The following is a 72,089-nucleotide window of genomic DNA, read 5'->3' on the forward strand; positions in this document are numbered from 1 at the left end:
AGACCAGGACTGGCTCTGGTCAGTAAGAATGGAAGCTGCTGATGGTGGAGAGGGTAGCTTTTCATCCAATTTCTATTCCAGCTCTAGGATGGCACAGCTTAGGAGCCAAACAGCCAAGACTTCCAGCACTCTGGGTATGCCCCAAACACCTCAATTGGGAGCTTTCCATTGGGGAGATAGCCCACTGGCAATTCTTTACTACCCTCTACTACAGTTATCCCCCTCCATCATCACAATTTCTCTGCAGGCCTGAGCTACAACTGCCCCCCGCCCAGCACTAGGAGTGCAGCCTTACTCACAAGGAAGTGCTCGTAGCATTGCAGCCTTGGACCAAATTTCCAAGCAATTAAGGTTTTAAGTAAATTTTCTGTGCCACTCTGACAAAAAAAAGTAGTTAGTAGGCACTTTAAGCAAAAGGAATGCTTTGACTAGACATTTTCCTTGTTTCTTAACATTCTTAGTCTAATTCAGCTGGACTATTTCAGTTGGAGAAACATAATAGTAATTTGGGTTGGGTGTAAGGGTAAATCTGACACTTATAGTTACAGAAAACTATTAAGTCTAGCTATTCACTTAATTAAAGAATAATGCTTTAAGGACTGGAATGTCTTCAACAGGGGACAGCCACATGGGAAAGTTCAGATTGTATCTCTTACTCAGGCTAGGGTTTGTATCTCCCCTTTCTAATTGTCGCAATAAAAGTATTACTACTCTATTTTGCAGTCACCTCACATATTTGTAAAAGTTAAGGTGGATGTTGGATAGAAGAATCTGACAAAACGTGTTATTAGAAGTAGACCAGATACATAGATGTCTGCTTCTGGGACAAGGCAGTTGCCGGTGGAGTGTATCCAGGATTTGGCATGCGGGTGTTTAGAATAGTAGCTCTCAAATTCACCCCAACAAATTAAGTATAGAACTCTTTTAAGAAAGAAAAAAAGTGAATTCTAATGCTCTTTTCCTCCAACTGCAGGAAGCAGTGTCTCTTTTGTATCCTTTGAAAAATGACTATTCAGGCTATACAACTTTCCTTTCTGCCAAACACAAGGCCCTCAACAAATGATATCAGGATGCAGTGGTAGTCACCAGGATCCTGACCCAGTTGAATAGTCACTTGGGTGAAGCAGCACCCATTTAATTTAGGCTGATTTTAGTCATACAAGGAAACCGATATGGTGCTGTATGAATTGAACCTAGGCCTATTTTCAAGTTCCAGACTAGGCTAGTAATAGCGAATGGATTTCTAATACTAAAGTATGATCCCTCAAACTTCATATACCAATCAAAGGCCAGATTTCCCTGGCCTAAATCCATGGTAACTCCAACACTGACTTTCAATAGAAGGTCCTCAAAATTTATAATAATGCAAATGACAAGAATATTTGGCCCTAATGTAGCAATTTATTGGCCTCAATTAGAGTTTCCCAGTTCAATCTCCAACTAATCTGCCTAAAGCTAATTTATATTCATATGACGAGAACATATCCAAGATTTGTTTCCAATATTCTTCTAACACTTGTGAGTTCCAAAGTAAATTCAGACAATTCCCATGGCCCTTGTAATCATTTTTGATTTGGGGGTCAGAAAGAAGATGCTCAACAAGCTATTTGGAATGAGTGAAACACTGAATCATTCTTATCTTGGCAAAGAATGGGATAGTACTTGCCTCCAGCCAGACCACAGCAGCCATTTTATGTACAAATTCAAGAACTATTTTTTTCCCACCACATACTACATTGGAATCTTTCTATTCCAATTGTTACTGTATGTGGGTCGGGGGGGGGGGGGGGAGGTTCCTCAGATTATATGGAACCACACCATGGTTCAAACATGCTCTCTTTGTACCCACCCAATTCATTTAGATTCAGCAACGTTCTCAATTATTTCATCATTCAACATTTGTATGACTCTGTTTCTATGTACTCCCCAACATTCCAAAACTGAAAAATGGGTTGAGTACTTTATATATGATCCTTGTTTTCCGAGCCAGGATTACTACTTCAATCCACTTACACTCTGTCACATATTGCTGAAGGATTGTCACAGGATCGTACGTGGTATTCGCTAATGCACATGCCAGCTTTAGAACCGTTGTAGGTTCAGCTGAGCTGATGTTTAACTCGGCCCTCTAAGATATTTAATTGTTTTTCAAGAAAGTAAGAATGATAAAACAGTATGCAATGGATCTACGCATAGAAGAGTAGCAACTCAGAACACATTCAGTAACATTTGCTATCGGGATGGGCGGTTGTGTAGTGGAATGGAATGGAAGGAAAACAAGTCTATACTCTTGTCTATACACATACACACACACAGGCTAACGTACCGTAAATAAATAAATAGAACGCACACCCTGAGCTCCTCATAAGACAAAAACAAGGATGGTAATTTACCAGAGACAGGTGCTGGAAAAAATGGACTGTGTCTAACAGAAACAGTTGGAATATATATTCTTATTATTTTATAGTGTTATGTTTTGTTGGGGTTCAGGAAGTAAGTAATGCATAGCCAGGCCTTCAAATGCAACCTTTCTTTCCCAGCAGTTAGAACAAGCAGAGAACCACAGGAGCCCAAACAAACCAAAAGCACGCTAACTTACCCTATTAGCTGACACAACAGCATGCTTGCCTAGTTTACATACCTAATGTGTATATTCTCCATTTTTGAGCAACTACATCACAAGAGTTCTTATTACTATTTGAAATAATAATTAGAAATATTAAGATCTATAATTCTGTGAAATCAATCAAATAATAGCAAATAAATTAGGAACTGGCTCATTCACTTCTTGTGAAGCTTCTACGTAAAACTGTTTTGTTGTTTTCAAGGAAACGGCTTGCTAGGTCTGCTGAAAACTTAAGATGTTTCTTACACCTGTGAATTTCTGCTTGTGAATTCCTACTCCTCTGACTCCCATCTTATTAGCTGGAGTTGAGATGTAGGTTTGGAGCTGCACTGTGATGTTTTATCTCCTTCTGACTCATGCATTGCTCTGCCCCCTCAGCTTGCACTCACGCAGGCGCAACATCAAAAGCAGGCCTGAACCTCTGTCTGTTACCATACTGTGTTAAAGGATGTGTGGTCATTCTGCTTTTGCTCATGCTGTGTTACTAGTATTTCAAAATTGTCCATAATGGGAAAGTCACTCCCCCCCCCCATCACTGCTTGTGCTAATAGAACAACTGCCATAGTGCCTGTGGCGCGACTTGAACTTGTGGAGATACTTAGAATCTGGCAAAACGTGGGCATGCCTGGGAGGAGCTGGAATAGCACATGGCTCAGTAGCCATGCAGCAGTTTCCAATACTGTGTGATTTATCTGGACAGTTGCTGCTGGACCAAACTCTGCTTAAACAAAGCTGTAAATGCAAGAAAGCTGTTGTACTATTAAGGCCAGTCACTGAATAGTAATTACTGAAGGGCCACCGGGTAAATTAGTAGCTCAGCTGAGCCCAGTCTGCTGGATTCAACTGGTTAGGTTGTACTAGAGAGGCAGGGCTACTTAGTGCAGTGTAAATGAATATAGTGGTCCTCATAAACACCCTAAATCTGTAAAACTGAATCCATTCATGGTAATCTAGTTCCGTTGTATCTAAAGATTCATCATTTACCTTTCAAAGGGCTCATGGTTGGTAAATTGTGAAGAAGGTAACCCTTGCAAGGATCTTAAATCCCTGGGCCTTCATCCTGTTGCTTAAGGTTGTTTGTTGCCACCAGCTTGTCACTTAACAATTCTGCAGGCCAATGCCATAGCATTGGCACACAGTTGGGATAAGTAAATCCCATTACTTCACCAAATTGTGCCCAGGAACATTGCTAGGCAGATGTCCTTGTGGTTGTCCTTGCATACATTTTCAAGTCCAATGCAGAAAACCAGCAACCCCTAAAACATAAACGTAGGGCTAGTTTTATAGAAGTCAATGGATTTTTCCACATGAAGTGATTTCAGGATTGCAGAAATAGTAGTCTTGTTAACATGAAGATACTCCTGTATGCCTAAATAATCTAAGTTTGTATGGAGACAGATATGTAAATGCACATGTTTGTGCTCTGGAGACACACATACACAAACACATACATATCGTTAAGTAAATTGAAATACTGCTGGTTTAGAGAGATTAACAGATGGCTTGAATGTCTTTTGATTGTGCCCATATTGGGGGCAGGGGAAACCCACTGATGCTGAAGTTATTGGATATCTCCAGTGCAGAAGCTTCAATGGCAGCTGAATCAAGTCTTGGAGTTGATGTGCCAGGAATTGCCCTCTCCTACAAACTGGAGCCCCTTTGAAAATCATAATGAGCTCCAGACATGGAAGAAAAAATCCTGAAAAATCTTGATCTTTGAGCTGAGTGAGGCTGCTTTCAAACCAATTTAATTTCACATAGGGTGTATATATGTGCCGGATCATACTTTGTTTCCTTATTCCCATGTGTGCAGATAACAATTACTGATGAAAGTATTTACCCACTAATTCATACATGTCAAATTATTTTGGTGCATATTAACTTATTCCAGGTTTTCTCCATAGAGGAAATATGTATTATTTTTCATTCATTAGATAATTTCCCTAACTGGATGCCAAGAACACATTTTAATCTGGGATGTATTGCTTGTGAATGTGAAAGTAGAACAGGAAGATAAAGAGAATTATTTTCTTGTTGGATGTGAATTCTAGTTAATGTTGATTTTACATCTCAGTCGTAGACACACGACATACAATTAATTAATCAATTACCAATGGATAAGGCCTCCTTGAATGGATCATTTGTTGATGGAAGCAGAAAAACAGCAATTGGTTTGAGCTTTATGTAGCTTATCTTCAGGTAAAAATTATCAACATGAAGAATAAACAGTAAGAAAAAAATAGGTCTTGTGTGGTCTTAGAAGTCCTCCTTATTCATAATAAGTGGGTATAGGATTGGAATACTTGCATATTAGTGTGCTGTCAATTTAATTAACAATAGTTCTTTTAAAGATAGGGCTATTTTTTCATCTTCATTTTAGGTTGGGTAAAGGTAGTTTACTACATTAATGCTGTTTTGTTGATTGAGAAAAATATAGTCAAATTCTTGTATTTTCATTTTGAAGTATCAAAATAGCAACCCTACCTTGATTTTCAAGGATTAAATCCACCAAGCCCCAGTGTTGGGCAAGCAAGATCTATTTGTTTCAGCTGGAATTGTCCTTATTTTTGTGTAATCCTATTGCAATGAAAGGCACATATGCCACAAAAGTGTTTGGCGATCTGTATTAATGAACACATACCAGGTTGTGTATGATTTAAAGTGCCACTTCTACTGTTTGGTCTGTGGAACCAAACTGAGGTACAGTGAGTCTATGGTTTTACAATTAAAAATGCTTATTTTATGGAATAGCTTTAAGGAATAACATCATTGCTTTAAGAGGCAATGACAAGGTATGGTCTTGGACATACTTAGGCCGCTGAAAAAGACCTGAGAGACTGTAAAGGGGAGACAAACACTGATGTATTATTTTGTTCCTTGCATTCACTAGATCAGTGTTGTTCAGCACTGGGTCCTGATCATGCCTGATAATTGGCGAGGCTGGCTGGGATGATAGGGGAGGGAGTCCAACACCTGGGAACCCAAAGTTGAAGAAAGATCAACCTTAAAAAGAAATGCAAAATTTTAAATAGTATGCCTTCACTTTAACACAGAAGAACTACTTCTCCAACAATGGTGCCTGCTGTGACATCACATACATTAAATAAAAACAAAGTATGTTTCTTCTTCTTCAGTGCTTTTGCTTTTACACAGATACACACAGTTTTAATTCAATAATACATTTAAATGAAATAGGTAAGATTAGTCAACTATGATTTAGTCAGGTGACATTCCTGTTTTCTGTACAATGTCATACCAGCCTCTCTATACCCTGACACGCATTAGCAGGCTTTATTATTCTAGTCTGTGTTATGGACTGCCATTCCATGGTCATACTGTCCCAGAAAATGTAATTCTGTTTCTGTGCCTAACGTTAAGAAGTTAAGATTATGCCACCAACATCTCACTCCTAGCAGCACTTTTATCCCAGAATAATCCCTGTAATACACAGTACCAATCATTCAAAGTTTTGGAGCTCAGCTTGAATCTCCTTTTTTCAGGTGCTGTGCAAGGCAGAAAGAAAGGAGTATGCAGCAACAATAATATGGTACAAATGCTACTATCATTAACACTCGTGGACTTGCATATTTGGGGGAATTATAATATACTAGAACTAGTTTTTTTCTGAATTTACCATTCTTAATTGCTGTTATTCCATTTGTGGAATTATTGTAGCACTATAATTCTGCTTCAGAACAGTACAGTACATTAATTCCACTTTTTTCCGGTATGCTGAGAATCGTTCTGCTTTGTGCTGTTTTCCTACTTTGGGGGATCGTTTACTTCATTGTTCTTGTGGTCATTCCGCTGCATATCAATCGTGCCTATTCCCTACGATTCCTCTTTTCCACTTTTCAGTTCAGGTTTGGCTCTCATTTTCACTGTAGTTTCTCAGGCCATCATGACCCATAAAAATGTAATTTTTAATCTATGGGCAATTGAGTAGGAGTTTCTTTGGCACTGAAGGAGATAATTAACTAAGTTTTACTCGGGGTAGATGCACTGAAATTAAAGGATCTAACTTACGTCATGTTAATTTCAGTGGATCCACTCCGAGTAAAATTTAGCAGCTCAATTGTGGCAGAAAAGAGGTCATGGTTTTAACATACTGAATAATGAGTGTTAAAACAAATCTGTTCACACACAATGTGGACCAGTAGAAATCAATGGTCTTTTAAGACCATTAGTTTCAGTGGACCTATTCCCATCATGACTAGCTTTAACTATCACCCATTGACTTCAATCACCAGGGTTGATTTTGTGCGAATAAAAGCTCAAAATTGTGTGGGTCCTGTGCTAGCACTATTAGCATTCTGTGCTTGCTAAATTTCAAGTTATTTCGAAACTACCGACATGTTCTGTGAAATATACTCAAATATATTCAACTCAGTACATAACATCCCTCCCCTCTAAGTTCCAGTCCTGCCCAGGAGTTCACATTCATAGTCCTCAAGGTACACCGACGGCCTACGTGTGTGTTGCCGCCTGGGGTGTTCCCTGGTCCAGGGTTCAGGTTCTGGCTCGTGTTCCAAGGATGCTGGCTGTGATGGGGCTGTTTGGTCTGGCGCAACCGGCTTGCTCAGTCTTGGTTCTGGTTCCGGTGTCCTTTTGGCCTCGCGTGTCCTCTCTGTATTTACTGATTCTGCCTCTCCTGCTGGCCCCTCCTGCTCTATGGGCTTCACTGCCCCACTGTTCCCTTGGGACTCCTCTGACCTGTCGTCCTCCTGGTTTTCTCCCGGGAATCGTCGCCGTATCTGGTCGCAGTGGCGGCGCCAGCATTGCCCCCCATCCGTTAACACCTCGTACGACACGGGGCCAGTGACCCTGGTGACTGTGGCGGGTACCCATGCTGGGCTGCCCCAAAATTCTTTGCGTACACTGGGTCCTGGGCCTCAAAGGTCCGGGGGTTCCTGCCTTCCCCCACCCCTACCTCATCCTGAGCTCTATCGGGGTGAAGGCGGTCCAATCTGATTGCAAGGCACCGACCCATTAGTAGCAGTTATGTCTTCCCCAGGGGCTTGCCGCTTTGCGTGGAAGACACGACGAGCCACCACTGAGGGCTGCGGCGAAAAGTGCCCCTTCAGCTGTTCCATAGTTGTTTTGTATGGAACAGGTGCGACATCTTCAGGCGCAAGGAGAGCCCGGGCGATTTCAAACGTCTCCTCTCCGCAGACGCTGAAGAATATCGCCCTCTTCTTGGCGTCTTCTTCGTCGGTGACCCCTTTGGCTTCTAGGAGGAAGGTGAAACGGGAGGCGTACGCTTCCCAGTCTCCAGATGCTGGGTTGAACGGCGAGAAGCTGCTGTCGGTTGCCATTCTGAGTTCCTTGTGTCCCGGAGCTGAAGCCTGGATACACGGTGCGAGGCAGCGGTGCGGTAGGTGGCGGTGCTGCGGTGCTGTGTGTGGCAATCAGCTCAGCGGGATCCCACCTTCGTCGCCAGTGAAATATACTCAGAGTCGCAAAGTGATTTCATGCTCTTTATTCAGCTCATAGTGTGAGGAGGAATGAATGAATGTCCCCTCAAAGTTATCAGCTTTATATACATTATTTACACAATGGGCTGCACATGATTGGCTAATTCCGGAATTCTACTGTAAGCCAATCAGGTTGTGGATTCGCTTCTATCTGGAGAATGATTGGGTGGTTCCTGTCAACCAATCATACTGCTGCATTGTTCTAGGACCAATCAGACTGCTGCATTCTGAATCCTATTGTTCTAGGACCAATCAGACTGCTGCGTTTTGGATCCTATTGTTCTAGGACCAATCAGACTGCTGCAGTTTGGATCCTATTCAACTCAGTACATAACATTCTTCTGCCTTTTGTACATCTGTTATTTCCAACGTTCTCCGTTTTGCTGCTCTGGGATGTCTGCTGTGTAGCAAGCCGCTTTGGGCACACAGCTGGTCGCGGGATAGCGGCGTAGAAGTACAAAACCGATCGGCTCGAAAGGACTAGGCACTCATCGGGAGGCTTCCCGCGTCTGCCCCACCGTCCGACGGCGGTGTTAAGAAAAAGACCCCACTCTGGGTACATAGAGAGGCAAGACCGATCTCTCAGTCCTGGGGGGAGAGCTGACTTTCAACGCCACACCAGACGCGCGCAGCGAGAGAGATGTCCTACAAAGGATGCTCAGCTGCGCGCACCCAATCTCGGCGCACCGGTGCCTTGCGGGGAATGCTCCGCTTGCCGGGGAGCCCCGTCCTCCTTCCTCTGTATGCCTTGGGAAAGGATATATTTTTTGGGGGGAGGGAGAATAAATAAATAAAAGCACCCCCACCCCCGTGCGCGGAGGCAGCTGCGATCTGGGCATGGCAAAGCGGGAGTAGCGAGGAGAAGCGCGGCGGCGGCGGCGGCGGCGGTGTGAACCCTGCCCTCCGCCCTCTGACCGCCCAGGGAAAGAGGCGGCGCTGCTGCTGCTGCTCGTCCTCTCCCACTCAGCGGCGCCGGCTCAAGGCAACAATGGGGAAGGCGGAAGTGGCGGCTTCGGCCCGGCGGCCTCGCAGCCTCTGCCCAGGGGAGGCGGCCGGGCAGCGCTGAGGGGCCGGCGGGGCGTCTCTCCCTCTCGTTCCCGCGGTAGGACGCGCCGCTGCTTCGCCCCAAGCGACGCCTCCGTGGGCGGGAAGCGGCGGCTTTGCCTCTCCCTCTGCCCCGGCTAGGCTCCCCCAGCTGCTTCAGTGAGGGGGGAGGGAGGCATTAGAGAACCGCAAGGGGAAGCAGCCAGACAGGCCTGGCGCAGCCTCGCCCGGGCGGGCGGGCGCAGGTTTCCCTTAGCAGGTGCCCTCTTTGCCCACCTCCCAATGGTTGTGTTTAAATGCCGCTCTCTTGGGGTTTCCCCGCCCCACTCCTAGGGCGCTGGGTTCGTTCCTGAGGCTTTGGGGGAAGCGCAGAGGGTGTTTGCTAGGAAGGGAGGGAGAGAGAAGTTTCCCTTGGGGACTTTCTCCCTGCTTCTTTAAATCCTGCAGTGCTGGTTTTGCCCTCTCCTCCACCCCGCCACTTTTAAAAAAGCAAAGGGGGTAGCAGGTGGAAATCCCGTTCGCCAGAGTCAGAGCAGTGGGCTTAAGATATAAGCTGTGCCCTAAACACAAGTGCAGGGAAACGGGGCTGATGCTAGAAAGAGGGGGGGGGAACAGTTCAAATGAATACTGAGGGCATAATCGAAGCTAGAATCTTGCCCCACTTGTTAGCAAGCTGACCAAGGAGCAGTTGAGACCCTTGTACCTGTATGTCCTCAAAGGTCTGTCAGCCTAAAGTGAGCTGCCTTAATATTAAGTGTACCTGCCTGTAGAACAGGTTACCTGTGTCGCTGTTGCTGCTTAAGACCCCCCACCCCTGCCGACAGTATGTTGGCTGAGCAAGCCCAGAAGTGGTTCCCAACTCATGTGCAGGTCACAGTCCTGCAGGCCAGAGACCTGAAGCCAAAGGGCAAAAGTGGCACTAATGATACATACACAATCATACAGTTGGGAAAGGAGAAATACTCCACTTCCGTGGCAGAGAAGACCCTGGATCCTGTATGGAAAGAAGAGGCCTCCTTTGAGTTGCCAGGATTGCTGATGGAAGGGAATCCTGAGAAATACGTCCTCTGCCTGATAGTGATGCACAGGTCACTTGTTGGGCTTGATAAGTTTCTGGGACAAGTGGCGATAAATCTGAATGATATCTTTGAGGACAAACTAAGAAGGAAAACTGAGTAAGTGTTATTTTCTTATATATGCTGGGAACTTTTTTTGCTTTAAGGTTTACCCATATGCTCCAAAAACCAGTTTATATGCAGAGCAGTATTAATAGGTGTATGACTGTATTATCATTTTGTGCTTACCCGTGGGCACCTAGCCTTTCAGGATTTTGAAATTTATACATGCACACTTCATTCCTGATGTGTGGTCATACATAGTAATTATTCCCAAATGGTAGGTAGGGTCTCATCAGTCAACTGGGGGCTAAGGATTGCTAGCCTGTCAACAGAAAGTATTTGGATGATGCAGAACAAGCTGTGCAGGAGTTTCACTTTGGATGAAACCAAAATGCTAATCTGAAATGCAGAAGAAAGAAAATCCCACTGGTATACCTCCATACTATGAAGTTTGCTATTTTGGGAATAGCCATTTGAAAGAAATGGTTTATTTTTAAAATACTGTACACCATTTTGGCCTACTCTGTTTTGTAGGTTCACTCTGTCTTCTGTTCTTTCACTCATAATATTGGTTGTTCTTCTGTTATTCCATAACACATGAATGTCTGAACCGTTACATGCTTCAGTACAGTACTGTGCTCTTTTACATTATCGCTTAGGACAATAATCAATTTGTTCCCAGTGAAGCCTTTGGTATTGTAATTTATAATGGCAGACACAATATGAGTGTGTGGTATCTACTTGTGTCAGTCATACAGCTTTTGGTTTATCGGGATGGTATAACATCTTAGAATAACTAAGTTTTCCTAGTTACAGGTAGGTAGCCGTGTTGGTCTGCTGTAGTCGAAACAAAATTTAAAAAATCCTTCCAGTAGCACCTTAGAGACCAACTAAGGTTGTTATTGGTATGAGCATTCGTGTGCATGCACACTTCTTCAGATACTAGTTTTCCCAGTTAACCCTTGATTCCAAACTTGGAAGTCTTAACTATTTCAGGGGGGGGGGGGTTGCACTTAACTGTTGCTAATAGATATCTGTCCCCATAATGTTATAATATGTTTAACATCTCCCTCATTCATGTGTTACATGTTACAAAACAGCCTATACATATAATTTATTATTTAATAGGCAGTGAATTGTGTCTAAGACTCTTAACTGCAATGCTGTTCGTTGTAGGATAGAGTTCTGGGCCTTGAGCATTGCAAGAGAACCATAAAGGTTTCATAATGTTTACTATTCAAATTTTGACACCATGTCAAAATAGAATGTCTGGTTGAAATGTCCACCACTTCAAAGTCTAAGATAAAATAAGGTAAAATGATCATTAAATAGTTTCTTATTTGCAGATCACTGCTAAAAATGGTTAATGGAAGACTAATGGAATGACATGATGAAGAAATAATGAAATGTTGTTTGTAGTCAGTCAAACTGAAATGTTTCTGAAATGCAAATGAATTCATTACAGGGAAGTGATTCACTGATTGCAACATCACCAGATCCATTGTATTAGGGTTGCCAAACATCCAGAATTTCCTGGACATTGCTGGGATTTGGCCAGCAGAATCGTATCTGAACATATATATGGCAGCTCATGTCGGAAGTGTAGATTTTGTCGAATTTCCTTAAAAACAGCTTAAAAGCTGCTGCTTCTTTTGAAATCTTGCAAAAAAAAAAAAAAAGTTCAACAACTCTGCCAACAATACTCAACTACTTTTGTGCCTGGATTTTCACTTTTTGAAATATGGCAACCCTACATTTTATAAACATGTTGAAATAAACTGACAAGTAAAGCTTGACTGTGATCAGGTCCCCTCCCTGCTGGTCTCTCAGAACCCACAAAGGTATGAAGAGGGTGGAACAGAGACAGACTAGACATTGGTGTCTCAGATTGCTTAGGAAGGACCTGGGAGAGGAGGAGACTTAGGGAGCTGTGGACCTTCAGTTGCAATTCCCCCATTGGGGCAAGACCTGCTGGGAAGAGTTGCTGTGCTCAATAGGCCTGAGCTGTTTTGTTTCCTTGAGTAAAAAATTAACTTCATTGACACCTTGTGAGTTATTGCTGACCGGTTCCTGACTCCCACCTTGACACTTGAGCTTCTTGGAGGAAAGGTGGGCTAGAAATATCTAAAAACTTCCAGACTGTGTGCATGTGCACGATCGCACACATATAGGATGCGCCTAAATCAGGAATTGCCTGTATATTTATAATTTGCATTTTTAATCTGCTTGTCTTGTAGCAGCCCTGTTTAGGGAAGTTTTTAATGTTTGATGTTTTATTCTGTTTTTAATTTGTTGGGAGCTGCCCAGAGTGGCTGGGGAAACCCAGCCGGATGGGTGGGATATAAATAATAAATTGTTGCTGTTGTATGTGAACTTCTTCAGTGTCAGAGACTGTAAATTCCAATTTTGCAACTTCTGTAGTGTATTCCTGTGCACTTGCATTTGAAAGTAGTTTCCATTGAGTTCAGTGGAACTTACTCTGAGGAAGCGCTATCCAGTGACAGGCGGGAAAGTGATTCAGGAGATGAACCGCTGGAGGAACGTGACACGAGAGCAGGACTGTCAGGGGCCATGCTGCGTCTTTGGAGCTACAAAATTGATTCCATGTCCTCACGTTGGACACCCTCCCTCTGGATGTGATGGACTCTCTCCTTCATTGGAGGCTTTTAAGCAGAGGTTGGATGGCCATCTGTCATGTAGGCTTTAGTTGAGATTCCTGCATTTGCTGGGTTAGACTAGGTGACCGTTATGCCTTCCTATCTACAATTCTATGATTCTGTGTGAATTTAAGATTTATGCCTAAGCGTACACACTTACTTCAGTAGTCATAATGCTGTTTCAGTTAAGTGCTTATTACAAAATAAATGTGAAATTGTTACTTGTAGTTGCGGAAGCATCTGCATGCCTTTTATTCTTTTACACCAATAAGTGCATTTATTAAAGAGAAATTGCTTTTGCCAAGCAATAGACAATGTTTTGTTGTTGGAGAAAGGTGATGCTCCTCTGCCTACTGCTGTATTCCCCACATTGCAGTTTGGAGTTCCGTTTGTTCCACAATTGCATCAGTATTAGGAGTATCTCTTGGCTAGTATCTGTGCCATCATTTGAAACCATTCACAAGCTGTTTTCCCATTTCTTGCCTTAATGAGTGTGCCATTAAGAAATACCTTTAATAAAGTGTTTTCAAATTATTCTTTGCTCTTGGTGGCTGAATACTCCTCATGGTACTACAATCATACACTTCCTCCCCCACCCGCAATTTCAAGCATAATGAAAACCCAGGAAGGCTACTTGTCACCTTCTTATACAGTGCCCATCCAAGAAGTTCCACTTTCTAGTGCTGAAGTGCACATAGCATGCAAAATAGACGAAAAGAGATAGAGGGGGGAAAGAATGAAAAAGCAGCCTGTTCTCTTTTCAGTAAGGCTATGTCTCCTGTTTGTTGTGTTGGGACAAAATATTAGCCACAAACTTCTGCTTCTTACATATTGGCTTTTACATTTGTGTAAGATGTACACATAGAACGCATAGAAGCCATGTGTACACATGTACACAGAGAAGCCAGTGTCTGCTGACCCAAACTTCAGTGCCTATTGCTTGATATTGTGGTGTACAGTTTGCACAGTTCTAATCTATATGTTTGAGACTCTGCTTGAGTAAGCTTCCTATGCAAATGTGAAATCCCGGTCTCTGGAGTGTGTATGGCAGTGCAATCTTGACCCATGACTATGCATATTTTAGGGACTTCAGCATATGGGCTTTAGTGTTACTAACTCAAGATCTGGAATACTCTTGCTGTAGCATTGAAAATAGGGGTGAGATCGTGTTGTTTTTAACTGCTATTTGGAATGTCCAGTTCTGACTTTTGTAACATGGAAAGGGCTATGAGTTGGCCCAGAAATCTACCTATACAGTTATACCTCGGGTTGCGAACATGATCCGTGCGGGAGGCATGTTCGCAACCCACAGTGCCGCGTCTGTGCACACGTGTGACGTGATTTGGTCTCCTGTGCATGCGCGAGCGCCAAAACCCGGAAGTAACCTGTTCTGGTACTTCCGGGTTTGGCACTGTCCACAACCCGAAAACGCACAACCTGCAGTGTTCATAACCCGAGGTATGACTGTATGCATATCCATTTTCAGTCTGCATATTGCTGTTTACAAGAACTATAGCTTCAGTAAGATACTACTGAAATTGAATATTCTGTATGTAGTGATTTCAGAACTGTGAGATAGGACAACATAATAGTGTGACATTACTATCAGGAATGCACTGCAGAGATGGAAGATGCTCTTTGTTCAGAGGTGGAAAAATTAGGGAAATGTTATCACTGTGATGTTTAGAAACTTGCAAGCACAACTGGGAGGCAGGTAGCCTATTGCTTTTTCAAATGGTATATGGCTGAATTGTGTATGTGTTGCCTGGAAAAAAAACACAATTATGGAAATACAGAGTAAAATTTCAGTCATTTAAATTAAAATTAAGGACGCACAGCTGTGACCCCATAGTTTTAAAATAAAAGCTGATACCTAACAATATAATTTTGATTTCTTTCAAAACTGATAATAAATACAAATTTTATTAAATCGTGGTTTTTTGCTTTCAGATGCATTTAGCAGACCCGGAGCCTTATATCCAAAGTGACTTTTTAAAGTTGATGTAACCTGAACATTGCTTAGTTTGTGGGTAAATGAGATCCACATATTTGATGAAGTGTCTTTATTGGTAATATTTCTAGTTTTTAATATATTTAATAGCTTCCTCCTTCCAACACAGCTGTACATATGGTTCTCCAAGAGACAGACTTCAGAGTCACTAGAGTATTACAAAAAAAGATATTTAATATTCTGCACAATGCTGAACCTTGTCAGCAATTCCCCCATGTGTGTTTTTTCTTGTAAGAAAAATGAAGGCTACCAGCTGATCTAGAATTTCTACGAAAGCTTCAGCGCATGCAACATGCAGGGCTTTCTTTCTTTTAACAGAGAGAAGTGTGTATGCTAGCCCATAGTGACTTTAACCACGTACTAAGCCACAAACTAATAGCCTGCTGCACGTAACACTTTCTAAGTTGCTGGTGGTTGCACCTTAAAACAAACATATGCCTTTAAAAATAAAGGCAGCAAAGTTTCCTGAAGCAGTGGTGTTATGAGAGGGCCTCTGTCGTATATTTTAATATCTTCATTCTGGCACAAGATATAAGAAACTAAAACAATAGCTAATATAGCTTAGCACATAAATATTTTTATTCCAGAATGGCTCTCCCTTTCATGAGTGTGAAAAATCATTAGCTTTTTAAAGAAAAGGAATAAGGGGTTATTGGAACGGCTAGTTGAGATTTGGAGCAGGTGGTGGTCTTCAAGGCTTTATTTACAGTCCTAGTTTTGTTATACCAAGAACACCCGAGCTATTCATATTGCCTCTTTCATGATTAGAAGTTGAGCATGGCAATATGTGCTGGCGTAAGGCCTATTTGCTAGTTACTTCCTGGGGAGAAATCGTAACCTGCTGCAGGGCTTGGGCAAACTCATTCTTCTCATTCTTCTTGTCAGGAGAGTTGAGGAATGAATAAGGCTGTACCGCGTTTGTTAGGTGATCGGGGTGATGCCTCATTTAGTCCGTTCCCAGAAAGAATGGAATTTATTATTATTATTATTATTATTACAGCAATCTAAGAGATAAGATATCTCATTTGAATAGTAAGTGGCACAGCCTGGTTCATATTATACCCAGTTGGCATTTCTCACTGGAAAGCATTTTGTATTTGGTTTGGATCAGTATCACAGCAGGAGTAAACAAAAGCATTGAACTACTGTACTTTTGAGGGCATTTTGATATATTTTCTAATCTCTGTATTTGGGAAAACTCTTAAATCTCTGTAAGCATCAGGCAGAACAAATCTGGCAATCCTTGTGGTGAGATTCTGTGGCAGAGCCACCGCTACTTCCTGAGCCCTGCCAATTCACTCCAGCAGGGATGGAGGTGCAGGATGATTTTCATTATCTTTGCCCCGTTATTTTTTCTCTCCCCATCCCGCAAACTCTAGTCAGTGGGAGGGAATATACTGTTCCATCTCTCAGGCTGGTCTATTTGAAGGCTTCTCTTTGGGAGAATATCAGGGGAAGAAGTACTCACAAAGGATCCGGTGGATCCTTGCCCACTCCTGACAAGCCCAGTTTTGGCATTTGGTGCAGCAGAACATCTGCGCCTGCTGAGCTTTCCATGGGTGCTTGGGGAGCGGGACTCCAGCGCTGCAAGACTTCCCTCTCCATTAGCAAAGCAGCACTTGACATCACTTCCTACAGTCCCTCAGCTGGCCTTTGGCTGGTTTAAGGATCGTTTCCTAAACTGAACATTGATACTTTCATTTATGTGTTGCATTAAAGGAAGCATAATGCAAGATACATTAGTCTTAATCATTTTTTATTTTCACATTACAAATTTAGTTATTTTCTTACGGACATTTTACAACTGCAGTGTTTATTTGAAAAAAAAATTGTTCATAAAGTAACATTTCATCAAATTGTATCATAGGGTGGTTTATTTGGTTGTTTGTTTGTTTTAAAGAAGAAGTCGTCTTAATTCTTTTTTGTAGCTTTCCAAATACATGGCTCTGGACAAGTGAATTTTTGTTTTCTGTATTCGTCTACATGGGCATCATTTTAACTGAATTTTGCAGGAGGCTGAATGGTAGATCTCATGCTTTTCATGCAGAAGGTCCTGGTTTCAGTCCCTGGCATCTCCAGTAGTAGGTAATGCAAATGCTCTTTATAGAGCATTTACCCTTATCTATATAGGTAATGCGATGAACTTGCTGCCAGGCAGCATTGACCTTACTGGGCTAGGTAGACAGGTGATCTGCCCTGATTTAAGGCAGCTTTTCTTATTATGAAATACATATATTTAAAACACCAGCCCAAATCTCTGGTTGCAGGCAATTTTTATTTCTTGGATTATTTGTTCTTAACAATTACATGATTTATCTGATAGGATTAAAGGGAGATCAAAAAAGCAGCAGTTTAAATAAAAAAAATTTGATACAATGTTACACAACTTACAGTGTGTTGTTATCTTATCTTGAAGGTGGTTTAGCCTGGAGTCCAAACAAGGAAAGAGAACTAAAGACAGAGGAGAAATAAAGGTCAATATTCAGTTTATGAGGAACAATATGACAGCAAGCATGTTTGACCTTTCAATGAAGGACAAAACTAAATCTCCATTTGCTAAACTAAAGGACAAAATGAAGGGTCGGAAGACTGATGGAACATTTTTGGATACATCCTCTGCAATCATTCCAAGCAGTCACATGCCAGAAACTAACACTGTAACTTCCCTTGGTGAAATACAGTTAAAATCTAAACCAAAAAAGCCTTTCCTGTTGGGACCTCAGCGACTATCTTCAGCTCATTCAATGTCCGATTTAACTGGGCCCCAGGTGACTTCGGAAAAAATTAAATCGGGCACAGTTGCCAATGCATACCTCTTCAGACGTCAGCTTGAGTCTGTTGGTTCTGCGGATGAAAGTGGTAAGTGAAAATTGTCGATGCTGTTTGATGTAAGAAACTTCGACAGACTCTTGCTCATTGCTTCCAGCCTGTTATCTTTTCGCTCTTACTTTATAGAAATGTGTGGTTGCAAAAGCTCACAGAGCAGTATATATTGACTACACTGTAAGGTAAAGGCAAATGGGGGACATCAGTAATGTACCAGCAGCAATCCTGTTCAAGCAGCTTATCACCAAATATTAGGTGCAAAGGTTTCTGGAAACAGCTGACAGGTGGGTGATGTTTTTAGGAAAGCTTGAGAGATAAATAATTCCAGGACCCACTCAAGCTGCAGCGTGCCGTTCAGTTAAAAATGTTCAGGCTGGTAAATAAAATACCGTCAAAGAACAATACAATAAAACACAAAATAGAAATACAATAAAACAATAATAATAATAAAACATTAAAAGGAACCAGCAGAGATACAACAAGATTAGTGATTGAAAAGCTTGGGGAAATCAAGAAACTTTAGAGCTCTGTACATCAGAATTGTTAATTTTTCACGTTGTCTGTTCCCAATTAAAGTTACATTCTGTTGATGAGATATAAGTTAGCTTGTTGGACCAGTGCAACACTAGATTATAATACTGTGTTGACCATTTGGCCCATTTTGCACATTTTATCTGGTGGTTCATTGAGTCTTAGGAGTTTGTTATAATTTTGTCCTCTAATTTCATAGCATAGTAAACATAAAGTAGATACTGAAGCTAATTGTACATATATCAAGTGTAGCGTAGTGGTTGGAACACAGGTAAGGAATCTTTTTTTTAGCCTGGTGGATCAGATCCTTATCTGACCCCCCATCCCCAGAGTCCATCTTTAGGCAGGCAGTGTAGCTGTCATTATGATGCCATGTGATTAGTTGCCCCATCCACTCCCAAAGTTTGTTGTGCAGAGCTTCCCAAGCGCTCATAATCCAATGGGTTGTTTGTGTTTTTGGGTAACCACAGCACAAGAGGCTTTGCTCCTCCAGTAGCACCAAACATTTTGTGTTGAAACCACTGCTGAAATGGAACTTCCCCATTCTTTTTTAGCAGGAGTTTCAGTGCAAATTGCTTGGTGCTATTGGCGCATGGTATACTTACCACACCCATCAGCTAATCGTGTTGGCGTGTCTTGCTCCCTCAGTGAAAAAATTGGGAGCTCACTTTAAGCTCCCGATTGTTCCTTTTTAGCCACATCACCACCTTCTTCACACCTGACATGATGTCAGGGGAGGGGGAGGTGAGTGTGGTTTGGTTTCTTTCTTTTAACTGTTTATTTGTGCTCTTACCTTATTCTTACTCTTGTGAACCACCCTGATATCTTATAATGAAGGGTGGTGAAAGGTAAAGGGACCCCTGACCATTAGGTCCAGTCATGGCCAACTCTGGGGTTGCGGTGCTCATCTCGTTTTATTGACCGAGGGAGCCGGCGTACAGCTTCCGGGTCATGTGGCCAGCATGACTAAGCCGCTTCTGGCAAACCAGAGCAGTGCATGGAAATGCTGTTTACCTTCCCGCTGGAGCGGTATCTATTTATCTACTTGCACTTTTGACGTGCTTTCAAACTGCTAGGTTGGCAGCAGCAGAGACCGAGCAGCTGGAGCTCACCCCGTTGCAGGGATTCGAACCACCGACCTTGTGATCGGCAAGTCCTAGGCTCTGTGGTTTAACCCACAGTGCCACCCTAATGAAGGGTGGTATATAAGTCTAATAAATAATAATAGTAATAAATGGGGAGAAGTGCTGGGCCAGAGGTTCCCTAACCATAAGTTAGAGTGTCAAGCCAGGATCGAGGAGTCCTGGATTCAAATTCCCACTCAACCGTCAATGCCTCAGGAAGATCTTGATCCAGCCTGTGTTTTCTATTTTCTCTACTTTTTCCTATGTTCCTTGAAGGAAGTGTAGGAAATTAATAATAATAACAACATTGTTTTGCCATTTTATAAAAAACTTGAGTCAATAATATCCACTTTTCTTTTAAACCATGACAGCCTTCCAGAACCTTTTGTAGTGCATATAGAATGTTACAATAAATCTTTAATACAGAAACATTATTTCATACCAAGTACCAAGTATGTGCAGGGGACGCAGGTGGCGCTGTGGGTTAAAGCCTCAGCGCCTAGGACTTGCCGATCGAAAGGTCGGCGGTTCGAATCCCTGCGGCGGGGTGCGCTCCCGCTGCTCGGTCCCAGCGCCTGCCAACCTAGCAGTTCGAAAGCACCTCCGGGTGCAAGTAGATAAATAGGGACCGCTTACCAGCGGGAAGGTAAACGGCGTTTCCGTGTGCGGCTCTGGCTCGCCAGAGCAGCGATGTCACGCTGGCCACGTGACCCGGAAGTGTCTCCGGACAGCGCTGGCCCCTGGCCTCTTAAGTGAGATGGGCGCACAACCCCAGAGTCTGTCAAGACTGGCCCGTACGGGCAGGGGTACCTTTACCTTTACCTTTTACCAAGTATGTGCCCAAATCTCTTACTAAATCAAATGGGACTTGGACATCCCTGTGTTTGGGTGGATCATGCCCCTCCCCTTTTTTAAAAATCAACAACAGTTTGACTGGTTGTTGTAATAATGATCAATTGAGTACATTCAGAAATGAGGATGGGAAATCTCAGCCAGCCGGGTCAGAGATGATGGGAGTTGTAGTCCAGCAATACCCAAAGGGCCACAGGTTCCCCTTCCTGTTCTAAATGCAGTTATGCAAGCTTTTGTGTGGGTATTGCCAAATATGATGTGATGTCTCTTGTTGTATACTAATGACTAAATGATTTGCAGGAAATGTAAAATCTCCACACAGACGGACGTTAAGTGCAGATACAACTAAAGTGAGTCAGCCAGACAGCACAGTTGATGACAGCGACTCAGCTTTTGGAGCACAAAATGACCCTTTTAAAAATGTGAGTGCTTCGTTGCCTCAGAAGTTTGCCACCCTGCCAAGGCAGAAGAATCCATTTGAAGAATGCCCTATGTCATGGGACCAAAACGTAGGTCTGTTTTCAAAACCTGCTGAAACAAAAAAAGACATTAAGAAAGAGAAAAAGGAGAAGGTTAGTCTCTTTGAAAGAGTGACTGGGAAAAAAGATAGTAAGCGGTCTGACAGACTTAGCAATGGAGGATCAGATGCTTCTGCTGATTTGAAATCACCTAGTGCACTCGGCGAAAATCATCAGGACAGTTTTGATTTTGATTCAACTAATCCCTTTACAACAAGCTTCAAGCCAACAAAAGTGCTGCCATCTTCTAGGTAAGCTTTACTGTATTTGAGATATGATGTCTTGGAGTCAGTTTTATAAAAATGAAAACAGAGTTTGGGCAAACCTTTAAAAAAAAAAAATTCATCAAGGTTATCATTTTTTTTCTTCTAGAAGTATATTTCAAAAGTAATATTTAACCCCAGATGGCTACTGCTGTGCTATAAAGGAGCTCACTCAGCTGTTGTGTGGGAAGCTCTATCCTTTCCTTCCCCCAATAACAGCCTTGCATAGCTCGGCATGCAAAGGCCAATTCTACCCTTAACTGATTAGATAGAATTCTCTGAGCACTGGAGGAATATGCCCCCAAATCCGCCTTAAAATAATGAGACCCTGTTCAGTGTATCCTTATTATCAAAGTTTTGGACAGTGCCTGAGAGATCAAGCACATTTTGCAGTGTGCTTTCCACCCAGAGAAGCTAGCCTGCCTGATTCATTGCCCAGTTATTTTTTTTTTTAAAAAAAAAGATTTACACAAACTTTATTCAGGAAAGAATTTTGGCTGCATTGTTTGAGTTCTGTTTTATTGAATAACTGGCTTGTTTTTTGTTTAGTTTTAAAAAAGGTTGTATTGTAACTTTTTATACTGTGGTGTTTTTTTATAATTATTTAACATTTTTAGCTACTTTAAAAGTCTTAGGGCTAAAAATGCAGCGTTTAAGTCAATTAAATCTAAACAAGAAAAACCTCTTGTTGTCCTTGAAATTCTCCCTCCTTTGTAGGGTCGACCTTTTTAGAGGAACACACTAAAGATGTAATGCTGACCCATGTTTTGGTCACTCTCACTTTCACACGTGTACTCTGATTTCTTTTGCACAGCAAACTATAGTTTGCTATTACAGTGTGTGAAAACAGAGAAGGTAGTAACACACACAAAGCTTGTGAGCTGGCTAGCATTAAATCATGGTTTTGGAATTAGATCTGAATGGACATACTGTCTTTCTTATGCTACTAAAAGTAGTGAAGTAGTAAAAAGTAGATGTGTTCCACACTTTATCTATGATTATTAATTATTATATTTAGTTGCTCCCCCCCCCAAATGAAATTAAAGGTGACTTACAAAATGCAAATTAAAAACAGATCTAAGCTCACCCTATTGAAAGATAAGCAGAAAGTTAAGATCCAAAGGCCCTGGGTGAAAAAGAATGCATTTGCCTGTAGCCTAAATTAAAAAAAATGGATTATATTTTGAGAACATGAACAATTCAGCTGACTGAATCTCTGTCATAATTTACTAGGTCTTGGTGGGGCACCAAAAGAATTCAAAGAGCAAAGGCCTTTGCAAAAGCTTTAGGAATAAGCTTATTGCGTGGATTTGCAACTGACAAAATGTTGGACTGATTCCCCCCCCCAATGCTGCTAGCAGCAGTTCTCAACCTGTGGGTCCCCAGATGTTTTGGACTACAACTCCCATCATCCCTGAGCTCTGGCCTTGCTAGCTAGGGCTGATGGGAGTTGTAGTTCAACAACATCTGGGGACCCACAGGTTGAGAATTTTAAAAATGGGTGCTACATCAGAGCATCTGAATTATTGCCTAGTTACCGTACCTTGGGCAGCAGGCAATTTTTAGTCACTAATGGTGACAAGGTTGTGTGTTAATGACAAGTCTGTGTTAGGCTCTGGTAGCTCCTACCCGTTAGCATTTGGTGGTAATAGGGTTATGTTGTTTTTAAGCCCAATCCACATCTTTGAAAGTTTGCATTTGCAAGCTGTTTGATTGCTTTCATTAGTCTAATTGCAATCATTCATTGCACTGGCTTTCAAGGGGTTAATCTGCAGCTCTCTGTCATGGCAGTCTTGTACAGTGAGCATACCAGAGGACAAATGTCAACTTAATATACAAACTTCCCATAAAATAGCTAGCACTATGTGCAACATTTCCGTAAAAAAAATGTTTGTTTTTTAAAGCTACTCTACAGTAGGCTAATACACTGATGTGAAAATTTCTCAATTTACAGCACTTGACAGGTGCTAAAAGAAAAGCATCTTTAATTTTAATGTGTTGTTAGGCCCTCTTTAGAGGGATTGTGGAAGTTATTAACAAGGTCCTTTGAGACAGGAGACGGGTAATTAACAAGACCTACAGAAAGAGAGTTTGGGTAATTAACAAGCTCTTATGCACTGGACACAGGGTAACAAATAGTCCAGTAGTTAAAGGGGACAGGTTGTTACTAGCATGATCAAATGCCGGATTTGAGAATATGAATAGATAGGTGTCTCAGTGAGGTGTCTAATTAGTATTTTTTTATTATATATAAACTCCTTAGATTACATTTCTGCAATATAACAGTCAGGGTAATAGCAACACCCACCCACCCGTGAGGACCCTTTTAAGATCAAAATTCCATTTAAAAATTGGCAATAAATGTAGTGCCCTTTACAATGATTACTAGGGAGAAAAGAGAAAAATGAAAATGGCATATTAAGAAAATAGTATTTTAATGAGGTAATTTATCGTTGAATGAGACACAATTCACTCTTAGATAGCAGCAAGAACTAAAGGTGCCAAAGTTGGAGTAGACGTCACTTGAATGTCGCTGGTAGGAGTCAGCTTATAGGGGCCAAGGTCCCTTTGCCTCCTCCCAGTAAAATATTTGAGGGGACCAGGGCCCCCCAAAGTTGATGGGCATTGCCGTTCAAATGATGTGTGTGCACTGCATCTTGTGATTGATTATGCGGGGCGGGACTTACCTCCCCCCCCCCAATAGTTTGTTCAAGTTGGCACCCCTAGAAGTGGGTATCAGCTGAAATGGGGGCAGCACTGAAGGGCGTTTGTGCCCCAACCCACCTTGAAAGTGATCATCCCTAACTGAAAGAGGGTTCTAGGTGGAACTCATAGTTTCACTGAAATAAATGGGATTTATGTCTAGACAGGGTGGAATCATCAGTTTTAATCAAGTTTCCAATTGACACCGTCATATTTCGTTAAATGATGGTGAAAATCTGAGCACTAAACCATATTACTTTGCAACTAAATAAGAATATTGTTTATTTATTCTTGGAACCGGGCCTTGCATCCCTTTGCATCCCTATATATTTTTGCATGCTTTCCCTGTTAAGCTCTAGAGGGAACATCTTTTAAATATTTCCCTTTTTGGGTTTTTCTTGCAACTAGCACTCATGATGGTTGTGAGTTTAGTAGTGCAGGTTTATCTACTCCTGTTAAGTTCTTAGGCTCCAAGACTGTACCCACTTACATAATTATGGGGCTGTAAATAACATGCACACTGGACAGTTTTGTCATTGCCAATCATTTTTGTTTCACTCTGCCTTTGGCAGCATAAATTGATAATAACTGGGTCAATGAGAACAGCTATATCATTAGCATCTTTATTGTTACTTTTATACAAGTAGGTAGAAGGTTGGTTGGGTTGAGGTGTCGGTGAAGGAGTCTCTGACATTGGATTGGCCTTTCCAACATTAAATCTCTGTCTTCAACATCAGGTGGCAAATCTAATTTATCCTCTGGCCCTGGAGTGCCCTTCCAGGGACCACTGGATTGCATCCCAGCAGTAGGGCTAACATGCTTATATAACCATCTAAGCTATGTCCCTCTTGTGTCTAGGCTGTGTCCCGAAATAAATAAAAATAAAATAAGTATATGAGCATTTCTCTACTGAAAAGTTCTTCTTTTACTGTGAATCCTTTGAAGTTGGGGAAGGAAGCTTTCTAAATATCTGACTCCAGAACAGTCAGGTGTCAGTATGACATTTCTGTAACATTTTTCAAATATTCTGTATTAAACTTGTTGCTTAAAAGCTATTGCTGGAGTAGCTATATTCCAGCTTTATCTGATCTGTAGTTTTATTCACATGTAGCGTTATCATGTATTTGGCTTCTGTTCCACTAAGTTCAGCCTCTTGTGGAAGTTGTAATCTTTGTCTCTTCGATATCTCTTGTCACCTTTTCCTGCATTTCTAGAAAAGTAAGTTCATTTGGTAGTTATTTCCCAGACATTAGTACAGGTTGTTGCTTAGCGCATCACCTTCTCCTTCCTTCTGCTTATATTCTTTCACAGAAGATGAGCCAGCTGTACTTCATAAAACAGAGTTTTAATAAATTTAATAAAATTAAAATTCACAAAAACCTAGTGACATTATAAAACAGTTCTAAAACCTCCTATAAAAACGTAACAGAATGCCCAGGTAATTGAAGTCTTGGGCTGGCGTTGAAAAGACATTAAAGTTAATGTCTCTAAAGAGGGCATTCCATATCCAAGAGGGACTCAACTGAGAAGTCCCTCAACTAGCAGAGAGACTGAAGAGAAGAATGTGAGAGGGTTTAGGCAGGCTTATGTGTGTAGGGGTGAAATAACATTTTTTTATTTACTTTCATTTATATCCTGCTTTTCTTCCATTGTGGAACATGAAGTGGCATTCACATGGTTCTCAGGTGATCATCCATCCAGATGCTGACCAAGACCAAAATTGATGGTTTAATGCATGGGACATTTTCAGTCATTTAGAGGGGGAGTCAAGTAGCCAGGCCGCAAGCTGTTTCAAAGGGTAACAACCAGCATGTTGAAGTGTGCTTGGGAACAGTCCCATTCAGTAATCTAGCACCTGTATTTTGTTTCCAAGAAGTTGTCAAAGGCAGCCCCACAATAGTCCTGTCAAAGAGTTACTGTGGCATGAATCCCAATGAAATAAATGATTTAAGATGGTACTGCTAGGGATGTACCCGTTAAAGTGAGATTGATTAACCCCAGATCACATCTGGAGTTTGTTGCATTTTGGGAACAGCGGAACAGAAAACTGAGATAATTGTGTCACAAAGTAACATATATATATGCTGCATGTTAGTTTAGTCAGAAGGGTGCCCCTTCTTCCTTTTGAAGTAAAATTGTGCTTTTATTTATTGGTGATTTTTAAAAAAAATAGTAATCATAAATTGCTCCTCCTTTTTTAAACCTCTTTTTGCAGTAATATAAATGATTCCTAGATTACCAGAGTAGCATTTTGTAAATCTGCCAACATGAACTGATGAAGTACATATACTTCATAATGCAAGAAAGGTTTTTTTTTAAAAAAAAAATGTTAATGTGTTTATTAGAAAGTGATTATTGTGTTTTTCAACTTTTGTTCCCTAGTAAATTGCTCTAGGAAAGACACTAATTGATTAAAAGATCTTCTAACTCCTGAAAAAGGAACTAATTACAGGCAAAACTAACATTCTGAAGACAAGAATGAAAATAGCAAAATTTTAAAGTGATTTTGAGCAGATTGACATATTTTTTAGTCTGCTGTATCATGGCAAATAGAAGCAAAGCAGGTTTGACTTGTATCTTGTAATCTATATTTACAGCTTATGTTTTGAAATGTTCTTTTACTACTTCAAACATATTTTTTTTAAAAAAATCACAGCTTAAGGAAAAAATTAAATATTTTAAGTAATCTCCATCTGTTATGTTTATCTTTCTGCTTTCTTCTCTGTCAGTCTCAGCTGCAACATTATTTGCCTCATCTGTGAATTTTCATTCTTCTGCACGCTGATGAGCTTTAATGTTCAGGCTTGATGGCTTTAGGGTGTTGGGCATTAACTTGGAATGCCTCTTGTTGACAATACAGATATTTGTAAAGTTTCAAACAGTCTTAATAGTTCCATTGTTTTCTGTCTTGAGACTTATTTTTTTTCCATATTTGCAAAGTGTGGTTCTTTTCACTTTTCCTGAACTATTTTTTACTCTCTCTGTGTGAGAGTAAGTGTGTGTGTTTAATAATCCTGAATATTGGTAGATACTATAGAAATACTGGCAAAGCACATAAATTGTGTATGTGTTTGTGTGGTATATCTGAGTGAAGTTAATTACAAAGTGTCCCTTGGTTTTAAAATACAAAAAACAACAACTGTAAAATTACAGAATTATCCAGTTTGCAGTTCAATTACAAAATAGAAGTCATAATGAACAGGAATCCAGAAGCCGGATGAAATGGATATGTCTCCCCTGTTCAGATGGAATGGAGAGAGAGAGAGAGAGAGAGAGAGAGAGAGAGAGGTGTCATCTGCATATTGATGACACTGCACTCTGAATCCCTGGGTTACTTACTGCATATGGGTAAAAATTGTAGGAGAGGTAGTGATGGCAGATGAAGGTGATGGACTATATGGAACTGACGGAAATGACTGGCAGAATCCGAGACCAGGGAGAAGAGTCAGTAGAAGAAGATTGGAAGAAATTTAAAGACTATCTACAGAAATATTGTAAAATTAAGGAATGTTAGAAGGATGTTGGAATGAAGTTAAGTGGTTTTAGTAGTAATGTTATAAAAGAGTATTTAAAGATGGATTATTAACAGGTGAGAATGTAAAGTTATAATATATTAAGATAAATTAGTAAGATAAAAGTAAAAATGGAAAGGATTTGCTGAAATAACTAATTGAACTAGAATACAAAAAAGGGAGGTGTGAGGAGGTCAGGGAAACAAGTAAATGAAAGACAAGATATGGAAAAGTTGGTTTGTTTTTAATTGTTTTTACTTTATTGTATTTTTTTTTTTTTTGTTTCTTATTTTTGTAACTTTTTTGAAACTTTAATAAATATTATTTAAAAAGAGAGAGAGAGAGAGAGGGGTAAACACCACAGGCAAGGGAAAGCTGAGTGAAGTTGGACATGCACTCTGGACTTTCAAAAGGCTGAAATATTGAAGGCACAATGGTAGACAGTTCCAGCAAGAAAGAAAAGTGGGAGGCACCTAAAGAAACTGGTGTGGCTGCATAAGGAGCTTACAGAATATCTGAGATGTAAGCAGTGCATATATAAGAAATGGAAGAAAGGAGAAATCATAAAGAGATGCCAACAGCTGCAGGGAGAAGGTAAGGAGGGCCAAATCGCTGAATGAACTCAGGCTTGCAAGGGAGGTTAAGATAATTAAAAAGGTTTCTTTGACTATGTTTGAAGCAAGAACAAGCAAGCAGTGAGATGATGGAGAAATGCTATTGGGTGACAGGGAGAAGGCAGAACTGCTGAACGCCTATTTTGCCTCTGTCTTCACTCTGAAGGAAAGCAGTGCCCAACAGAATAAATGATGCAAGGAGGGTGCTGCAGCCCAAACATAGGGAAGGAGGTGTTAAGGGAACACCTAGCTGCTTTAAATGAATTCACATCTCCAAGTCCTGATGAGAATTCCTGGAGACTGGAGGTGGGGAAATGTTGTTTCCCATCTTCAAAAGGGGAAAAAAGAGGACCCAGGTAACTACCAACCACTCAGCTTCACATCAGTATCAGGAAAGGTCCTAGAACAGATAATTCAACAATCAGTCTGTGAGCACTTAGAAAAAGATGCTGTGATTACTAAGACCCAGCATGGGTTTCTCAAAAACAAATCATGCCAGACAAATCTCATTTTCTTTTTTGATAGAGTTACAAACCTGGTGGATCAGGGGAATGCTGTGGATGTAGTATTTCTTGATTTCAGTAAGGCTTCTGACAAAGTCCCCCATTATATCCTTTCCAAGAAGCTGGTAAAATGTGGGTTGGACAAGGTAACTGTTAGGTGGATTTGTAGCAGGTTGACCGAACCCAAAGAGTACTCACTAATGGTTTCTTGTCATCCCTGAAAAAAGTGACAAGTGGAGTGCTGCAGGGTTCTCTCCTGGGCCCACTGTTGTACAGTGTCTTTATTATTTACTTGGATGAAGGTATTGAGGGGATGCTCATCAAATTTGCAGGTGACACCAAACTGGGATGACACCAAACTAGCTAATTCTGTGGAAGACAGAATTGGAATTCAGGATTACCTTAACAGTTTAGAGAACTGGGTCCAAACTAACAAAATGAATTTCAGTTGGGACAAATGTAAGGTTCTACACTTAGGCAAGAAGAATCAGCTCCAAAATATAAGATGGGGAACACCTGGATTGCCAGTAGTACATGTGAAAAGAATATAGGGGGTCTTAGTAAACCACAAGCTTAACATGAGTACCCAGTGTGCTGCAAAACAAACAACCCCCCAAAAAACCCCCCACTAATGCTATTCTAGACTGCTTGAAAAGAAGTAGAGTGTCCCAATCAAGGGAAGTAATAGTCCCTCTCTATTCTACCTTGGTCATACTGAGGCTGTTCCAATAGCCTCCTTACAAAAGGGTTAAAATGTATTGGTTTTAAGAATTGGCAATAAATAATCCTGATTTTCAGATCTTTAAGTACAAAGTCAAATGAATGTCATTTAGATCTTTGAACAGCAAATGTTGAAATGGATCTACTAACACATACCAAACTGTAGGGGCTTTTAATCTGTGACAATTAAATTTATAATCTTTTGATCCTAGCAACTCTTATTTTTAAAAAAATGTACAATTAAAATCTTGCCTTTCATAAAGACAACTTTTTGTTTCTTGTATAAACTGTTTTAGCAAATTATGTTCCACGAGGGCATTTTTATTTTTGAGATTCAAAAAGGCATGTAAGTCATCTTATAATTATTGCAGTTGCACAATTAATAGCAATACAGAGATAGTGGTAATTATACCAAGGAGTGTATCTGAGGTGCCAAAACATATCTTAAGGCTTTTATATTTAGAATTGTCCCTGTGAATTTTCCCATAGTCATTCTGAGAGAACTAGGAAAAATTATCTACTGTTCCTTGTTTGCTAGCTCTTAAGAAACTATTTTTTGCAATTTAGAGTTGATAATGCATTGAATTTAAAAATGCAACCCTTGGTGGAGTCACTACAGTTTAATGACAACAACAACAACAACAACAACAATAATAATAATAATAATAATAATATGATAATATTGATTCATATCTCCCTTTTTCTGGTAAGTGGAGGGGATAAATTTTTCATCCTTCATGATTGCCCCTCCTACACAATAGGAATGAAGGTCAGCTTGTTAATTGTCTCCTCCAACGATAGACTCCTGCACTTTAGGGTAGGCCTTGCCTCATGGGTGTCCTGAAGAGCTTTCTAAAACATTTTTTTCCCTTCTTCTTCTTCTTCTTCTTCTTCTTCTTTCATCATTGGCATTTCAGCCAAGCCCATGGGTGTATTAAATTTTGTTGAATGAGTTTCAGGACAGCCCTGTTGGATGGTGCTTTGAAGAAGGCTGGGAAGCATTACTTCTTCACTGAAACAAGAGTAGGCTTGAAAATAACCATTTTTTCTTGTGTCATTCTGTTGGATTGATGACACACTGGGACTGCCCCATGGTTGTCCTGGTGACTGTGAAGGTAGCTTTGGCAAGGATGTTGAAGTCCTTCAGAGTTTACATCATGGGAGTCTTCAACACCAAACCAGATACATGCCACCTCTGTCAGCTCATGCAGGGAAACTATTGGGCAATGTGGTGGATGGTACTCTAACAGTCCTCAGTCCTGACTGTCAGGTCTGGAACGGAAGATCAAATCTTTATAGATCATAGCAAACCAGTCCCCCTACTTATCAGGCACAGTTAGGAGAAATTTAGTCCTAGCTCTTCCGCACAGATCTCAGTAATATAAATTGTGCCAGCTTCCTTTTGCAAGATCGAATCATGGATAATTGATGTTTTGTTTTGGACATATTTGCCATGTAATAGTAGCAAGTCATTACTTAGTGCCTGGCAAACAACAATAGTTTGCAAATGTGGCAGGGTGGGGTCACTGAGTTTGGAGGAGGGATCACAAAATGGTACACCCACCACTGGGTCTCTTTAAGTTAACAGCTAGATTACATGTGACTTTCACTAGCATTTTAACTCTCTGACACACTTCTGCCTTCCTTCCGTTCCCAGGTATGATTGTAATGAATAAAGACTTCCTCAGTGACAATGATGGGGCAAACCTGATTGTAACATTATATGTTGTTATTTTGTGGGTGGTAAGGCTGCTGGTGGGAATTGAAGGTGACTCTGTTCTACCTCTATATGAACAAAGGAAAAAAGAAAAAGGAATTTATTATATAATTTTGTTTGCTTCCATAGTTTTAATGTGAATCCTGCGCATATCGAAGACCTCAGGAAAACTGTGGTAAGTTACTGCTTAATCAATACTCCACTTGATGTCTGAGAGTTGTTTTAAATAAAACAGGGTAAATTTTATTTAACCCTATTTAACCTATTTAACCCTATTTAAGTGTGTCATTGCGCTGTGGGTTAAACCACAGAGCCTAGGACTTGCCGATCAGAAGGTTGGCAGTTCGAATCCCCACGACGGGGTGAGCTCCTGCTGCTTGGTCCCAGCTCCTGCCAACCTAGCAGTTCGAAAGCACGGCAAAGTGCAAGTAGATAAATAGGTACCGCTCTGGCGGGGAAGTAAACGGCGTTTCCGTGTGCTGCCCTGGTTCGCCAGAAGCGGCTTAGTCATGCTGGCCATATGACCCGGAAGCTGTACGCCGGCTCCCTTGGCCAATAAAGCGAGATGAGCGCCGCAACCCCAGAGTCAGTCATGACTGGACCTAATGGTCAGCGGTCCTTTTACCTTTACCTTTAAGTGTGTCATAAATATTTACTTTGTTGTATTATATATATAAACATAAGAATTACCTTACTGAATTAGGCCCAAGGGTGTTGCACGTCAGCATTTTGCATCTAACTGTGTCTAGCCAGATGCTTCTAAGAAGCTCATAAGCAAGGCAGTCTTTCATTGTTGTTCATCCCAACACCTGATATTTGCGGGTCTACTGCCTCTGAACATGTGGACTCAATTTAGCAACCACCATCAAAGCTAGTGTGGTAGTGAGTTTCAGTTAATTATATAAGAACATAACCCTGCTGGGTCATCAAAGTCCAGCATTCTGTTCTCCCAGTAGCAAATCAGATGCCTATAAGAAGCCCAGAAAAAGGACATTAGTGCAATAGCTAATGAGTCCCAGCAACTGGCATTCAAAGACATACTGTCTCTTGGTTTGTCTTGCTCCATACAACCTTTCCAACTCTACATCTTTTTTTTTTTAATGCAGCTGCTAGAACTGAACACAATTTTCAAGTGCGATCACACCATAGATCTACATAAGTAGATTATGATAATGTCCTAAACTGGCTGCCAATCAATGTAATGTGGTGATTTTTAGTTCTGTGGTTGTTTTGAAGAATTCTAGCAAATGGAGCATCGATTTGCTGCACCAGCTACACACCCACCCACAGCACCACCACCACCACCAGCTGTTATAAGAATGTGCTCTCCTTTTGTTCTGACATACATGCGTAGAGCTCCTTCTCATGTGAGGTGGGGGGTGGAAGCATGACTGACCTAGGATCCAGCTTTATGTAGAGGAGTTGTACACATGTCTCTCTTGGAATTCATGTAGGGATTCTTCTCATACTTGCTTAACATGGAGCTGGCCGTGCGTTTGACTGGTTTGCTGGTGTGCTCACCAACATAACCCCACTTCCCCTCTTAGCAGGTGAGCATTCCTTACATGAAAGAAAAATAAAATCCTTCATCCATAATTTTAAGAGCAGTTACCATGTCCCTCCCACATCTAGCTCTTCCCTTTTCTAGCATGGACAGCCTCATCTCTTCTTCAGCTTTTCCTTGCAGGGAAGTCTGCTTGTTTCCTGCTTGGCAGGGGGTTGGACTCGATGGCCCTTGTGGTCTCTTCCAACTCTATGATTCTATGATTCTAAGTCGTTCTAGTCTCATAGTCATGTTAATTGAGACAACTGAAATATTTCACAGCCACGGACTGTCAGCTATTTAGAGGAGCTGCCAAGATTAAAAAAAAAAAAAAGTCTGACATCGAGCTTCTTCAAGACGGCACCTTTGCGGGTTTAAACAGAGAAAAAGAACTGCTTATATGAACTGCCTGTAAAAGCATTTGGGAGAAGGACCAAAAATCCCAACACTTAAATTATCCGATTATTTGGAGCTGGCTAAATTGACACAGAAAATAAGAAATCAAAGAAGTGCAAAATTTAACAATGAATGGGATAAATTTAGGATATATATGGAAATAGAGACAAGGGGAAAATTAAAATGTTGATCAGAAACACATATGTACTTATAGAAATCACAGTAGGCATGAGATAACGCTTACTACGTAAAAAGTTTTATTAAGGAATAGACACAGCAGATAGATAAACAAGATAATAATTTCCGAAATCGAGATAAAGGGAAGTCGATCAATGTCATCAAAGTTGTATGTATTTCATGTTTTGTTTTTTTTTCTTTCTCTTTTTCTGTTTTTTCTTTTTCATTTTGTCTTTTGTATGTTTGTGAAATATATTTATGTCAAAATTTAATAAAAAATTAATAATAAAAAAAGAGACAACCAGAGCAGTCAGCATGCGGTACCATAATGGAGTTATGGTTAATAAATTAGCTGCAGCAATAGTCTTTATTCAGTCTTTATTCAGTCTGCTCAGTGGAATACACACTCTTAAGGAACAGATTTACTGAAAGACAATGAACTCAACTAGTCTTTCACAATTCCAAATCCTATGAATCTTTATGAGATGTTTTAGGAGGATTTAACAAAGTGAGTGTGCTAAGTTGAAGAGTAAATATATCAAGATTGCTAATACAAATAACAAATGAACTCTCGTGATGATTAAAAATGCTCACAAAGTGTAATCTGTTTTTGTTTGGAATATTCAGCTGACCCTGAAAATTCAGGAGAATAGCTAATGTGGTGAGAATAAAAACAAAACAAAACAAAAACCTTCCCATTGCTTTAGAAATACTAGTGCTCAAGCCTATTCTATGAGTTAGGTAATATTTTTATTTAAAATGTTTTAACTTGTTTTGGGGTGCATTCTAGTGAAATTTAGTCATAACTTAAGTCCATAGGCATATCTTGCATATATATATATATATATTTAATATCCAACATTAGTCACACACAATGTATACCCATTGAAATCAATTATTTAAAATGGGTCTACTCTGAGTATGACTAATATCGCTCACTGAATTCATTTGTGGCTTACACTTAACTGCCAGTAGGTGTGTATAGGATTGCAGCCTTAGAGATGGTTTTCAGTATATTGTCTGGAAAATGCTTAATTGGCTTCTATGTATTTTAATGATAACAGCCAACATTATGCAATAAATTGCTAGTGAATGAATTTTTTTTAAGAAAGCAATTAGTTTTCCTTAGAGAAATTAAAGGTGATAAAATAATCCAGTTTTGGACTTGTTCCTCTCTAGGAATGAGCTAACCTTTGTTACTTGCAGTGCTGATGCCCAGTTCATTTTGGGCAAAATACAGTTAGAGGATGTTTTTATATAGTAAGTTTGAAACACAACTATTGTAAAAATTCAAATGTTGTAAGATTATTCTGTAAGTAGTTTGAAGTAATTTAAATGACGTTCCTTCAATGAATTATTTCTTTTATTCCCTTGGAAGTGGTGTTTGGTAATTAAGTTTATATGCCTTGTGCTCTGGTGGTGCCAACACCTGCCTTTGAATGAACAGTGTTTAAACAGGAGCAATAGCCAGTTGAAAGGGCAGCAAGAGCTCTTTAAAGCCTAATTAGGAACTGAAAGGGAGATGAAGCAAGTAGGACAAGAGATGAGAAAGTGGTTTAGATGATATTCCCAAAGCAAAGTTCCTCATTAGAACAATAAACAGATGATCAAAGTATGCCAAGTTGTCATTTTATCTCCCCGTTTCCCAGCAATTGTGACTATCAGTTTGTACCCAAATAATATTTGGTTATCAAGGCTTTCTCAACATGTTTACACATTTGAAATCTTACCCTTTTCCTTGCTCTTTTCTGAATGATAAGTATCATAGTCTGTGGGATTCTTTGTTGTTGTTGTTGTTTAGGAAGTTACAGCAGAATATTTATTTTCCAGAAAGATTTGTCCTCAGTCGTTGAACACATGTTTTCATTTTACTTGAAGTACTAAAATTGTAGTTTTCAATAGCTATGGCACTTGTATGCATATAACCATTTTACTTGAAATAATCATATGGTCTGTTTTATAAATGAACATCTTAAAGATACATCACACTGAACCATCTGGGATATATTATATAATTAAAAACTATATGACTGCTACTAGCTTTTTTGTAGGTTAGAAGTACGTCAGATTTTCTTACTTTCGTTTACAAACATGGTTTTAGTTTTAGTTTGTGTACATACACACAAACATTTTTGATTATCCAAACCCTTCATTTGTATCGCAGAGATAAAATAACTATACATGAATATACTGAATTGGCTTTGAATTCAAATCCTTAAGACAAAAACTTACCACATAGTAAGTTTCTCTTAAACACATTAATCTACAAAATATTACTTCGAGATGTAAATATTCTTAATTGTGGTAATTGATAAAGGAAAGTTGGCTGAAGTGTAAACCAGTCAAAAATTCTTCTGTTTACAGTTATTATCAAGAGCTCAAAAATTTAACAGTTGACTGATGTTTTAACTTGTAACATTTATACTGGCTCACTAGCTTGCCTTTTCTAATCAGCTATATTTTACACACCAATTCTATATTTTTTAAAATACTTCCATTCTGCTCTATTATCCAAGTTATTATCAAGGTCTGGGGAAATTTGGGGTGGAGAGAATGTTTGCTTTTTCCAGGGATCCACCCCCACAATTTTTAGCACAGCCTCTAACATTTCACTATTCTTACTTCTAAGGCTGCAGTGCTAAGCCCCACTAAACTGAGTGAGTCTGAATAAACATCCATGGAATCGCACTGAAAATATAATAAATTTATCAGATTGTACAATTGTATATGTTGAGTTATGAATTAGGTGTGTCATCATAGTGTGAAACATATATAGATTTGATAGGGATGCAAGCACTGCATATATTTCAATTCCCCCCTGAAAAATTTCCACCCACCCACAGCTTCACTGCATGCTTACCTGGGAGTAAGTTACTGAACTCAGAGGAGAATCCTTCCCAGTAGACATGTATAGGATTAGACTGTAAATCAATTAAATTTGCCCATCAGTGTTGTGAGTTTCTAATTTTATTTTGTAGGCTAGCTCAAAATTCTGTATGCAACATCAGCAGCCCTGTAGGTCAGTTTAAATAGGTCTTCCTTTCCAGCTAACTGCTGTCTCATAATTGTAGTATATTTCTTACTTTGTTCAAACGTTGCAACCACACATTAAGCAGTCTGGAAAAAGAACATAAGCAGCCTGATCCATAAACTATTTAGTCCCATTGAAATCTGCTTAAATCCAAGTGCTCTGATTTTTGTATCACAGACACAGGAGGACTAGAATGGGTAATTAGACAAACAAGGCTTAAGAAGCTACATAAATCCTTGGCTGCATTCCTAAAGGTTGAGTTGTGAAAGAAAGGCAGTTCAAACAGTAGTTTTTGGATATGCCTTGGTTTACACAATTCCGTTCTCCACATTCCCATGGTAGACGAGGCTTGGCATGTAAAGTGGCAGAGAGGAGCTACCAAAAGAAAGGAAAAATGGAGCACAGAGGAATGTGTTCTCTCTCTCTTCCACACATAGGATTAGGGCAAGCGGTCAGATTTAAAGAGGCCAATAGATAAATATATTGGGGTGAGATATTGGGGTTAGCTGGGACTCAGAAGGTTCAGCAAGCTTTCAGCTAAACAGGGATTTTTCAGTTGTCAGTTCTTCATTGGCCATCCATCTGCCAAAGTGCTTGGGATGCAACTACGGAATCTGGCAAATTTTTGTAGAACCGTTGTCCAGTTCTGTTTGTCTGACAGTGCTGATGAGTCTGGCTGTTATACTTTTAAATAAAAAACCCTATTTTGTGTTCCTGATACTAATAAAACTGCTTTCAAAAGGCAGCAGTATTTTTATACATATTTGTGATTTGATGACTTGCAACTTCAAATGATGACTTGCACTTGTGAAATGGTCATCACAGACAAATCACCATACCAGACATAACCACAAATACAATACTTCTCAAAGGAGACAGTTCACTCATTGAGCCACAGGTTTTTGAGCAGTCAGTGGTATGTGCATATGTGAATTATCCATAACTTGCTATTTAAATATAGAAAGTGATAGATGCAGACAAGTCTTAAAATAGCGCCTGGATTCATTAAAAAGCAAGAGTGCAAAAGAATTATCTCACTGTTGGGAAGCAACCAAGAAATGTTTTTGAACCACATCTATTATCCATTTTAATCGTTTTGGATTCTTTTCAAATATAGACTGGTTCCCTTGCAGCATCTTCTGCCAGGAAAGTGGGAAATGTTCCAGAGAAATGTTCACTTAATAATGCTGTACTGTGGGTCCCAGATGGAGGCCTGTTTCCCTTAGATCTCAATTACAATCTGCTCCTGCTTTTGCTACAGACCAACAGTGAGAGCTTGAAAAGTTGGTGTACTATAAACTCAGTATTTATATTTTGCTGCAACTTCTCTTTCCTTTCTTACTGAAGTGCTGCCAGAATTAATCAGCAAAATCATTCTGATGGTTGCAATATTCTCCTGGTACTGTGATTGCTTAATGAATTAGACTGTATGTAAGCAAATGCTCACAAATCAGAAATGATCTTGTTTGAGACTGACTTCATTATATAACATAATCGTTGTTAGAAAAATGAGAATTGTCAACCGGTGGTTCAACCCATGTTTTCGTGTGTAATGGCGAACTGACTGAAAAACAGTACAGGGGGTCCTGGCACAGGTGGTGTTGTCAGTTGTTGTCCTGGCTATCAGAGCCTATTCCAATTAAACCACACAGAAATACACCGGGCAAACACTTGAAATAACTTACATGTAGTTTTCATGCTAGCATGGGTTACAACCATGTAAAGCTTGTACTACACACAGTGGGAGATCCCTGTAGTGAATATTCTCAGATGATCTGACCACCCAGTAGAAATATTTCCAGTGGCTCCACATGGTAGCTGTAGCCTAAGAATCAAGTCCTTAGTCCATATCAGTCCATTTGGTGCAAAGGATATGTACTTTAGTGAGACAGTATTCCTATATTCTGGTGCTCCTTCAGCATTTCTTTGTATAATGATTCGTGAGGTATTAAGAATCTGGGATTCTGTTACAGCAAACTGCTCACTAATTCATGAAGTTTGTGACCCACTGGGTGTTATCCTCATGTTCCATGAAGATGAGAGTTACACAGCATCAGTGGCTGATGTATTACAGTCCAGTATTTAATGACTGGGTGGAGGAGTTAGGTTAGACAAGATTTGACTATACTTTTCACATTTTTAAAGAATTTGGCATATTACACTTCTAAGCCAGCATGAACTTGGAGCATTGTAAAAATGCATTTACAAGGTATACATAGACTTGATGAATCCTCTAGCTATGCATTAGTTGAACCAGATAAACAGCTTGTTCAAGGTACCAACAGCTGCTTTTCTCTGTTCCTCTTTATGTAAATAGGCTGTTATTGTGCTAGTCAGATACTATGTCAAAGGGGGAAGGAGTTGCTATATGTGGTTTCCGATTTGCATCCTCTCTTCTAGTACTAGTACTGGTATTAATGTGGTTTGAAGTTCTGTAATGTTCCCCCTCAAAAAAACCCACCTCTCTTTATTCTAGGATGCAAATCCTTTTGCTGCTGCTGCAGGGTATCGTAACCTTACACATGAAGAGGTCTTACAAGAATTAGTGAAACATAAAGAACAACTGAAGAAGAAGGACACCCATATTCGTGAACTTGAGGACTATATTGACAATCTTCTTGTGCGAGTAATGGAAGAAACTCCTAGTATTCTCCGAGTGCCATATGAACCTTCTCGGCGAGCTGGCAAATTTTCAAAAAGCTAAGCCAGTGCCAACACCCGATGGTATTTCTTCAATAAGGTGGACTGCTTATTTCAGTGTTTTGATATCTTCGCTTCCCTTTTTAACTCTTTACATTCTGAGAGAGTTTTACTCCAAATACTGATTAGTATTGTCAAAACTGGCAACCCACATGAGCTGCTTAGTGCTTTTTGGAAAAGTAAGATTTAAATTCCATTTGCTATGAAACATTCCTCTTAACATTTACATGCAGGCGTCTTTTGTTTTGTTTTTAAATTTTGTAGTAACTTGTATACCACTATGAGCTATACAATCCCAGACACATACTTGAATATTTATTTTGCACTTCAATCAGTCTCTTTGATGTTACAGCATGCTGTCTATGTGTATGCGCACAAGCGGGATGTGTTTTGCAGCTCTAAACACGAAGGAAAATCTGAAGATGTGAGATTTTATTGTTAGCATTTTATGACCAGAAATCACCAGTAGAGGATTATCAGTGAGGAAGTGTCATGTGTTTTTACATAAGGATGCTGACAGCAATGGTTCCTGAATGGAGTGTATTTGAAGCATTTGTACCCAATAAGAGTCAGGGGCTTTTGAAATGGCAAGTAGCAATATATTAAAATTGGTATGGATACTAAATATGAGGATATGGCATGCAAATATGCATTAAGTAAAGAAAGCATAGGAAAGTGATGAATGAATACCTCATTTTCTGAAAGTTTATATGAATTATGGGAAATAATGCTGATGGACATGTCAGCATTTACATCTTTCCTTGGCTTTTGCCAAATTTGGGAAATGGAAATTGTGTGCTCGCTTGTGTTTCCCAATCTAGGAGAGTGCTTTTTAAAATGGTGAGTTGTTGTTCTTTTCTTAAGTACTATATTCTGTGTCCAAATCAAATATTGACCTTCACTTAAGAGTGACAGATGTATTTGGTTAAGCATGTCTCTTGACTAGGTGACATTTGTGTATAGTGTTGTGTGCCTGTTGCAAAGTGGCAAAATGCGATTCTAATGGGAAGCACTGCCACGACGAGAAAGATAGTTTGCTATACCAGTAATAAAAACTTTGCGTTGTTTTAGTTTGCTTTATACAAAACTTTAAACAGAACGTTTGCTAACATGAAGTGAAATATAGGTTTTAACATAAGGTACACGAAGTGTTAAGAAGAGGGTTTCTTTTTCTTTTCAGATTTTCTTTTTTCTTGCTTGTAATCTACATTTCTCAAGCATGGATATAAAGAGGGTTTCCCCATCCTTTTAGACTGAAAAAGAATACTAATTGAAATAGCTCTAATTTTTTGTTGTTACCATGTCAAGAACCTTTCCTTAATCAAAACATTCTTTTAACTAAAATAATAGGGCAGAGCTGTCATCAGAAGATGATGGAAAGGGGAGTGTTTCTATTATTGAATATCCTCAGCCACATTAAGCAGACTATTGTGCCATGGACAGATTCATTTCCACTTTCCTATAGCAATTTTGTAATTCCTAATACATGTGTAACTCTAAATGTTGGTACTGTGTCTTAGAAGAACATGAAAATCTTTTTCTGTAAGTCTACGTACTTTCACTTTAGATGAATACCAAAGGATGCATATTCTAAGCTATTTTTGTGTTTTAAGGTTAACTACTGTGTTTGAAACAGATGCTTTACCATCATCATTTATACCAGAATGTATTTTAAAATTCCATTGCTCACTTAAAGCTTGCAGATCCAAAGTACCATACTTAATGACTACCATCCATGATATTGGAAATTACAGGGCCACTGATGTTTAACTTGAACTTCCATTATATGCAAGTTCATTATGTGTCTTCAATGAGCATTCCTCAGCTACAACAGAAGAGTATAAACCACAGAATTCTGAACTCATGTTAATTATTAACTCTTTTATTTTCAATCACCTTTTGAATTACTTCTGTTAGCATCTTAATGTGAAAGATCAAACTGTTTGACTATAGAGCTTTTCTCATACACAGAGTTAACAAGAACTTTAGTTAACATTTTGTGAAGGGTTGTTGTGTGCTTTCAATCTGATCTATAAGTGAATTCAAGCATCTTTGTATTTCCAATATTTAAGTGCAAATATCAGAAACAATGGCAAATACATTCATAAAATTACAGTTAGGTAGCCGTGTTGGTCTGCCATAGTCAAAACAAAATAAAAAAATTCCTTCCAGTAGCACCTTAAAGACCAACTAAGTTAGTTCTTGGTATGAGCTTTCGTGTGCATGCACACTTCTTCAGATTGCATGCACACGAAAGCTCATACCAAGAACTAACTTAGTTGGTCTTTAAGGTGCTACTGGAAGGAATTTTTTTATTTTGTTTTTATTCGTAAAATTATTATAGTTAAAACAGAAAATTACAGTGTTTATAAGCAACAAAACCTCTTCATAATTTGTGACAAAAAGTGACTACTGGAAATATAACTTTGAATAGTGATCCATATTCTCTGAGCAATTCTGAGCTACACTATCACAGAAATCATAGGGTAGGCACAGGACTGCCCTGTACAAATATATGCTTCTAGGAGCAATGACCAAGGTTCAGCTATAAGCAGAAATTAGGAGAGGCTGCTTATGAAAGGAGGGTGGTTGTTCCTGTACCACCTCGGCAATTCGCAAGGCAACTCTGGCCTGAGAATAACTTTGGTGAGAGCACACTCCAGTATTTGTATGTCTTCAGATTCTATGTTTCTATTTAAACTATATACAATATTCATTTTATAATAAAACACTGCCCCCCAATATATTTTTATTTACCTGTAGCATTAAACAATTTCTGCTGAGTTGTTTTAGGAGCTTCAAAACCCACCCTTACATGCCACATACAGTTCATCACCAAGATGGACAGTATTGGGAATTCCCACATTTTACCCATCCTTCTATTCTCTGTCTTGTGAAAAATTAGCATGAAGGGCTTTTTGGCAATCGTACCTTATTCCTTTTCAAATTGCACCGCCTAAGAGCAGAATGGCTAGCATTTCTTGTAAAGTATAAGAAGGCCATTCTTAGGGTTGTAGCTATCAAGTGAAAAGTTACTACCAGAAAGAATGTTTAGTGTTATATTACTTTTCACTGCTGTATTTTAAATGTTTATGTTGAACTTGATTGCCACTTTCCAATGAATGTAGACTTATTCATAGATTATGCTTAGCTTACATCTATTGTTGTTTGCTGTAAATCAAGGGCTAGTTGTAATGTTCCAGCTGTTAAAACCTTGCCTTGTATTTGAGCGCTTTATGAATGGGGTCATATCCTCAATTAAGCATTTTAACGAACCGTTATTCCCACCTCCCACCCCAAGCTCTTCGCTCAATTAAAAAGGAAACGTATGTCTTAAAATATATTTACTGCTGCAGTGGAACATTATTTACAAGTATATATTTTTTAAAAATTAACTTAGGCTAAGGGTTTCCCCACAAGCTGAGCTCCGTGTGTCCTTAAAAGCTGTAGAAGTGGAAGAATTGAAAATGTATGTATTCTAAAATACGTTTGTTGTGTGTCAAAATTCTTTGCTCCCAAGCAACTAATGAAGGATTACAGCACTGATAGATGAACAAGTCTGTTGTGGGTTCTGTTAAAATATTTTTCTCCCAGCCATTCTAAGGGCTGAGCAGGAGAAGCAGGTTGTGCAGCAGTATGACTTGCATTCTGACATCCCCATTTATGCGTGTCCAAATTGACTCTAAATCTAGGTACCATTACCAGCAGTATTATGCAACAGTTACAGCACTTTAACCGACTGACTTCTTTGGTGAAGATTCTCAGATTGATATCTATCAATTAAGGTACCTCTGCCAGCAGCATTGTTGGCCATCACTTAGTCCTGTAGAATACAGGCCTCTTCAGTTGTTACCTGCTATTGGGAGCTCAGCTGTGACATCTGCAGCAGAGAACCTTCTTTATTCATGGTGGCTCCTTGTGTGACTTTACAAACTGCTCTTCCAGTGCTTACAGTACAGATAAATTTGTGTGCAGCCACAAGTAGTGCAGAAATGGGGTGGGACCACATGCACATCCCCACAACCATTTGTACATGTCCCTTTTCACATGAGTAATGTCTGAAGAGCATTTCTATGTTCCGGGAATCTGCAGCAAATACAGCACATTCTGTTCTGAATTGGTTGCAACTGTATTTAGTACAATAAGATGCTGTACTAGAGACTTACAACAACTATACAAAAGATAGGTGCATGTCTTGGATAAAAGAGGGTTCCTTTGTTTTTGTGCAATGACTAATCATTTGTATCTTCCCCTTCCAAAATTAAAAGTCCCATCTTACGTGACACCTGTATATATAGAATGATGAAATGCATGAACTATCATTTTGATTGCTTTTGTAAACTTGAACATGTTTTATTTGATCAAAATTGTAATCTTAATTTTAGAGATTCATTCCAGTTATTGTTGCATGTCAGACATCAATAAAATGCTACTGTGCACTCCATAGCCACAGCCATTTGTCTGGTCATTCTAAAATATTCAGTGCAGCAAGGATTTAAAATCCACTTCAAGGTTTGTAATATTCATACTTTGAAAAATTAACTAATACAAGTTTGATGATCAGTGATGCAAATGGGTGGCATAAATTGTCTGGGAATTTTGAGAGTAGTATTTGTACTTAGCTTCTCAATCATAAACCTGAAAAATAGATAAAAGCAGCAATTTTGTAAGAAAATAAAAAGAGTAGTCATGAAGTAAGCAAGTCATTTCAGTTCATTTTAAGCAGTAGGTCTTCTGTTGCTCCTTGCAGTGTGTGTTTCAGTTGCATTAATAATGTGATGGATGTGGTAACTTCAACTGTAGCCTACACCAGCCCTGCATTTTCTGATGTCATGATTTCCAACACAAGACATTCGCTGTGGTCTAAACCACTGGGCCTCTTGGGCTTGCCAGTCAGAAGATCAGCAGTTCAAATCCCCGCATCAGGGTGAGCTCCCGTTGTTCTATCCCAGCCCCTGCCAACCTAGCAGTTCGAAAACACACCAGCGCAAGTAGATAAATAGGTACCACTGTGGAGGGAAGGTAAATGCCATTTCCGCACACTCTGGTTTCCATCATGATGTCCCGTTGCGCCAGAAGCAGTTTAGTCATTCTGGCCACATGACCTGGAAAGCTGTCTGCGGACAAACGCCAGCTCCCCTGGACTAAAAGCAAGATGAGCTCTGCAACCCCATAGTCGCCTTTGACTGGACTTAACCGTCCAGGGGTCTTTTACCTTTATATTCCTGGAGAGTTGCCCATGTTAGTGTCCTCCAGCAAAGAAAAAGTCTTCTGGCATCTTAAAGGCTAACACATTTATTTATGGCATATGTTTTCATTCGCAGTCAGGGTGAAGGAATTGTAAACCAGGAAGTTAGAAAGGAAACTAAGTGCAGAAAAGTACAGATGGTGTCAACGCAGAATATTTTTCTGAATTATCTGGGCTGCAGAATTATCAATCCAGGTAGGAGATAAGGGTTGCTGTCCCCAGCATCCCCTCACACCTACCCCACCTTGACATTCTTATGCAAAGGGAGCTATCTTCCCACATTCACTTGAACATGGACAGAATAATAATAGTAGAACCTTTTGTGATCAGAAGCCTTGATAAAGCAGGTTCCCCAATCACTTGGAGGCAATTCATAGGAGCCCCATTCAGACTTAATCTGTTCAACACAGGAAGGTTTGGTCCACAAGGTGGTATCCAGTGCTCTCATTCTGCCCAGAATTCTGCTAATGGAATTTTCCCCACCTCTGATCCCTATGTGCCCTCAAAATCAGCTTTAGGGGTGGGTTGGGACACTTCTGGAGAAGATTTTTTTTTTGGGGGGGGATAGGAATGTAGTTACACCTGTGGCTGATCTTAAAGCCCAGGAAGACTTGTACATTTGCAAGCATTCCTTTAGAAAACCTGGTTCAAAACAGGATATTAACCTGTGCTTTAAATTGTGCTTGGAAATGCACCTGCTTCCCATGCAGCCATTGTAGATAATCATGAGCAGGATTGTACCCAACTGCTCATCCTCCATGCCTAAATCTGTGTCTTTTTTTTTTTTTTTAATCCTGCCTGGAAATTTCATTTGAAAAAGTGCCTCAAGGGAAGAAATGTTTTTGCTAATTCATTATTAAATTGATGTCCCACCTTTCTTTCCAAAGGAGCTCTGGACAGCAAAAACACAAATGATAAAATAAATCATCTAAGAAATAAAACCACAATAAAAACAGGACAACTACAAATAGAATGAATGCCCATGTTCCCATTGAATGTAAAGGTAATTCACGGCTTAGCGTAAGTGCACTGGCTCACGGGAAGAGGGTCGCTGCTGGGTGGCTCCTCCCCGGTCCTTTTATTTCGTAGCTCAGCGCAGATTGTGTTACAGATTGTGCTTAAGGAGACAGCTTAACCGCATCCCCCGTTCGGACAACACACTGAAACAAATCTTAAATATAGTTCAGCTCAGTTGTGGGGTGGGAGGAAGAGATCTGTGTGGAGCTCTGATTTCCAGTGCAAGACAATGACAAATGTTAGGAAGTTTAGCAGATGGGTTAGTAACTAAGGGGTTATCTGTAAGACATATGTCAGGGGCAAATGCATTGCTTCAGCCTGCTGTCGCCTCCATTTTCTAGGTCTCTAGGACACTTTTATAAATCTTTAGGGATTAAACTAACCAATATCAGCAGGGAACGTCTTAAGAAATCTGGTGTCACAGGCTGACTGTGGCAGACCAGATTGCTTCTATTGTTGCCCTGCGTAGGTGCCTGTCGCTTGGTGCCAATAGCTTTAACAAGGAAAAACACTGCAATGTGTCATGTCACCTCCTCCTCTAAATGATTCATGCAGGCCTTGTTAAGGTGATGTGGGCCTCATTCTCAGATATCTGCGGTTTCCATTAGGAATTCCTTGAAAATTGACTCCCCAGGACACCTTTAGAGGTAACTTCAAAGGGTCTCATTAATGAATATCATGCCATTTATACAAGAGAGCGAACAATAGCATTAGAAAAACCTGTGTTCTCCTTGCTCTTTGGTTAAGTCAATGTATTAGCTCCATAGCAAGATAGAAAAGACAAAGCAGAAATCTGCTTTAACCAGATGTGGAGCTGATCAGTTATCAGTCCTGCTATTCTGTGGTGGTGAGATTTTACCATTAAAATAGCACAATTAAGGAGCAGCTAGTTATTAAAATTCACCTAGAGAGCATATTTTGTATGTGTGTGAGAGAGAAAGAGAGAAAGAGAGAGAGCGTGCCTGAATACTTTCAAAATAGTTTGTGAACAAGATCATGCATAATTTCATTCCTAATTCTTCCGAAATACAATTTGTTAGAAACTTTTTTGCTCCAACAAGGAGTACATAAAGTGATGAGCAGGCATATCAACAGGCAGGAAAAGCCTTTGCAATTTTTCTCTTTAAAAGCCTCCATATTAGAAGAAAATATTTCTTACGGATAGTTTGGAGAACAAGGATGGCCCTTCCAGATCAGACCAAAGGTACAGCTAGTTTAGTATTCTGTTTCCTATAGGTAGGGTTGCCATATTTTGAACAGCAAAAAAGAGGGGCACATTTGCCAACTTCTACTTTTAACTATGGATCGCTAGGCCAACTCTACCCATGAAAAAGAGGGTGTGTCCTGGAAAAAGAGGACATATGGCAACTCTACAAAGTGTCCAAAAGAGGCAGTCCATAAGTGAAGCATGAAGATAATAGCCCTTTCCTGCTGCTCCCCAGAAGCCAAGTTGAGGGACAAATAACCCATTTTCCTTAGGCTGCTTCCCCTATTTAAATTGCCCATGTTGTGTATGTCATTAATATGCCACAGTTAATAGTGTCTAAAGCAGTGGCAGCCATGATGTAAACTGAAAAATGAATGGGTAGACACCCAAACCAGTGCTCTAATTAATATGCCCCATGGCTGATATTTTACGGAAAATTAATGCTTATCACAGATCTTCCATGGCTCATGTAGCTTGGATCTTGGATTTGTTTTGCCAGCCAAACATTTCACTGTATTTCAGATCTAATGTTACCAACAAACTAATGCCACTTTGCCAGAGCTTCTCCATGCAAGGAATGGGGCAGGCTCCTGTCCAGGAAAGGGCTAAGTCTTAAAACATGACATTAAAGAAAGGCTTCTCATTGTTCTTTGTAACATTTGGTTCTGCCCAGACTCAGAGCCTCTGTTAGACACCTGGTGCAACTAGGCTGAAAGAAAACTGCAAACTTGGAGCTATCCCAAAACCTAGGGTTAATTAGAATGTCACACTTCTTGATGGTTTTATCTACGTTATTACATAAAAACCTCAACCATAATCAAGAGAATGTTTATTTTATATATCCAGACACACACATGCATAATATATTACTTCAGCTTCCATGTTTAGGAGGCGTCAAAAAGTATTTCAGATTCAGTTAGATATGAATTTTAGGACTACAGTTTGGTAAATTTCAATCTATCTGGATTATTGGTATGATAGACAGAAGGATGGTTTTCATGAAGACAGAAGTACAGTACCAACTGTGTTGAGACATGTTTTTCTACATTGATAAACAAAACTACTGAACATCACGTTCAACCATATAAAAAAGCTATCTATTCCGCTGAAGAATTCATACAATGCTCAGGGCAAGTTACAGCTGGCTTAAAGAGCAAAATCTTTTCTAGTTAAATGACTTATAAAACCATTACATCAATGAAGCTTTTCAGCAAATTTATTCAATTAAAGGGGATTTGTGCCATTTCAACAGTTACTGGATTATAACACACAAATTCTTGCAATTTCAAAATTTTAGAGAATCCAAGGCATGGTTTTAAACACACGCACACACTGCTTTCAGCTAGTAGTGTGGTGGAAGATGGAGCAGCAGAAGCAGGAGTCCAGCTAAAATGGCCAGTGCTTAGATCATTTTTATTAGGTGATATCCTGTGCAGCAGCAATATCAAAAGTACAAGAATGCAAGTTGAAAAAAAGAGAGTGATCGTACCAATAGATGTGGCCACTCCTACAGAGTCCCAAACAATGTTATCAACAAGAAACAATCAAAAGAGTCGTCCTGGCTCCATCCCATATTAGCTACATACTGAAGGCCCCAATCAACAGATGACAACTATGGTAATACCATGCCAATGTTGCCTAATTGTGCCTTCCACCCATAGGAAGCAAGTACACTACCAAGAAAAAGTCTACAGTTCTGCCTCCACTACAGATCACTAGGAGCTGTGGTCAGTAGGAACTAAGCTAGTGTGGTATAGTTCTTAAAAGTGTCTCCAGCCAGCCATGAAGCTCACTCAGTGACCTTGGACCAGCTATCTTTTCTCAATTACCTACATCACAGGCTTCCCATAGGATAAGATGTGTCATGGGAGAACAACTAATGCCACTTTTAACTCCTTAGAGAAAAGGCGAGATAGAAATGTAATTAACTAAGAACAACATGGCTAGGAGAGCAGCAACTACATTTACAAGCACCACAATGACCCCAGACAGCGTTAAAATCCTTCAGCAACACTAATACAGCCATCCTTTTGCCAATGAAAACACTACGGTCATATAGAGATGGACTGCAATTCCAATCACACAGTTGACAAGAGGCATGCTTGGAGAACCCAAGGACTCTCCAGGAAAGAATTTTACATTTTGCCTTGGGATGAGAAGCTTTGCTGTAGGACGCTATGTGAGAATAACCAATTCGTCTTTTTAGTGAGGAAGAGAGAAGTGTGGAATATACAATGGAAAATGAAAGGTGCAACAAGAAGATAAAGGAAGATACCTCCTGGAGCTGAAGCAGGAAAGAGAGTCATGGCCCATGCTAGGGAGAGAAAAGAAAATTCAGGCTCCACAAGGTAAACTTAACACGTGGAGGTATTTTTAACAGGTTGCATCCCTCTCTAATAATGATAGTTATTTTTCTGTCTTAAATTTATGCTGATATGGAAAGTAGGTCCCTGTGCAATCTGCTTCTTCCCATTGAACATAGTTAACAAAGGTGCAGGACTCCCGGCAACTTAAAGGTTTGATGTCATAATGGCATTGCTAAAACATGATAACCTTATTATTCCACGCTTATGCTGGCATAAGATATGTATGTCCTGGGCAATTTTGGAGGAAGGTGAGTGCTATAAACTTAATAAATAATAATAGCAACCTAGCTTTGTCCACCCAATGAAATGCAAGAAGGTTACACATTAGCACTTCACATAAAAGGCAAATGACGTTTACAAATGTTTTTGGGAAGAGGCAACTGGTAAAACATATGACGCAGACCAGTTGTGATATATACAAGCCTCATCCTGCTCATTGATAGAAGCACCTCTAAATATGAGAGATTTGTAGGGAAAATCAACATGTCTGAAAGCGACATGTATCCTTGATTAGAAAGTCAAAACCATAGTAAATCTCACCAATCGTTCTGAGATAATGCTCTCTCTTCGCTGGATTTCTTTATATATATAAAGAGCTTACTCTGTGTGAAGGCAAACCTGTTGATCTTAATCTTTCAAGTTCCACTTTACATTTATAGATGTTTCATTAAGTTCCATGCCAGCTTTTGCCAGGTAAAGTGGATGCTGAAATAAAGAGGGATGGATTTCAAACGACGTAGCTTCACAGGCACCGACGATTGTCTGACTGTTTTCTCTTCAGCAATGCCCTTAATGAAAACAAAACAAAAAACGGCTTTTGAAACTTCCCACGATCACATAATAAGAAGAAAATAGGGCTGGAATAGAATTAATAAAACAATAGACAAACCTACGTCTACCAAAATTCTACTTGTGTTTTATATTTTCATAGTTATTGATGAGAATTTTGCATAACAGAATGTGGTTTGTTTGTTTGTGTGTGTTTTTTTAAAAAATTACTTAATTTTCAGATAAGTAAAAAATTTAGAAAAACAAAAAATCCCCCAAAGTTGAATACAAGATAATGATATAACAAAATGATATAACAAAAAGAGAGAGCATATGCATATTATACTGATTTCATAATTGTCAAAGGGGCCAACAAACACCAAATAAATTAGAGCGTCCCCACATAACAAAGATTATTTTCTAACTAATATTTCATCATAAAATATTTCATCATAAAATATAGAGTTATTTAAACTATTTCCAAAGTATCACTTATTCCATTCATTCAGACAATTTATATCCCACTTACATTTCATGGAAATACAAAAAAGGTGACTAACATATTACATAATGATGCAATATAAAAACAAAGAACATTTCAAACTAATTCCAGTAAAATTACACACAAATGAATAAATCCAGTAGACACTAAAACTCAACCTAAACCAAGCCAAAAGTTATTTAATCAGCCAAAGCTTTATTAAAAAGCCACATCTTCAATCATAGTATACAAATTAAAATAAGTGTGTAATAATAAACCCTTCAATAATAACAAAACCAATTTTGCAGAAGTAACTATATAGAAAAGTATTTAAAAGCTTGTGTAATATTGTGGTAATAAAGTTGTTTAGATGGTTTTTGAGAGCTGCATCTTTTCTTTTGCTATTCTTCGAGAGTTAAAGTCTACAGCCGGGTGCTTCCAAGAAATATACAGAGCAAATGTTGCTACAAATTCAGTAACAGATCTGGAGGCAATATCCTAAGTTAAGCAGCCCATTCCTGGGGCTTTTGAAACCATGCCTTACACTTGGGGGATATTAAGTTGAAAAATATGATATTATGGCAAGAATGTTGGAAGAAGGGAATCAGGATCATAGAAGTCTTTTATCAATAGAGCATGTTGCTGAATTTCTGAGAACCAAAAACCCAAGTTTGGCTGGGCAGATAATCAAGAACAAAGTTGGGAGCGGCTGGAAGCATTGTCTCAGATGTTCACTTAGAGTTCCACCCACAGTCAGCGTTGGAGCTTGAAAGGTAATGGAACTGGTTGGGGATTCCCATTTGATCTCCAACATGCATTCTTTTGTATGGAATTTATCATGTGCAGTTGAATCGATACAGCTGTTGAAAGGAAAACTTGCCGGGAAATGGAGCACGCAGTTTAATGAGAGTCAAAGGAAGAAAGTTGATTCGCTCACTGTGGAAATGGTTCAATTTTGCAACAAGATATTTGACACTGATGTCAGTTGGAATTGTGTGGTCTGCTGATGCTAGATAGATTTCTTAAATGGAACTACAGTGAATCTTGTTTATTTTTGCTGGGTTTTAGAGAGAGGTTTTGCAAATGAAGTGCGTGGATTATCCCAACTGAGCAGTTGAAATGGTTTGTAAGGTGCCTCGGCATCTGTGCAAAACTGTAAGGAACTTTCTAAAGCGGCTAGTTGTTGTTGTTTTTACAAAGAAGCTGCTCTTGTCCATCACACCTCAAGTTAAAAGCTATCTGTCAAAGCTGGAGAACTCACTGCTTTCTGAACTGCTTAAAGAAATGGGTGTGAGTGGCAGAAGGCAGAGTGGATGCAGATGATCTTTCCCCGTTCATTTCTCCATGCATCTGCTCCTGATGTGTAATAACATTCCCCTTAGCCCTTGGCAGGATGATAGATGACCCAACTATCTTGGAGTGAGAGGGCTTAGCCTGAGGTACTTTGTCCATCTGTATGGACTAAAGGAGGACTAGGATTGCAGGAGTGCTCCCTTTCATTTTGAGATGCTGGAAGGAATGCTTTACTCTCGTGAGCTAAAGCATGTTTTTGATCTAGTCATCAGTTAAATAATTATATGGCTGGCATCCAGAAGTGCCTAACTGAAGCCAAGTTCAAGATTAGCGACTGGGAAAGATCTCAGTAATAAAATGTAAAATAAAAAAGAATCTTCTTGCATGTGGCGATGTTTGAAGAATTTCATTTCTGTGTGGATTCCACAGTGCAGAATTCCAGTGCAACTCCTGGACTGCAGTACAGTACAGAACTAAGGACAATTCTCCTTCAGAGTTTGAACTTCTCTAAACTTTGCAATATAGTTCTCAGCTCAAAAATGCATCAAAATATGTTGATATGTGTAATTTAGAATGAAATACATTTAGAAATGTATACATTGAAATAATATGAATGCATTTAAAACATGTATTTTGTAAAAATATCTTTAGTATTTTTGTTCCACCTCTCCTCCAATGGACTCAGTGCGGCTATAAAGTTTTCCCCTCACCATTCATCTTCATAATGTGCCTGTGAGGTAGGTTAGACATAAGAGACAGTGACTGGCGCAAGGTCATGCAGTGAGCTTCATGGATGTTTTGAGATTTAAATCCTGGTCTTTCAGGTCCTAGTAAAGCACTCTAAACACTGCACCATACTAGCTCTATGTATCTTAATATGTATTTGCATGCTAATTTTCATGTGGATTCAGAAAACAACCTACCATTTAATGCATTAAGCATATACCTACCTGGGTTCAGACTTGGGTTCAGGACTGTATCTGCCTTGGTTGCCTTGAAGCATGATCTCTGTTGGGAAAGGGACAGTGGGAGTGAGACCCTGTTGTTCTTACTAGATCTCTCATTGGCATTTGGTACCATTGCCCATGGTTTCCACCAGAACCATCTACAGGAGATGAGTATTGCGGGCAATTGTTTTGGTCTTATTGGAGCACTAGTGATAACCAAGAACGGGGAGGTGAGGGGCTGGCAAATAGATCTGGGAGCATTTAATTGGATTAACCAGCCTGTTAATTGAAAGGCACAGAGAAGAATTCAACACCATGCTATTAGGATCATTCCATCAGAACAAGCATTTCGGCTTGCCAGATGTAATGTTCAACCCTCTCTTTCTCCCATGCATTGTTATGGGGTTTCTCCTGACCCTCTGGAGAAGATTTGGGGGAATGTATGAGGGAGTGTATGGAATGTATGGAAGTATGGAAGTGAGAGCTGGACCGTAAAGAAGGCTGATCGCTGAAGAATTGATGCTTTTGAATTATGGTGTTGGAGGAGACTCTTGAGAGTCCCATGGACTGCAAGAAGATCAAACCTCTCCATTCTGAAGAAAATCAGCCCTGAGTGCTCACTGGAAGAACAGATCCTGAAGCTGAGGCTCCAATACTTTGGCCACCTCATGAGAAGAGAAGATTCCCTGGAAAAGACCCTGATGCTGGGAAAGATTGAGGGCACAAGGAGAAGGGGACGACAGAGGACGAGATGGTTGGACAGTGTTCTTGAAGCTACCAGCATGAGTTTGACCAAACTGCGGGAGGCAGTGGAAGACAGGAGTGCCTGGCATGCTCAGGTCCATGGGGTCATGAAGAATCAGACACGACTAAACAACAACAATGAGGGAGTATATGAGGGAAGCCCCATTTTAGTGGGAGTCTTTGAGCTGGCTTCTGCTAGCACACCAGGTTCATATTCTAGCATGAATGAGTTAAGAATATAAGAATAGCTTTCCTGCATCAGACCAAAGGTCTAGCTTCCTGTTTCTCTCAGTGGTCAGCTAGATGCCTATGGAAAGCCCACATGAAGCCAATAGCACCATCCCACTGTTCCACTGTGACTGGTATTCAGATGCATTGTCTGTGATACTCGAGGTAACATATAGCCATTGTGACTAGCAATCATTGATAGCCTTGTCCTTCATGAATTGGACTAATCCCCTTATAAAGCTGTTCATTGGTGAGCATCACTATAGCCTGTGGGAGTCAGTTCTGTAGTTTAGCTATGTGGTGTGTGGAGAAATACTTCCTTTTGTCTGTTCTGAATCTTCCAGTCTTCAGCGTCATTGGATGGCCCTTAGTTCTAGTATTACAAGAGAGGAAGAAGAACTTACCTCAGTTCATTTTTTCCACAGCGTGCACTATTATACACATTTCTAAATTGTGTCCAACTTACTCTTTTCCCCCTCCCTCTAAACTATGTAGCTCCAAATGTGTAACCTTTCCTCATAAGGGATTTGCTCTAGCCCCTGAACCTTTTGTTTTCCCTTTCCTAAACCTTTACCAGCTCAACAATATTCTTTTTGAGGTGTGGCCCTCAGAACTGGACAAAGTCATCCAAATGAGACTCTGCTATCACATATTTGAAGGCTTTGTTCATAAACCTCTCTCCCATTTCTGCTTCTGTAGGACAGCTATCTTCATCTTGAGGGAACAAAATTGTTCCCTGAGAGCCAGAAGTTTTTTGTACCAAGAATACACCAGGCACCCAGTAGGCAGATGGGACATTCTGTCTACACCCAGTTGGCAGTAGATACATGGGGCATTCTGTGCTCTGTTGCCCTCATTGTTCCCTTTCTACCTTCATAACTGTTTGTTGTTGTTGGGCTTTATCACCTGGGAAGTTGGGATATGTATGATCTCAAAAATAGAAGGGTTGACTACCCTGGCTTCTTTGCCCTGTCCCTGAACTCCCATAGGTGTTTTAACCAACCTGTCTGCTTAGCTGTTTACCTTTGTAACTGGGGATGAGATGCTTTGCCAGCTGGGGTTCAGTTGGGAACACACATCTTAGCAATGTTTAGCACCAGAATAGAGACTGGGGTGAATCAAGGTAAAGGAGGAAAGCCTTAGCTCTTGTGACCATGTTAATTTGACTTTTGCATCTCATGTTCCTCCTCTCCTCGGCCATATGCCTATGAAGCTGCCTACAGGGGCTGGCACTACTACCTTATACTTATGTGATATTTTAACTTGCCTGTACAAATGTTTAGTGTTGAAGAGTGGTGCCTAAAGGTTAATTCTGATTTCCATGATATTCTGCCAGTCTTAGCCCTGAGTCCAGAGGGTGCCTCCAAACATTTGAACACTGTTACTTTTGCATGCCTAATGCTGCCAAAATTGTTCAAAACAAATGTTTATAAATGTAGCTCCCCCACCCCCCACATCCGCTGCACTAAGCCTACGGTTTGAGAAGTTATTCTAACAACTGCCTAACCCCAGTCTTGGTTGTGTGATCTTTAGTCATTGATGTGGTTGTTTATGGCAGCCTGATAGTCTGTGTATGTTGTGCAGGAATAAGACAGCATATGTCAGTATTGAAAATCCCACATCAAGGTATCAGTGTGCTTGGCAGCTAGGCAAAGATCTCATGAAACTTAATTTGGGAATCCCTGTTCTGAGATGCATGATGTGGCATGCAGTACATTTGTCTCTGAGGCATCTTGTCTACAGCGGTGCATTTCTTGTTGCTGTTGGAGCCTGCTTGTTTGCAAAACTTGAATGTGTTATTCTTGGAAGCTGCCTTCCATATACGAACATATGGGTTGGCATCCAGAATGTGAAGTTCTGCAACATTTTTGTGGTGCAGAAGAAGATCTTACCTGGAAAAGAGAAAATGACTTCTGTTAATGATAGCAAGCATTGTCTGTGCCTGTCCAGAACCCCACTATTTTATTTGTGTTAGGTACAGACCACAACTGAAAATACCCATGCCTTCTGCAGGAAGGTGTCTTCGGGGACTAAAATGGGAATAAGAGGCAGTGATTGCTGTGATATCAAATGGCTCACCCTTTAGCATAGTATGTTGTAAGCTTTCCATTTTAAGCCTTTCCCCCAGCCTTCTGTACAATGTACAGGTACAATGCAAATTTTTCCATGCAGAAGATGCATTACACAGCTCTGTGTAGGTTGGTAGGACACGGCAAATGATTAAAATTCTGCAGTCCCCATGGTTTCATTAGCAGCTCAGCATGTGCCACGATGAAAGCAGTGCCATCTGACAAACCTGCTTCTTAATCATATCTAGAGGAAGTTCTAAAACCATGCCAGAAAGAATATTCAGCTCTGTTTCCAACACACAAGTTTGGATTTCAAATCATCATAAAATAAATGTCTATCCACAACACTTTCCCATTTTCCTTGTGGTATTTGTTATAAATAATATTAGCGTACAAAACCCATATAGTTCTGATGTGCTTCAAAATGCTTAGAATGTGTACATTAAGGTGGGCTACTAGATAAAGGACTAAACAACTAGTGTTAAGTTTGCTAGGCACCAGAACCAGTTTTGATTGGGGCCCCCATTTTGGGTCGACAGAAAGCGCTTGGCAGGCAGCAAGCAGGGTGGGTTCTTGGCGGCAGCCGGGCCGGGCAGCACCAAGAGGACTCCAACTTCCTCAAAGACCTCATGGATGGCACAGAGGAGGAAGGCCACATCTCCCGGCTGTGGTGAGTCCAGCTCTGGGCACTCAGCAGATTCTCACCCTGCACCAAGCCCAGCCCACAGCCCAGCCCACCCAGCAGCACCCACAGCTGGTTGGCCGAAAAGGGTACTTCATGGTGAGTACCAGTACCATTTTTTTCTAGTAGAAAGGCACTGAGTAATAGTAATAGTAATAATAACAGCAATACTGCAATTGGTAATTGCATGAATGGTGTCTTATCGCGTTAGGCCCTTAGCCTTCATGTAGCTATTATGATGAAATATTTAACTGAAACTTTGCTGCCAAGACAATTTTTCCATGGGTGAGTTATGTCTTGGCTAACCTCTGTGTTGTCATAAAGCATCTTCGATAATTATTGCAGTTCTGTTCAGTTTGCAGAGGCTGTCATTTGAAAATGTTTCACTTGAAGTATTTATGTGCAATTAGATGCAATAATTGTAATACGTTCGGCAGTCTTGGATGCTACGCGGCTGCGAGTCTGTTGGTATGTGGTGCACTGTTGAAATGGAGCCCTTGTGATCACCTGCCATTTGGCAGTAATGTCACTTTCTGCTGGAGTGAAAGCATTTCTCACATTTCATGTGGCAATAAATATTGAATTTCGGAGTGTGATCAAGCCTTAGGTTTCAGGTGAATGCAAAAAGTTTGCTCCCAGGGGCACGTGCCGAAAGCGTTTGTACGCTTTTGATGCTGTTCGGCATGTTTGCAAATGTTGCTGCTCTTTCTCTATCCCATTGGGGCTTGAAATGCTGCAGGATTGTCAAGGTTCAGGACATGTTAATAATGATCTGCTGCTGTTCAAACAAAACAAAAGGCCCTGACAACAAAAGCGACTAGGGCTGCCTGCATACCATACACGGAAAGCACATTATTTCATCCAAGGAATCCTGGGAATTGTAGTTTGCCCCTTGCATTAATACAATTCCCAGAGCGCTTAAGAAACTGGTTTCCTGAATTCTTCGGGGTAAAATAATGCTCTTTAAATGTATGGTGTGTACACAGCTGAAGGCAATTTTTCAGTTCTGGTGTTGCCTCAGACAGATTGGAAGCTGGGAGAGGATAGGGTGGTCTTGGTTTTATAGCTGGTTAGCCATCACATTTTATAGCTATGGTGGGCAGTTAATTCTGGCTATGGGTAATGCCTACAGTACTCAGATTTGATATGGCACAAGTTTTCAGGCTAGCCATGTCTACTTCATAATCTACAGTGGTACCTCGGTTTTTAATGTCTCTGTTGACGAACCGTTCAGAACCCGAACACCAAAAACCAGAAGTAAATGCTTCCATTTTCAAATGCTCCTCAGAAGTTGAATGGCTTCCACTGCGTGTTTTTCAATTTTCTCAGCTGAATTTGCAGACAGCTGTTTGCGCCTCAGTTTTTGTTTGTTTTGGAACTCGAATGGTCTGCTGGAAAGGATTACGTTCGAGAACCGAGGTACCACTGTACTTGATAAATGTAGGCTGGTACTGGGTCAGTGCTTTCCAGTGAATTCAGCCACCTCTTTCATATGCTACAGGAGGCAAAGTCTTGGATACGATGCCAGCAGGTTGGTAAAGGGTTAACCCTCTGCCTTTTCCCACATGGGACTCCTCATGTTCTACGTGTTTATCATCAGAGGCCTTGCTCTGTGTCCCCATTCCCATGGATTATTTGTGTGGCTGGGACTTAGGACATGGCCTTTTCCATTGTGGCACCCAGACCATGGAACTTCTTCCCCTGAAAAGTCCAAGGGGCTTCTGCTATGATGGCCTTTCAGTGAAACATAAAAACATGTTTCTTCACTGAGGCCTTTGGTTTGACCTGAGATGTTTTGCTTTTGTTGTTTGCTCCTTACAATGAGTTTACTTGGCTCTTATTTTAGCTCTCTGTTCTTAGTTACTGTGAATTGCATTTTGTTTTGGGTTTTATTGCTTGCAGTTATTGCAAGCTGCCTTGTGATCCTGTTGGGATAAGTAAACTACTTCCAAGAGGTAGGGATGTCAGAGAATTCCAATGGAAATGGAAACAGGAGTGGAAATTGCTATGTTTGCTTATTCATGCTATGTCCAGAATAGAAATAATCCATACTTATTTGCTGTAGTTATTTTCATTCTGTAAATGATATGTAAGATATGTAATGAATGACACCCCCCCCCCCAGTTCTATTGTGTTTCCTTTACATTGAAATAGAATGGAGTGGAATAATGTAATGATTATTGATAACATAATTAATTATGTAAAAATTCTGCCACGGCAGATGGAGAAACAAATAACATAGTTTTTGTTTGAAGCTGAACTGCAGTGGAACAGAAATAGTGTTGAATGCAACAGGTCAGGGTAGAAATGGATGTCTTCCTACATCCCTATGAAGAAGCCACAGGATGATATCTCTCCTAAGCCTCTGATCTGCACACTCCATTCCCATATATCCTATCCTCCTGCCAATCATTCCTTCCCTTACTCTCCTCTTCTTCTGGCATGCCACTGTCTTCTAGTTTCAGTGGTTACTTCTAGTGCTCATCAATAAGTACTCATCCACCTACCTTCAACAGCCATGTGCACCATTCATTGATAGGTGAGTAACTGTTGCCCAAGTTTTTCTTACTCAGCCCACCAGTTCACCATCAAATCCAGAACTGGAAAAACTCAGTTAGTGTTCCCTGAACAGAAGTGAGTAGGATGAAGACTGTGCATTATGAACTCATATGCTGCATTTCCCAATTCCAAACAAGGTTGTTGTTGAATAACTCTTTTCTGCAAACTATTAATGCAAAATGGTTGGGACACAATAAATACTACACAGCTTTCAAGGTCCTGCTAACCACAATTTTGCTCTTCCAGTTACACCATCTAGTCCAAAATCCTGTTCACACTGTGGCCAACAAAATGCTTATGGAAAGTCCACAAGCAGAACCTGAGCTGCTGCTGCTTCTCTTCTTCTTCTTTCGCAATCACTCGTAGCCAAGTAAGATTGTCTTCCATAAACATGGTTTTAACAGTGAGTCCGTAAGTGACTGTGGAGGCCAATTCTAGATCCACACGTCCTTCCACAGTGGGGACATAGGTTTCCAGGCAGGAGTTGATCATGGTGAGGGTTTGCCAAACATGCCTTCCTCTTGGTTCGTTTCGTCCTGCGTCCGAGTGTCTTCAAAGCCCATTACACCTTTGGAGCACTCGCAGGCCAGTGTTTCCCAATTGTCGGTGAGCTGAGCGCAACAACTGTAACCATGCACTGTATGAAGAAGTTCTTTCTTTTGTCTAGTTGAAGCCGCAAGTTGGATAGAGCACCCTAATCTGGCCTTCAGCTTCCATTAGCGCTAGCCAGGATGGGGTTGAACTGTTTTTCCCAACCTGATGTTTCCCACATGCTGTGGTCATCATAACTGACATATTTCTTTCACCAGGGTCTCATGGAGTAGGATGGACCTTGTGTTTTCATTTTGAATTCATGTGGTATTGCAGAATATTTAGTAGCAATCAAACATGGTAGATACTATTTTTAAAATACTATTTTTACTGTAGCAAAGTTTATATGCACTATAAAAAACTGTCCAAATTCAGATCTTTGTGGTTAGTTAATGCTACTCATGTAACATGGAGTAACACCTTTAGAATCTATAGTGCTACTTCAGATTTACTCTTGCACCTGTTGGGAAACAATGCTCTCATGTTTTTGCTCGACAAAGCTGTACAGATGGGCTAATTGAAGCTTTACTCAGTCTACTTAATTGGACGAATGGCCCTCAAAGCTGTCAATAAATGGTGTGTTCACAGTGAGGTAATTAATAACGCCATTTCCTTCTGGTAGACATATCATTAGCCATTATTTCTTGAATCACGACATTGATGTCTTTATTCCAAGAGGTAATTGCAGGTTTCTGGAAAGGGTTATGGTTTGCCCACCAATTCCCTAGAAGTGACATCAGCGCTGAAAAATTAAAACTACCCAAATCTGTTATTTTTGAATTAATAATTAGGAGAAATTTTGAATAGCAAATCTGCCCTTTACTGAAAGACGTTTTTGTGCCCGTGTGGACATTTACACGGAGAATAACAAGTTCATTTCATGGAAGAACATTTTGAAACTCAGATAGTGACTCTGAATTGCTTCAGCCGAACATTTCTTCATTTTGCTGTATCGCTGACTTTTTCTGTAATTGCCTTGATACAATACATTAACTGTGCTATGATGTTGTTTTCTATTAGGGCCAAACTAGATATGACGCATGTCACAGTTTGGCATTGCTTAGCTGATTTTGTTAAACAAATAGCCAGCATGGGAGGGGGGGGGGATTGGGACTGTGGTATGCAGGGAGGAGAATTTCAGCCCCCTCCCCAGGCAAATGCAGTCCTAATCAGAATCTCTTGCCCCGCGCCAGCTATTCACCACGGGAGGAATGCTCTTCCCATTGCAAATAGCAGGAATGGGTGATATTGCAATGGCAATTTTTTTACTCCCCAAATACAGCTGTTCCAATTTACCTTGGAGTGGCAATGGATAATATATCTGGCTTCTTTTAGTAAAATTATCACAGAGACTGCTCAGGATGCAAATGCTACATAAGTGTAAATGCATACAAATGCAGCAAGCTTAAACGTCTCATTTTTTCCACTGGCAAGAGGACAGGGACCTTAGTGATCAGTGTTGTGTGGTTTGATTCCTTTTCTGTTTAGTAGTTTCAGATGTCAATATGGTCGAACACAGATCTGGATGCAGTGTGCTACCCCAACCCAGCAGTGATTTGAATCCAGATATCATCTTGGCCTTAGGCACAAAACACTGGCAATTAGGTTGAGATGTGAGATCAGTCCTCCAGGCAGATGTGCAAAGGTTTCAAGCACCACTTTTTTAGGGGTCAAGTGAGTGCCTCTTCTCTTTGCTGCCCTGCCTGTATAGATATGCTGGGCAAACTATGAAACACTCCCTGCAAGGGACCCCTGTTGTGCACAGAAGAACACTAGCTCAACTTGGCAGCATCTTCAAAGAGATAACAGAAGGGAATATTGTAGCCCCTGTGAAGAGGAAGTCCCAGGGAGGATTTAGATTTGAGATTTCTTCCCTTGGAAAGAGAGAAAAGGGCTTTTCAACATCATGGAAGGTGGGGCACAGAAGGAGGGCCAAAGGAAGTCCTATAAAAGTGCTATAAAAATCAGCAGATGGATGTGCATCAAATTCAGCATTTCCAACACCGAAGCCACCATATCAGTAGCTGCAGATGCAGAATGGCGAGTTGTAGCAATACAGATGCCAGTCACAGAGGAGGGAACGTTTTAATTCTTCTTGCATGGCAATAAATTCTAGGAAGAAGTTTGCACACACGCAATCTGCCATTCAGTTTAAGTGAATCATTTCCTTTGACAGGATGGCCTCTGCCAACCAGCTGGCTTTGGGAACACGCTTTTCACGAAGTTTGGGTGTCCCAGGTGCAGTGCTTGAAAGGTTGCGTTCTGCCCTCTAGCAACAACTGAGTGAACATCCTTGACAGTCCCGAGAGTACATGGCTTTGCGCAATGCGTCTCTTGCAAAATAATGATTTAAGGAATGCAGTGTTTCCTTGGGATTAAGCTGAAGATATTTACAGTCAGGGGGAAAAAGAGAGGACTGTCCCCAAAAGCAGAGCAAGTGGGAGAGAAAGAAATCAGTTTATTGTGGTATGTTCAACACATTTCACACATGAAACCTTTCTTCAAGGGCAGCTAAAATAAGCATGTATTCAGTAATTCTGAAAATTCAATGGAGAGAGGATGTAGCTCAGTGGTTGAGCATCTGCTTTGCATGCAGAAGGTCCCAGGTTCAATCCCTTGAATCGCCAGTTGAAAGGATCAGCCAGCAGATGATAGGAAAGACCTCTGCCAGAGATCTGCTGTCAATCCAAGCAGACAGTGCTGACCTTTGAGGATAAATCATCTGACCTGGTATAAGGCAGCTTCCTGGGTATACCCTTTAAAGTCAAACATAGTCTGTTGCAATCTTCATATATATTATAGTATTGCAGATTGAGCACAATTTTATCCATGTTTGCGCAGAAGTAACCCTGGAATGTGTCATTTGGTGTGGCTTTTTCTCTTATCAGAAGATAGATTTGCATAGGAATGAATTCCTCTGAAATCCAAGATCTTTGATGCCATAGGATAGGGCTGCACTTCTCTAATGAATTATTCCTAAGTAAATATTAAAATTCTTTAAAAGTAATAAATAAAACTAACTCATGATAATATGTTGTTGTTGCTTCATTTAAATTTCACACCTGGGGTTGTGCCTGTCTAGAATATCCTAAAACATCCTGAGAAGTCTCCATGATTATTACACTAAAAGATGTTAAAGTATGTTTTTATGTATCCTCATCCATTCACCAGCTTCTTATGTTTTGAAAGGCTTTTTCTAGTGGCCTCACCTGCATTAAATCTTATTTCATGGGCATCAATGGCATAAAAACTGTGGAAACTGCTGCAAGTGGCAAATTGTCTAAAGCACAAACACAAACTTGTACACAAACACAAATTCTCAATTGGATTCTCAAAATTAACTTAGGAGAAACACACAAGAGGAACAATCTTGTGATAATGCAGCCTCTACTAACGTTGGTTGTTTTGGCAGTTGACAGGCTTGTGCATTGCAGTCAGCCAATCAGTCCTTAATATTATGAGTCTTTTTACGAGCAATAATGGGCTCTTCAGATCACTTCCAACAAATCCATGTTCTTCCACAGAGCTTTGTTGGTACAATTAAACATGAGATGCTGTGTCCTTTGATCTGACCACAATGGAGTTAGAAGTATATTGTTTCTATCTTAGTGTGCACTTCCTCTAGGTCAGTGGTGGAGAACCCACAAGTGTAATTATGACCACCAGGCTCCCTATTTGGCCCATGAAGCTGTTTCAGCCAAGCCACACCCACTGCCACATACCTGACATCACATATGATGCTTTCCGTAAGGTCTATTGCAGGCATAGGCAAACTCGGCCCTCCAGATGTTTTGGGACTACAACTCGCATGATCCCTAGCTAACAGGACCAGTGTTCAGGAATGATGGGAATTGTAGTCCCAAAACATCTGGAGGGCCGAGTTTGCCTATGCCTGGTCTATTGTGGGGCAGGTAAAGATGCAGCTGAGCTGCAAGGTGGGTTGCAGGCAGCTGTGCAAAGCTCTGTGCACCCAACTTTGCAAGCTCCAGTGATCAGCTGATCATTGGGGCTTTGCTAGCTTTCTCAAGCTGTGGTGATCAGCTGGTCACTGGGGGTTGCAAATTGCTGTCCACCAGGCTTGGCAAACCCCAAACTTCAGCTGATTGTTGGGGATTGTGAGGCATTATGGGCAGGGCTTGTGAAGCCTTGATAATCAGTTGATTGCTCCTGACCACCTGCCAACCCTGGTCCATGAGGGGGGGGGGTGTATATATCTATTTTCCTACCCCTCCTCTATCATCACTGGATAACTTTTGGCATTAAGCAGTAATCTGAAGGGCTCAAATTTCCCCTCAGTCACAGATACAATCTGTCCACCTGTTAATGTAAGCCAACATTCTGAGGCTGCAGAACTGTTGCATTTTATCTCATAAGTGTCACCCCTTTTAGCAGTTTTTGCACCCCATTACAGAACGGTGATAAACTGTTTCCACGGGGTGGGTTTTTATGGGAAAGAGGGAATGTGCCCCTATTGCCAAGGCCTCTGAGCCAATATTGCCTTCCCCAATGTGTAGCGCAATGTTGATGTTTCTGTGGCATGTGCATCTCCAGCCATATTCTACCCCAATTTGTCGTAAGGAGAGCTGGACCACAGCAAAGATATTGGAACCTTGGCCAGGACTGTGTGTAGTGAGGCAGTGAACACTGGTTTCATTGCCTGGGTAATGGAGTGTGTGTCTTCACCCCCCAAAATGGTTGCAAATGGGCATGAAAACCTATGCAAATGAAAGAAGGATGGATTTGGAACAGGTGGCCATGGCAAGCCAAATTACAGGGTGGACATGATTGAGCCCATACATTTGTGGAAGACAATTGCTGGGCTTTTGAGGCTAAACAAAATTACCTTTCTGCCACAACCTGCTCACACTGAGCAGGAGATTCAGTTTGAGGTTCATCTGCCTTTCTCCTGTTTTGAAATTTAATTTACCTACTTTGCCTTTGCTGTAACCTGTTTCACTTTCCATGAGATTTCCTGAATATTACTGCAGGAGCAGCACAGGTTTGATACTTTTATGGGGGGGGGACCTGCCAGATAAAAGCAAAGCCCTGTGCAAAACCTGAGCCCAATTGAATATTAAGTAGATGGGTTTTCCCTAAAAGGCAACTTGATAGCTCAGTTCTACGGTTTTGCAAACACACTTTGGAAAGTACTGACAACGTAAACCTCAAGTTAAAACTCAGCAAAATGAAATAACACATTGGGCAGTAAGCAATGCACTCATTCTGTTAGTGCAAGGCGTTAATACTTGTGGAACAGAACTTTCCTTCCCTCCTACTACTGTACATGCAGAAATCCTTGTACTGACGGAACATTCATGCAGTGTTACTTTGAATATAACCCAGTATCTTTACTCTCAGCACACCTTTAAATACACATCCTGAAAGAAAGCAGATATTGAAACTTATACTCATTGGTTTATTTTCATCACACATTAAATAAGTGAACATCTTGGTCAGATATAAACATCTATACGTTTCTCATTTGGATTTTCAAAATTGCCAGGTTTGAATGCATTCCATTTTCTATAAATGCATTTTTCACAAGCTTATTTTCCCAGCTACCATTGCAGCAGATCTATTTTCAAGGCACAATTTATTCTTACTATTATTCGTATGCCTATTATTTTATCCCATTTATAAATCACTTTCCATAAAATAGCTTGAAGTGATTTCACATTCAAAACATCAAGAATAAAAATAATGAAAAACAATTAAGTGTACCTTTAAATTATGGAAAGCTTTTTTCCCTGCACTAGGTAGTTGTCATTCTCCTCCATCTCTTCTTATGCCATTGTGTGGCGTTTGATATGTAGTATTTAACTTAAACAAGCCAATAACTGCTGAATAAAGTTTGCAAACCGAGACAGGCTTTGTATTCCAACCCCTCAGTCTTAAACTGGCCTGATAAAAATCAGAAACTTGTCAGTCTTTGGGATTTTTTAAATAAAATTGGGATCGGGTGGGGGACTAAATTTAGCCATCGTTGCCTCTCCCTGGGCCTGCTGACCCTGAACCAAGTGACTGTAGCTGTGCTAACAAGAGACCCATTGTCCCTTTCATTAATTGAACTCACAGAGGCAGGTAAATCTTTAAGCAAGATGAATGGGCAGCATTTTTTAAAAGTAAAATAATTCACTAGAATTTGGGGTGCATTTCTCTTTAATTAGATGAGTACCAAGTCAGAGGCCTTGTCAAACACCCTGCATTACCTTTATGATGTCAGAATGAAGCCAGGGCATCGCAGAGCGGCAGGTGAAGCTAGCCAAATAAGACGCACTTTTCTCTTGCAGTCTTTTCTCCAGATGAAAAAGGTCATTACCACAAGGATACTCCTAATTATACTGTCATTAGGGTACCGCTGGAGTGCATGCAGCCGGCTTGCATAGGCAAACGGATAGAATGTGGCATGCAGAAGCAGGCCGCCTTTAACCGCTTTGCGGTAAACAAAACTGCCCTTCCAGTTTAACCAGTTAGCCCTTGTTTGACGTGGCTCCTTTTTAAAGGGTCCACCTTATTTCTGCAATAGTTGCTTTGAACTGTTTTTGACTTTGTGTTTTAATTCTTGTAACCCACCTCTGAGGGCAGGTAATTAAATTATTATTATTATTAATAATAATAATAATAATAAGCAATTTTCTTAATAATACTGGACTTGAACACAAGAAACAGTACTTTAAGACAATAGGACAGACTTGTAGTGTACCACACCCTCCAACCTTTCTTTGATGAAAATAGGGATGTCCTATTTATTTATTTATTTATTTATTTAACTATTTAGGCCCTGCCCATCTGGCTGGGTTGCCCCAGCCATTCTGGGTGGCTTCCAACATATATAAAAGCATAATAAAACATTAAAGATTCCCTGTAGAGGGCTGCCTTCAGATGGCTCGGGAGTCAGATAGCTTCATACCCTCCAAAAATAGGGACATCCTAGGGAAATGTGGGACATTCCAGCATCAAAACAGAAGCCAGGACAGCTTCTGTAAATCCAGGACTGTCCCTGGGAATGGGGACACTTGGAGGCTCTAGTGTATCTGTCACATGTCATTCATTCAGGCCTATCCCCCCCCCCCTAATCTGGGAGGTGCCCATGCCTCACCTGCTAGATGTAAGTATACTGAGTGGATCAATAATTTTGTTGTTCTGAGGCTCAAAGGGTTCTGAGACTGTACTGAATCAACAACAATCTGAGAAGTTTGGTCCACGTGCTTTATTTTTGAAGGTGTAGCTTTGCTGTCAGGTCCTACTTACCAAGGATATCCCTCTATTTGAGGGGCTGTTTGGTGGAAGCTTGGTTTAAAGATCAAGAACCTTAAGATGGGAGAGGAGGTCCCTTGAAGTGACCATCAACAGTCCACACCTGGACAGCAGACTGAGAAGGCATCAGCTAACAGTCTTCTCCACTATAAGGAGATGCAGTTGTTTCAAAATTTATAGCTAGCTATACATATCATTCAACACATGGAAATTTAAGGCAAATCAGTGTCCTCTTTTTGGGGGGTGACACATTTTCTCTATTTTTTGGTGATTCATAAGTGGTCACCTTTTGTAATATTCCTGTTTATTTTTTATTTTATACTGAATTAACTGCTTTAAAAAAGTATAATGTTTATGAGTTTGAAGTACCAACCCCCCCCCCCAAAAAAAAATAAACCCCACCCTAGTCAACATATGAAACACATAAGTCAGGTCCTGTGCATTGGGCTTTATGAACTAATTTAGAGAAAGTGCCACAAGTACAACTAAAAATAAAAATAGACCTGGGAGAGCAGGCAAAATTTTTTAGTTATTTAAATGCTGAAATGGTTCTGCTGTATAATAATGTTTTCCTCTCCTGTGGCTTCCCCCTATGGTAACAGGCACTTTAAGACAAGGCTGCAATCCTGTCCACACTTACCTGGGAGTAAGGCCCATTGAACTCAATAAAGAGACTTGCAAAGTTTTGTGTCCTAATTCTCCTGATTTTGCAGTTTTGTTCATTTAGAGCTTATCAACTGAAGAGCAGATCTTTAAAAAAACACAAACCTAGTACCTGTGTTTCATTACTTAAAATAATATACAGAGTATCATTGTTTGGTAACTTTGTCCTATCCCAGTTATGAAATAAAGGAGGAGGGGCACGTTGACATTTTACCTGGAGTATAACTTGAGAGCTAAAAACTATGGCTACTCACCAAAACCCCTCTATCTTGGAGCTCTTTTGCAATACAAGTTAATTAACTGGATTTAGATATTTGCAAGATGATATATTTAATGGGATTACGGCTCATATAATGTTCTCTGTGACTGATTTGGAATCTAAGCTGAAGGAACAAAATACTGAGTTTCCAGCTCTTTGAGAGTTAATGTTGTGTTGAAGAAAAGTACAATTTGAACCTCATTGTTCATGAATAGCTTAAGTTATTCAAGTGAAATGGAGCTGGGTCTCTACAAGGGCTATGCCAAGCAGATGCATAAATGCAAGGATGCAGGCTCTGACATTCCTGCCGCCGCTCAAAGTACAGATATACCCACACCTGAACTCCTGGCAAGTTCAAGGCAATTGTGTACCTCATGAAAATATAATGGCCCATTATTCAGGGTCTGTCTCCCAAGTGGGATCAGTTCAGGGCTATGGTCTACAGGTTGACAGATAAACATTCGTTTGTTTGGGATGTTTATACCATGGCTCTAACCCTATATAGCCATAACATGGCATATCATTATGGCATTTTAAGGCTTTAGCATTGTAATGTTTATCCAGTTGTAATTATTTTAATAGACCTGATTGGAAAATTAAATAGTACCTGACTCATGGAAGATCATAAGCACGTGCACTCATGCATGTCCGGTAAGTTCCTTACACAGAACAGAAGCAAAGTTCTTTGGAAAATAAATTTTTGCATTAGAAAAATAGTTAAAGTCCTTTTAATGGCAGACAGAAAGGGAGACAATAAGCTACAAATGAATACACTCCTGCATGCTTTCCTCTCCTTCCCATAATGCTTAGCTCCTGCTGCCATCCCAATGCACAATGACATGTCTTTTACCAACATGAATTAACAAAATAACCAGGGAATGACGTGAACTAAGCTAATGAGAACAGCCACTATAATCACGTAAAATGAATTAGGATATCAACATAAATGCTTTTTAACTGGACAGCTGTATGTTCTTTTAGAGGTGTAAGACCCAAAATGGATCCTGTCATGATATCTCACCTACCATAAGTTACCTACACAATCGAAACTTTCACAAAAACCCTTTATGGCAACCCAGTCCTTCCTTAATGACCAGTTCATTTTGGAAACCAGAGACATGCTGGGCAGTGATTATGAAACTTTTTTTAAAAAAAAGTTTTGTTTTGCAAATATAACGAAAAGTGGAGGGGAAACATGATCAGCTGGTATTAACAATGAAAATAATACATGCACACACACTTAAATATAAGCAGTCCAGATGGATATCCAGATGAGATTGACATCCAGATAAGATGTACATTCAAACATAGAAAAGGCAGTGAGAACTTCAGACCACTGAATAGTAGGCGGTGAGTCTTTATCCTTCCATCCTTGAAGTATATGTTTCTTTGCAACCATATGGGCTCACAGTATCCACTTTTGTTGTCCAACTGCTTCTCCCCACACCATAGGAATATAATTTCAAAGTGTTTGATCATACACAAATATCAAGGATTTTTCCAAAACGAAGTTAACATAAACAGTAACTTCCAACTAAGAAGAATACACAACAGGTAACCAGGAATGCTGCTTTTTCAGAGCTGCTTGGAATTGTTTTAGCAATCCAATTGCAAACTTTGAGCATCAAGCTCAGGCAGCTTCAAGAGGTAGGATGTGGTTTTATGATCCCAGGGCAAAAAGTGTTACTAAGGATTGTCATAAGGTCATCCAACTGAAGGGTGGTATCCAGTACTGTTCCTCTGCTCTTTGATCCAGCAGTGGGTGTCATTCAGCAGAATGGAAAGTGAGGCTACTTTTGCAAATCCACCCTTCACTCTGCAGCCTCCATACCATCTCCCACACTGTTCAAGTCCCTCCTCAACCCTGTGAAGTAGGCAAGGCAGGGAATGGGAGCAACAGGAGGGAAGGCGAATATATAAATATTGCCTTCCTCCTCCTCCTCCTCCTCCTCCTCCTCCTCCTCCTATTGATGGAAGCCTCAGCTGGATCAAAACGTCTTTAAAGGGAAGCTATGTGATACAACCAAAAGTGCATAATCCCGCTATATAGTTGTACTCCAGCTTCCTCGGATGCCATGTACCAAGTCAGGACAAAAGTGCCACCCCTGAAGTGTGAGCTAGTCTTTTTATGGAATAACTGTCATCAGGATTGATCAGTGCGAAGGGCTGCCACCGGACATGTGACTTGTGTTCCAAGGCACCCGAGCCACAAAGTTCTCAGGAGAACAGTAAAACACACCGAGATGGAGTATTTTGGTTTATGGGTTCAAATAGGCCACAACTTTATTGGTTACAGATGTGAGCAGTTTGGCTTAGGCATTGGGGTGAAGCCAGGATATATCTTGACTCCTGCCTGACTGCAGGGAGTCCACGGAAGGGTGAACCACCGATAGGGGGTGCCCTATGACTTACATCAAATAGGGGCACCCCGAGGGGTCCCCGTAGGGGCTGTGACATGGCCCTAGCCCACATCCATTCTTCGGACAGTATTCACACCCCAGATCCCTTTAACAGGCTGCAGCTGTCCCCCAGCACAGATGACATGGCTGGCTATGACGTAGGGGAGAGGCAGCATACCTCTACCCCAGACCGGAAAACCCGGCTTCTGGCCTCAATGCTCCCCACCAGGTAAAAAATGAGCAGACCTCCTGGCAGCAGGGCTGCTGCCGCTTACCAAGAGGGAAATTGGAAGTATGGAGATGGCAGTGTGTTTGACATTGTGTAGGTACATCGATGGGAGCTCCTGCTTAGTATTAGATCTTTGATGGTTCATTCGCCCATGCAAGCCACCAGTTCATCTTGCAAATGATTTACATATAGGTAGGAATCGATGATGATTTGAAATAAATAGAGCCTTCAGTCTATATGATGTGGTTCCACATTATTTGTTTCATATTGTAGGAATCATACTGATCCTTTCCCCCTCCAGCAGGAGTTTTGCGCTAGATGTTGACACAGGGAATTCTGGCCACATCTGTAATTAGCACATGCAAATCTCTGAGACAACATGTACAAACAAACAGGACAACAGATTTAATAACTAAAAAGACAGAGTACATCGGCTTGAATTTCAAGAGTGAATAATTTGGGGGAGGGGGAGATAAAACAAAAGAAAACAAGGGCTCTTTCCATGCACTTTTGTCACACTGCATATTGAAACAGTATAATTTGACAGCTGTGATATTTGGGGAGGTTTTAAACATGACAGGTCACAAAGCTGCACCTGACCAGTAGAGCCACACAAGGTAATGCATAGATTAAATCCCCATTAAAACCAGGTTAAAGCAAGGTGTCAAACTCTTTTTGGTTTATTGGTTCTAATTTCTTTTCCATACTGGGAGACTATTCATTGTAGAACTGCAGATGCAAAATAATGGAAAGAAGGCATGCCAAACATCAGCATGGGTCCGGGGCTGGAGCTTTAATAACCAAGCAGCAATCATCTCTCCTTCTGAGCCAGAATACAATTGGATAGCTTAGCTATATCACACAGTAAACCTACCTGACCACTCTAAATTACTGTGAGGTCAGGTGGCTTTTACAGGTAGGCTTCCCCACAGTTCAGCCTGAGAGAAAAATTTTAATTAGTTGTCCAGTGAGACAAATACGCACCACAATTTCTCATTCTGGCCAGCCTCTAACTTGTGTTCCCCAGTATCCAGGGTTTTTTTTACATTGTGTTGTAGACCAAGGGAATGTCTTCCCGAAACAGCTGTGGGTTCCCATTTTCCTTGTGTCAATCCCACTTTTTTTTTTTAAGGTCCCACACAGGCCCAAGTCACATGACCATTTCATGAACCAGCTGTCAGTCAATGGCTATAAGCATAACCTGTCACTACTTTTCTGTTTATTGTTTTCCACATGGCTCATCGTGAGTGCAGTGCTGTAGCTGGCTTGAATGGATGAGGCAAATCCCCACCTGTTTGCCATGCTCACACATTCAATCCAGGGAGATAAAAACGAATTTAAAAAACACACTTTCTGCATGCGGTTGTGCAAATTGGCTGTGAGCAAAATCAAGTTTCAGACACTGAATTAAACTTTTCGTGTATTTTTGCCCATTAAAGTACCTCTCCCTCCCAACCCCCAGCAAAGCCTTCCAAGCAGCCAGTTTCGTGGCAAAGATATTTTCTAATAATGAGGCTCAAAGTCAGCTCCCGGCCCAGGTGAGCACGCACACGTTGACTCATTCAAAGAGGGGCTGAAAAGCTCACATTCAGGATGCATTAATCTGAAAACAAGTGTACTTTTGTGTCTGGGGAGTATTATTTTCATTGCCATCAATTTAGTACACAGATAGTCTGCGATTCTAGACTCGCTATCAGGTTGCCCTGAAGACTGAGACCCCTCACCAGGCCACTCTATTTAATTTAGACTAATCTACAGCTAAGTGAAACTTTGTAACCTCTCTGATTTCCTCCTATCATCATGAACACTCTTATTTCCCCTTCCCCTAAATGACCTACTCTGAGCCTTGCCGGGGGAGCTGGGATCAGGAGGAAGAGATGAGTGACCGCCAGGTAATATTAATGGCTATTTGTGTCTACTGACAGCAATTTAGCCAAAGACAGAAATATTTAACTAGTTCATCCCTGATTGTTCTAATGGTTGTTAATCTGGTTTCACTTTATGCCATTTGCCTCCTGCTCTTAGCGGGAAGAACTCTAAGGTGAGGGGAAACCCACTTCATTACACGAGGCAGTGCTAAATTCAGGCCACACACTATACACAGACAAGTAACTATAGTATTTGAATGTAATCAGACTATTGCTGTTTTGGGGTGGGATTCTACCACACACTGTCAAATGCAGGTTATGCATTTGCAGTTAACTGATTGTGCAACAAACTCGATTCTCCCAAAGACCAGACTTTTGTGACAAGGAACGTGACAGGAAAACACACTGGGAAAGTATAGACTAGCACTTGCTTTGACACAACTCCATCTGACCTCCCACAGAACAATTCAAAATCAAGGCTCAGTCAATAGTCAATATTGTTTAATCTCCCTGGAGGCACATCAGGATAAAGGCTTAATAAGCAGGTTGCTTTA

At 40.4% G+C, this 72,089-nt stretch overlaps 1 protein-coding gene across 1 annotated transcript; it reads left to right on the forward strand.

The window, feature by feature from the left end:
- Positions 1–8,470: 8,470 nt before the first annotated feature.
- Positions 8,471–39,971, forward strand: RAB11FIP2 (RAB11 family interacting protein 2). Its single transcript, XM_079976724.1, has 5 exons — positions 8,471–10,319; positions 17,347–17,789; positions 20,564–21,032; positions 30,943–30,988; positions 38,437–39,971. The coding sequence occupies exons 1-5, from the start codon at positions 9,970–9,972 to the stop codon at positions 38,662–38,664; spliced, it is 1,536 nt and encodes a 511-aa protein (XP_079832850.1). The 5' UTR covers positions 8,471–9,969; the 3' UTR covers positions 38,665–39,971.
- Positions 39,972–72,089: the final 32,118 nt, after the last annotated feature.

Source organism: Podarcis cretensis, assembly GCF_951804945.1.
Source record: "Podarcis cretensis genome assembly, chromosome: 5".
NCBI lineage: Eukaryota > Metazoa > Chordata > Lepidosauria > Squamata > Lacertidae > Podarcis > Podarcis cretensis.

Coding starts and splice junctions, on each gene's coding strand:
- RAB11FIP2 (XM_079976724.1), top strand. CDS start 9,970: ATGTTGGCTGAGCAAGCCCAGAAGTGGTTCCCAACTCATGTGCAGGTC. Junction 10,320..17,346: donor AAACTAAGAAGGAAAACTGA/GTAAGTGTTATT, acceptor CTTATCTTGAAG/GTGGTTTAGCCTGGAGTCCA. Junction 17,790..20,563: donor TGGTTCTGCGGATGAAAGTG/GTAAGTGAAAAT, acceptor AATGATTTGCAG/GAAATGTAAAATCTCCACAC.